The 60,948-nt window shown below is 42.1% G+C and overlaps 1 protein-coding gene across 1 annotated transcript; it reads left to right on the top strand.

Moving 5' to 3' along the window:
- Nucleotides 1-39,323: 39,323 nt before the first annotated feature.
- On the top strand, nucleotides 39,324-51,535 carry pitx1 (paired-like homeodomain 1). Its single transcript, XM_070982897.1, has 5 exons — nucleotides 39,324-39,438; nucleotides 40,335-40,389; nucleotides 45,290-45,439; nucleotides 46,705-46,907; nucleotides 50,650-51,535. Exons 2-5 carry the CDS (start codon nucleotides 40,344-40,346, stop codon nucleotides 51,196-51,198), a joined length of 948 nt encoding a protein of 315 aa, XP_070838998.1. The 5' UTR covers nucleotides 39,324-39,438; nucleotides 40,335-40,343; the 3' UTR covers nucleotides 51,199-51,535.
- Nucleotides 51,536-60,948: the final 9,413 nt, after the last annotated feature.

Raw genomic sequence — 60,948 nt, forward strand, 5'->3', positions numbered from 1 at the left:
TGGGCCTCAAACAAGAATATTTTTGTATTCTTCTATCTCTGACTACAACGATTGCTTGTGCAAGTGTTCCAAGTCAGATTCCCCAAACTCTGAAATGGACAAACCTGTAGTAATTGCTCATTTCAGGTGAATGCCACCAGTTCATCAACACGCTCGACGCCCCATAAGACTACGTGCTCCTCTACAGAAATAAAGAGGGAACATTTCTCACAGGAAGTCTAAAGTAAAGCCATGCATTGCTAACATGAGAGGCATGGAGATAGTAGAGAAGATGATGTTAAAGCCTACAGTAGGTGATTATAGTGTAACTTGATGATACTGGACAGAGACCTGCAGAAAGACCCTGAGGCACCTCACAGAGTGAGACCATTTTCCAACATATATCAAGCTGCAAAAGCTGTTATGCTGAATTGATTATACAGATCTAATTTAAAAAGTCTGAAAAACCTCTCAGGAAATTGGCAAGCCATGATGATGATGATAATATGATGAACAGAATATTCCATTAGCATTAAGTTTGTTTCAGTGTTGGCTTATTTTAACTCCAGATTCATTCAGATTAAGCTGTTAATCAGATTAGTTAATCAGTCTAAAATGTGTCCATTGATGTCACAGTGCCAGGCTGTAATGAGGTCAGAATACGTGTGGTTGAATTCTCATAACTTAACATCATCAGATGACAGACAGGCCAACAATGTAAACCATGCATCATTCCTTTAGAAGTGACTGCTGACGTTGTCCTTTTGAAATGAAGAGGCACAGGTATCTACTGGAAAACAATGCAAGCCATAGCAATTCAAAAGGGATTAAATCTAACCACCAGAGCCCAACACCCACCAACACTAAACAATTTGTCAATTTGGGAAGCTCCATCGCTTTGTTTATCGTTTGTCTTCCAGGTTTGATTTTGACCACAACGGTGATTAGCAGCCAAACTGGAAGCTCCAGTGTCAGAGATGTGAGACAAACTGTTCGAGAGTGAAGTGATGTGTGCTTTCACCCAGCGTGATGCGTGTCATTCGCTTGGCTCCCGTCCTGATTCAGATCAAGAGAGAATAAACAGCAGCTGGGGATACAAAGGAAGGAAAAATGCAGATAGATTCCTCCGATCAAAAACCAAAACAAACTTTCATGTCCCGAGGCAGGCGTGCCCAAGATTCAACTCTACAAAGACCGGAGGTGTTTTGATATCTGAAAATGCACAGGTGTCGATTCTGCTCGGTGTAAGCTGTCACGGGTTCATCTGTTCAACATCGCTTTGGCCTCAGGCTACTTTACTTGAAATACTATTGACTGACAGCCGCCATGTGTGTAGATTAAACAACCATATTTTGACAATGACAGTCATGTTTGACAGCAACAAAATGTTCAATCATAACGTGGCATTCACTTGACCTTCACTCTGTAACGCTTCTGTGGCAAAAACACAAAAGCCACCATGTGCTTTGTACTGTCAGGATTAGTGGTCTGTGTAGTTTGATACCTATATTCAACGATAAACGTCTAATTAAACCATGATCATAAACACAGCAGCACAAACAAAATGTGGAAAAACACACCACAGAGGCATCTCCAGTGGATGTAAAGGAGGCCAGATTGATTAACATTCAAGGCCCCGAAGTAGTAAATTAGGATGTCACTTCACATATGGGATACTGCAATCCTGACCAACGCTGCAGCTGAAACAGGATGTTAGTTTTTCAGCTTTGGCTCGCATGAAAATCCAAACATTGATCGTCCAGCTCACAGAGGCAGAGAAGGATCTGCCCCCATTAGCTGCTAGCAGCTGTAGCAGCAGAGCTGGCATGCAACGGTGTGATGAATGTAAATGTGAGGAGGAGGAGGAGGAGGAGGAGCAGGAGGAGCATTTGTTAACACAAACCGTCATTCAAACTGTAAAGACAACACTCATACTTCAAAGTCCGAAAAAGCAACAAGTCACAGCAAAACACCTGAAAACCAGCGACATGGGAAGTCATGAGCTGACCTTTACAACATACTTGGTGCTAGTTGCAAACGTGCTGCGGTTGTGTGACTCTGACAGTTTGTATGACAGACATGTGACTCATCAAGAAATGTGAGAGGCAGACTTGGACGCATGCACCGGCCGAGCTGAACGTAACTCACGGGAACTGTATGAAGCAACTTTATATAACGACGTGGGAGGGTTGATTTGGTGGCTAATGGTAACGTACCAGTGCTGCACCTTTATTGTATTGTATTTAGCTACTAATCCATCATGTATCTATGTTGTCTATATATCAGCACATTATGTCATCAGATTAATCTCACAGGTTTGGATGGTAGTGTTGCTCTCTGATGATCCACCACTTCTCCTCTAACGCCTGACATTTATAGTTTTCAGTGAAATGTCTCAACAGCTACAGACGGATTCCCGTGACCTTTGGTACAGTTATTCATGCCCCCACCCTCAGGGTGAACTGTTAGGATCCCTCGACTTTTCATACAGTGTCATCTTTAGATCAAAATTTCACCTTCTGCAATACTTTGGTTTGAGCAAAGTATCTGCAAAAGTGTCACTGCGGTAGTTGCTGTTTAGCCCAGTGCTAATTCACAAGTGTTAGCATGCTAACCCACAAAAATAAGACAGGTTAGCATTTACTTCAAAGCAACAGTATTCCTAAAGACCAGTCTCACCAAGCCAAAGCATGTCTGGAGACTCTATTAGTCTTGCTTTTAACTGAAAAAGGGACGGGAACAAAACTTTTGAGGTTCATAAAGACAGCAGTTTGCCAGACAGCTATCTAGCAAGGAAGCTAACTGACTGGCTAATGGATTTAGTAACTCAGTTGAAGGCTGTCTTTTAAGAAAAATATATTTTTGATGGTTTTGTCAAATTGCCTTTATGAAAGTCTACCATTGGTCATAATGCAAAAGATACTCTGACTTTATATGTCTTGATATTGTTCTGTTTTCCTGATATTTGCACTTGTTACAGGAATCACAATGCAGGTTTCAGTACATATATTCTGATGTTTCTCAGTATGTTTAAGTCTGTGCTTATGCATGTAAACAAAATGTGATGTAAGGAATATGTGGGGATAACATTTTTTCTTATCAAAGTTTTATTTTTATTTTTTTTAGATAAAGTGATTTGAATACAAAATACAATTAACAGACTATTACAGATGTACCAAATGGGTGAGGCTTGAAAACAGACTCAGCATACTTTTTGTGTCGTTGACATTTCACCTGATGCAGTGAGCTCCACCCATCCTTATGTAGGTTAAATTTAAAGGCTGAAGGCTGTTTTTAAGATGCACATTCAAGTGGACTAATACTGCGCATAGTCCAGCTGTGTAAGAGTGTAAGTGTGGTGTCATGTAAAAAAAAAAAAAAAAAAAAGAGGATGATATTTGAGAGGGGTTATTACAAGAATCCGTCCGTCTGATGAAGTGCAGATGGCGTCTCTGTGAATAGCTGACAGGCCACTGTCCATGTCACAGCCAGAAAGCAGAAGCAGGTTAAACCTGTAGAAAACCTGCAGGACAGACTAAACAAGGAGGATGTGTATGTATCGATTAAAAGCCAGAGATGCCTTTAAAAGCTTCATCCCTCAACATATCACATAAAATGACTGGAAGTCTTCGCATGTGTGCTGCTAAACACACTTTAAATCATATCTTAGCTGTTTAGAGCAGGGGTGTCAAACTCATTAACTGGTGGGACCTTCCTAAAGAGTAAAAATGAACTTGCGGAGGCATCGCCACAGCTTTCCAACCAGTGATCAGGTTAGACCCAGTGATTCTTTTGAGATGGCAAAAATGTATTTTAATCTGCCTGTTTCATGGTAAGATCTCACACTTCAGTCAGATTTCCAGCAGGAGGCCGGGTTGGTTTAGAAGACAGAATATTTCTTGGGATTATACTGCAGCAACATGGAAACCGGCCAGTAGCCTACAGGCTTTTGATAGAAAGTAAATCATCTCACAGCCCAAAATAAATGTTGCACCTACTGTACCTGATTTGCTCCTGACATGTGCTCTACAGGAGCGGTTTACCTTTCTGGCAGCCATTGGTTTAAAGTTCATGCCAGAACAGTACAAAACAGTCTTGCTAATACTTGAAACTTGAAACCAAAATCCATAAAACATTTATCAATAATTCAATTACAGAGTAGAGTTTTTTTAGTTGTCAATGTTACAGTATAATGTCGTTGTAATTCAGTCTCAAGCTATGAATGAGTGCATTGAAAAACACCATTACATAAACATCGCACTTTGATATTTCTCTCGTTGGAAAATCCACACTAAAATATAAACATTTTTAAGATTAAAAATGCGCACAAATGTCTGATAATGGAGCTGAGGCAAAAGATACTTTCTCAACTGCTGTTTCCAAGTGTTTCATGAAACATTTCTTGAAACATTTAGTCTGTTTTTGTTTATTTGTTTGTTTTTTAGTCAGCAGAATTACAACATCATGTAAATTGTGTGTCATATTGGCAGTTTTTTTGAAACTAGTCCATTATGGTGCATTCAAAAACACCCAGACTGCCAGGATATGAGAGTTCAAAATACTGCGGTTACTAAATGTCTCTGTTATCAAAAATAATTAATAGATTGTTCACGGTTCACTGCGTCACAGTGCAGTGAAACAGCTTGCTTAAAATCCCCTTCAAATAGAAACTTAAAATACCAGGAAAACTCTCACTTCCGACAAAACAAAGCCCCTTCAAAGGTGACCTCATGCTGCAGCTTGAACAGCCCCACCCTCCCGCTCCTCCCATCAAATCAGACGACCTTCCTCTGTCCAGCTGGTATCTTATTGGTTTAAACTTTCAGAGAATTATGTCCCACCCGAACATTACACCACTCTATTCCTTCATTACTTAATCTATTTGGCTGATTTGTCTAATTTACATAGGTGGAGCACGGCAGACCAGCGGAGGCCATTGAACTTCAGTCAAGCCTCACAGGCCTTCCCACTCCTTCTAAGAAACTTTTATTTCTCGTTACGATTGCAGTCCCCTCAGGCAGCAGCCAACTGACAAAAGATTATTTTCAGTTTTCCTTAATGATCATGTCATCATGAGTCATTTGGGCGTGTTGTTATTTCTGTTGCTTGCTAAAGTTCAAAGTCAAGCGCTGCCCTTCCTGTGTGCACATGCATGTTGTTGCACATTTCCATTTCGATGCGTGCAGATTTTATCGCAAAAGAAAGTAAAAATGCAAACCCACATGTTGAATGTAAGTGTGTTTATCTGTGCATGCTTGTTTTGTTTTTTTTGCTATTCTAAATGGAGAATTACAAAAATTCATAGTTAAAAAAGGTTTTTAAAAAAATCAGTTAAATGAGCAATCCTCGGGTGAGGCAAGAAATGCACATGAAGAAGTCACATGACCTGAGATGTAAAGGTCACTCCCAGGTTCGTAACCTGGGAGTGTACGTTGACAGCCAACCCTCATTTGACGCTCACATCAAGCATGTCTCTTTTTCCCATCTGAGGAACACAACCTGCCGCAGAGCGCCTCATCCGCTTTATCCTCCCGGTTGGACTACACTACTTTTCTTGTGGGGGCACCGGACAAGACCATCGATCGGCTGCAGGACGTCCAAAATTGTGCTGCAAGGCGTCTCACTCACACCTTTCCCTGTGAGCATATCTGTGCTCTTCAACCTTCACTGGCTCTCCATCCGCCAATGAATTAACTACAAGGTCCTTGTTCTTGTAGCCATCCACTCCACCACTCCCTCCTACCTATCTGAACTCATCACTGTATCCTGGCCCACACGCAGCCTCCGCTCCTCCAGCTGCACCACCCTTCTACAGCCTCGCTACAGACTGGTCACCATGGGAGGTCGGGCCTTCAGCTGCGCTGCTCCTGCACTCTGGAACAATCTCCTCACCTCTGTTAGAGAGGCCAAGTCCATTTCCTCCTACAAGTCGCTCCTCAAAACCCACATTTTTAAAATCGCTTCCTATATGTCCCCCTTTTCATGAGCTCTTTTACTTTTTTTTCTTTTTTCCCCTTCTTTGCTGTTAAGCGCATTGAGTCCTAGAAATATGCTATACAAGACTGATTTATTATTATTATTATTCTAATTATTATGTCACATGGATACTGAAATGTACTTGACAGAGGAGTCTGCTAATCCCAGCAGGTGGTAGAATTTTTAGCATAGTGTTGCAAGTGGGCTCCACAATCCCCTCTTTCGAGCCACCTCTCTTCTTCTTGCCTTCTTGCTTCCTGCCACCTTACAGCTGAGGAAGGGGTTTGGATGAGCACTGAACAGTTTACAGCTTGGATGAGTCTGCATAGATGTATTAAAAACAGTTTCTAACACCCACACTGCGTGATCTTAACTTCACTGCAACGTTTCTTCTCACGTGCACATAGTTGTACACAAAGCCTCTCTTCCGTGTGTGTGATTGACAGGTCGCCCTGCAGGGCATCCTGTCATGTTGAGAAAGGAAACACAGACAGTGAGAGAGACAGTGAGGAGGGCTGGAGGGAAAACGTGCGTGGTGATAATTGCACCGCCCTCCACCTCCTCCACTTAACCTTGACCAGAGGGAGATCGTAATCATTCCTGTCGCTCTGCAGGAAGCATTTTCTGAGAGGCAGTGACGGTTAAAGCTAAATAATTACACTGATAGTGTCTTAAAGTTGGTTTGCTTTCTGCCCAAAACATCAGATTTTCATCTTTTATTATGAACTTATGGAGCTAAAAACACATTTTATTCACTTGAAGTCAACTTTAAACTTTGACTCATTTAATCGTTAAATTGAGAGAACGATCCATATGGCAGCTCTTCCGATAAAAGTGTTTTCTCCACTGCTGTTTCCAGTGTCAAGAAAGAAATTTAAACCTCATCTTTGGTCGGGAAGTTCTTAACTTGCTCCAAAAACAAGGAAAACTGAACATCAACAATTCCATCAGAGCTGGAAAGCTCCAGAACCGCCACTAAGTGGACCTTGTGGGCAGATTATTTTCCCTCCTGCTGTTTCCACGGCCTTAAAGGTACTTTGGTACTCACCCAAAGGTACATCAAATTTAGTCAAGTTTAGCTCATTTAACTCACAAGGGAGCGGGATGACACTAGAAGAAGCTTAAAATGTTTTACAGTGCACAAAATTATAAATTACATGCAAAACATCTTTGATATGACAGCAGCAAACAGTTTAACAGCAGTCAAATCACTGGTATATTTCAACAGTTACATGCGGTAGTTTTAACTTTGGAGGCCTTTCAGCATCAATTTAATGCTTCAGCGTCTTACACGAGCACGCCCATCCTAATGGTGCCAAACCTTTGCGCAAAGCTTTCCCAACTCAGCCAGCCCTCATTACCCTCTTCTGACTTGTCCAGGCTATCATCATCCCTCATTACACCCTTGCAGCGTGTACTTTACCACGTGCAGCTCACCAAAGGGATATAGATTCATAAAACATTCAGCAGTGCGCTACATTTACACCCACTTTTCTAATGTAAACACAATGAGGGTGTAAAATATCCCTAAATCTTTCAGGGTGGAAATTATACAGGCTGTTTGTGGGGCAGATTTCTTCAAACATTTTTTCTTTAATGGGGAGCTAGTTTTGCTTTGACAGATCAAGGGCGAGTAAAGAAGATGGCTGATTGAGGCAAACCACAAGCAAGAGTCGCTACAGTGATTAGAGGTCGTAAATCTTTGCTGTTTGGGAAGAGATTCAGCTGCAGGCTATCTGCTGCGACGACACAATGGAGAAGAGTTTAACAGATAAACTGGAACTTCCGACATTTATTCTCTGAGAACGTGTTTTCCTACTTGAAGCCAGAAATAGTGGAAGATAATGTGCCCTGATTTTACACCGTGATACTTTATCCAGTGCTCGGTGCACTTGAGAATTTAAAAAGCTTTGGCGATTCCTAATATAGTGGAAGATCAATTTCCGAAGGTTGATGCAGAAAGCCCATTTTAACCTCTCCTCGACTCACCTCTGGGCCTCAACCCTGATTTTTAAAAATGCTGCAATGCTCTACCGTGAATTGACAAACTTTTAAGACCACATTTCCAACAAGGGCTTGCAGCGTCTTCACTTTCTCCATCCAAATCTTCTCAGGGCTCGAAAATCCTTTCGTAAACGTTATTTTTCGTCTTCTTCCCTTCATGCTGGAAGTGGATTTAACAGGTGAAATCAATAGGAAATAGGGGCTTTCACCTGGATTGAGGGGTCTTTTGATTTCATGAGAACAGCATGTTGTTTTTGCGCTCTCCGTGTGGATCCAACAAATAAGCATTGTGTGTCGAGGAGGAGTTCTGGCCGCTGCAGAGTGTGTGAACGGTGCACTTTGTTTTGACTAGCGCCGTGAGAGAATTGTTGCTTTGCCAGTGAGGCAGTTTGTGTGTGTTGATGGAGGCAGGTTAAGAGTGTCAGTCTTGCGTCTCGTGGATGCCCTGCCTTAACTGTTATTACCACAGCTATTCAAATGCTCCTCTGACACTTTGACACTGCAATTGTGGCAGGACGAAAAAGGGGAGAGGGGAGAGTGTGTATATTGTGGCTCTTTGTATGCACATGCCTATGTACCTGCATGATTGTGCTGTCGTGTGTGTGTGTGTGTGTGTGTGTGTGTGTGTCAGTGTGACTTTGTGACACACAGGGGACGCGTTTGACTCGAGGCTGTGATGTCACCGAGCGCGGCCTCCATTGTTTTTGCATAACTCAGATTTACCTGCTATTCGAAGGCACTGAACTCTCACTAAACAGATTAGGAAGTTATTACTGCCCCGCGTTGTGTTGTTGTTGTTAGACTCCAGATGAGCTCTGCTGATACAAAGAAGAGTCCTCAGGATTTGTTTGATGTCACTGTTACTTTAATGAAAATCGTCTCTGTGAGTCTTGTCAGCAAATGTTGGTAAAGCAAAGCCACTTTCTGACCAGCTTGTCAGGTCCAGCTGGAAGAATTGCAATGAGTAACACAACATCAATGTTGATCTTTACTAAATCCACTCTTGAGTTGACTTACTTTCCATAAGCCTGGAAGTGTGTAACTACACAGACGGCCTCTAATAATCATTATACACCAGAACATAGAAAGCATTGTTGTTGGTTGGATGAAAAATGGAGCAACAACAAAGATCATCACTGTAAAATTTTCCCTGTCAGCGCGCAGAATAAAGGTCGTGCTATTAACTAAATCAAATAAAGTTATTCTCTCTCTGTATAGAGGTAATTTTACAGTGCAGCACACACTGGCAGGTGGTGGAGCGTTGTGTAATCTGACGGCTGTAGCACACACCAGACTCAAATATTCAAGGCAGCAAAAGGGATAAAACTGCTGCTTTTCAGCACAGTGGATGCCCATCGATGGTGGGAAACAGACCCCAACTAAAGGGGAAGTCGACCGACCACAACTAGTTCAGCCACCTCTGTAATAGGACATTTAACAGCAGGACAGAGAAAGCTGAATGGTGTAGATGTTTTTGAATGTGGGTGGATATTTGTCGACATTTTGTCTCATTCACGACGCAGAGATGTACTATAGCCAGGGATGAGGTCATGAAAGTAGCATAGCAGCCACTAGCATAAACTAATGGATGTTAATACAGGTTTAAGACACGCTTTGTTGAGGAAAATGAGCAAGAATGTTCAATGAAGAGTGTTCTTGAAGTTTAATTCATTTAATCACCTTTTGATCAAGGGCACTGTGAGGTAGCAGTGCATGCGCTGTGACATCAGCCATAGTAATAATCATCCTGCTGCAACCTATATTTTAAAAAACCCAGGGACATGATGAGCAGGTATTACAGTGTAATACTGGCATCATTACTGTGCTCTTAAAGTATGCAGATTTCGCAGAACATCATTATTTTAATGGCACTGAGTGATAAAAATGAATCAGAACAATTCTGGCTAAACACTAATTATTCTTTAAGATGTTCAAATCTAGACAAAGAACCATAATCACAACACAGTTTCATCTAGCGATTGATCTAAAAATCCATCATCTAATTACAAACTAAAAGCAGCTCAGTGTTGGTACAGTTGCAGTTAGGGAAACAGTGTTAATATATCATCTCAGGCACTTCTAAGGGTGGGCCATATTTAGTATACTGATATGATACCCTATCATCAATTCCCTTTGTACTGGCGGATTGTGCAGGCTCACAAGATTACAGCAGGCGGTTTCAATGAGGCACATTTACAGGTGTAAGCTCTGGCTTTTGTCTGCACTTTGTGAGTGTAGCCTGTCTAAAGGCAGCTAAGACAGTGAAGCTGTGTGTTCGCCGGTGCTGCTGCTGCACAGCCAGGACCTCAAGCTGAGCAGCGAAGACCAAAATCTCCCCAGAGGAGGTTAGAAAGGCTCGACGGGGACACGGACGTAAACTCTCTCTTCCGCAACACAATGTGTCTGCATCCCGCACCAAATTGGCGGCACAGATTCTTGAAACAAATTCAAAGATGCAGCATCTCCAGGTCTGGAAACAAATCTCTGCATGGGTTCGTAAACAGAGGTCGAATCTCATGCAGCGGAGAGACCGGATTACATCTGTGCTGCACCAAATCCGGCCAATCCCCACTTTAACACCCACATCCCCTCCTCTCCCGTATCTGCTTCCACCTCACTCACACGTGCTGACCAGGGTGGCTCCTAACAGACTAATGAGGGCCACTTAGGTGTCGGCATTAGGCTCAGATGGCAGTGTGACAGGGTGAGGACTTACAGTAAGTCCACTATAAGTCCTCTCTCTCTCTCTCGTTGTCGCTCTCTCCTTCTTTCTGTCGCTTTCTACTTTGCTTTTTTCTCATTTTTCCAATAGTGCTTCACTATTTTTCTGTCTTGATTTTTCATATATTTTTCATGGAATTCTTGGCTTCTCTTTCTTTTGTCCTCTCTCCGGTCGGGGGCTTACAAAGGGCTCATATGGGGTCTGTGTGCAATGACTTCAGTGGCCACGTCTGAATAATTCAGGAGGGACTTTACCTTCAAATGCCATCAAAACAATGGCATTGCTGTCACACCTGTATCCCGCATGGATTTGCACCACAATCATTCTGTCAAAACATTTCTGAATTTGTTAATAGATAAGACACCAAAGAAGAAGAAAGTTCATCCTGTGGAATTATTGCATATGGACTAAAACAACAGATGGAGTATAATAGTATAAACACAACTGACAATATGTGCAGTTGTATGTAAAAGTATTTTGAGCAAAAATGTACTAATTCATGTTCATTAATTATATTGTTGACTCATCATAGCATTAACACATTGCATTGATGCACTGACATGTAAGCACTAAATTAATATTATTCATTAATGTTTACTTGTGTTGTGTGTAGCATCTTCATGTGAAAAGCAATTATATCAATAAATCGATAAAAATAAACAATTTTTGCCTCCAACATGTACGTATGTGTAAGAGGTAACAAAACAGAAATGCTCAAGATCAGTTTGTGCTCAAGTAAATATACTTAAACTGTAACTTGTAAGTTACTTTCCACCACTTCTTAAATCCTCTAAAAATGTATTATTTTAACTGTGTTACAACACAAATGCACTTTCAATGCCAGCATGATTCTCTGGCGCTAATAGTGTGAGATGTTGTTTAGCCACTTCAGATGTAATTTCTGTTCTAATTTCTATTGTAAAGCAATCTTTTTAGATCATAATTTCTGTTTTTATTAGAGTTAGAACGCCCAAAATGTGGCACAGGGTTACCAGTTGGCAGCGAATGCTGACATTTCTCTTTAATCACAGGCAATTTTCTCTTAAGGAGAGAAAGAAAACCTAAGCAAGATCAAGCCACTCACTCATGGCTCTCAAAAGCCTGCAGTGCAGCATCAAAGGAAGGCATGAAGTCACAGAAAAAGGCAGAGCTAATGATACAGGTATATAATTGGTTTTAATTATATGTGTGGTGGGGAATAACTGTCTCGCGGCAACCATCTCCTACAGCCGCAAAATTGCCAATGTTGGCGCAGGAAATCAAAGTATAACCTCTTCATAAAGTTCACGTTTGGCGAGGAGGTTTAAGGTTATCGTTCCTTAATGGCACATAAATACAGCATGATTGAAAAGAACCAGATCACACCAATTTTCTGACAAAGGTAATTTGAGGTGTCATGTGGAACACAAGACCTCCATCTAATTTTTGTAAGCCGCGAAGAAAACAAAGCGGTTATTCTCCTCCCTGCACGACGTCAACCCTCCAACTGCTCCAAACTTCCAGTACGATTAAGTTTTCCCCCTCGTTTTATTTTTCTTACCCAGCAAAACCTGTCACAAACTGCACCCTGGCTCTTTAGCTTTGACAAGTGCAGCCTTACACATGCTACGTACATGTCCCCCTCCCGGGCATGTGGTTTATACTTTTGCTCGTTTCTACTGAAATCCTGCAGAATGGATACAAATTTGCTCTCAAGACTGAACTCCTGGCCTGGAGACACAGTTTCCTCCCTCTGGTGACTGGATTTCATGACAAATTAACTTTCAACTTTCCTTTCACTTCAGGCATGCGGACATATTTCATAGGACAATGTCATCTTAAGTTGTTGGTCTTGATATCTATATGTGGCGCTGATGGAGAGCTATTTATCTAATGTCACAAACTGAAGCCTGAATATTAATCATCCACAGGGACACGTGTGCAGCGATGGAAGGACCATTCACATAATTTACCCCATTGCAAGTCCTGGTAAAGAAAAATACTCAAAGCACCTTGAAACAAATTTCTCTACGTCAAACCTGAATCAGTTAATTTTTTGGCCACTGGGGGGCAGCACAACAAGCTGTTAACACAATATTGACATATCACTTCATGAAGATATAAAAATCTCAGCAAATATTTTGGATGTAAAAGTTTCACTGTAACAAGCAATGAAATAAAAAAATAAATAGTATTTCCTCCTAAAATATAGAACTAAAAATACTACAGTAGATGTACCAAGTTACTTTCCAACACTGCTGATACTCAGACACACTCACACACCAGGGAAACACATTCATATACACATTCACATATACATGACTTATTCTGTCTCTCTTACAGTATAACATACAGACACAACATAAAAACGCCAACATACTCTCATTTTTTCCTGTCTCTGTCCATCTGACATAATACCCAGATACAAATACTCATGCCACTAACGCACACATGCACAGAGAGCAGAAACAGATTTCACGTGCCCTCTTCTACCTCTAAGTTGGGTGGATTTTTCTGATTCTGTCGAGGTTTTGTGGGGTGCAAAGAACAGCTTTGATGTCACCATATATCTTCCTGATCTCTCTGGCTCCACTCTGGCCTCTGCTACCTTCAGGTTTTACTTAAAGCACCACCAAACGTCTAATTTAGGGCCAGGCTTATGGAAATTGGACTTAATATACTGCCCTTTCTCCCCGAGTACCTTAACAGCCCCTCTGAGTTGGGGAACGTAATTCACCAGTAAAGGTGTTTGGCCAAAACCAGGACTGAAAAATGTGCGTTGAAACAACATGTGATGCGATGTCTGGCACCAAGAATGAAGATGTGTTTTAAAATGTAAAAATGGAAGATTTCACACTGCTGATGATACCAGAGAGTGCTGCACAGGCCATTCCAGAATACATAATAACATTTATATTAAGAAAATGATTGGACTTGATTAGAAATATGCAACAGTTAGTGACATGTTTTCGGAGGATATGAATTAAGCATGTGACAGTGTGTGTGCAGCTGCTGTTAGGTTATCAAGCTGGCGCTGGTGGCCACTGCACAGGGAAGTCCCACCATCAGTCAGTTAGGAAAAAGCAGTAAAGAAAGAACAATCAAGCTAAACATTAAGGCCAGTACAAACACACAGGCACAGTCATGCCTTCTCTGCATGAGCACCATCTGAAAAAACAGCTGAAACACATGAGAGTTTGATGCTAGAAATGTGTGATGTCAGCGGATGCCTCTATTTGGAGACCTCCATTTCCAGTGAATACAGTGCAGTCTAATACAGTCTGCAGAGAGCCCCGTAGATACCTGTACGACAGTAAACTTGCACTGAACTGAACGGCATTGTTCGCAGTGTGAATGCTCAGAAACAGTTCAGACAGCTCATGAAGTTTACTGGTGGGTTAGTGTTTCATGAATTTGTCAAAAAAATATACCTCCTCTTTTATAAATGTTGGCTTTGGTCAACTAAATCCTCCAACATACTGTATGTTCTGTAAGCAGATTATTGAGTGCAGGTCCTTTACAGTGAGACAAAACATCTGCTTCTCACATCTCTGTAGAGTTCATTTCTGCATTAAACTACAATTTGTGGTTGACCGTGGAGATACAAACACCCTATTTTAATTCACAGTGTTTCCTTTGTGCATATCTATTGTGCCCCGCACCACAGCCCAGTTATGCAGACGGCGATCTTTGTATACACAGGGAACTGATACACGCAAATGCTTTGCTTTGCATTAAATCACCTTAACAAAACATGTGCACCAGGCCAACGGTCTCTCTCATCTTCTCTCTGCATTTGAATAAAAATGCACCTTGATGTTGAAAGAACAGGAGCAAAAAGGAAAATAAAAGAAGCCCTGAAATGTAAGCTCGTCTGTCCTTGATATCCCCTCCAATTTATTCCGCCTGTCTGTCAGCGCTGCCATCCATCTGTAACATGAAGACAATGATGAAGCTGTCGCTCATTTGGCAGCTGTGGCCACTTGTCAGGACCCAACCAACTCTTTTGCATGCAATGTGAACTTCCCAGCCTGCCTTAAAGCAGGCCAGTCTTCATATTAAGCAGGCTGGAGACAATCAGTAATGGAGGAGTGAAGCTAGTTGTAGCAGTAGGAAGGGGAGGGGTGAGCATGAATTATTCTAACTCTGCTTCTGAACAGTGTTGACATCTGCATACAACAATGCAATCAGACCAGCCTCGAGCAGCTGCCAAGGCAGGTAGGCGGTAATGCAAGAATGCGGATCTGAAAAAAGCCCTGAAAGTGCTGGCAGTGCCAAAGATGAGGCACGACAACAACAACAACAACAAAAACAACAACAACAAAAACAGCCATCAAGGCGACACATCCTGCTTGCTTCCAACGCAACAGCAAGGGTTTGGAAAGCTGACAAAAGAGCAGCAATTCATTACACCTAATGAATACACCCAGAGGAAGACGACGTGCACACCTACTGCAGCAATGTTTCTGAAAACAATCGCCACATCCTCACGTCAATTAGACCGCAACAGTAACGGCACATTTCTTTACGTCACATCTACCTGCAGAAAGTGAACTATTGTTGAACTGTATTTATTCAGAGACGGTTTGTTGTCTCTGCACCACCCTGCTTCAACATTTATACAGTTCAACACACGGCCTCTACATAAACCCCTTGTTTTCCATTGTTCTGCGTCGATATTTGAGTTATACACATCTATTTTGTTTCTCACATCAATAAAACCACAGTTGTGTGCTGCTGACCGCTGAGCAGCTGGGTGCACAGGCTTTGTTCAAGGGCAGCTTCGTGCTGTTTACAAAGGGAGGAGAGATTTACACTTTCCCCTTCTCCTGCCATGACATTATCGGTTGAAATAGGGATTAATATCCCAGTTTTCAATCACAACCCCACTTCTCACAACTCTCTGGTCCTCCATCAGCCCACCTAAGGATTGTTCCAGATATTTGTGGATGTACAACTTATCCTCTGACACTTCAAGGAGGAAGCAGTGATGGATAGAGTCTGAGCAGCTTACAAAACTGAAGAGGACACTTTGTCATGTTATTGTGGAGACACTTTCATCAACCGGAGGAGGTGTCTGACTGGACGATGGAGGAAGACACCAGAAGGGATAACTGGACTCTCCTCAAACTACGCCAGAGCTGAAATGCTCTCCTCCTAGTTCAGATGACGCAGACATTCACACACACGCACACAAATAAATATAAGAGCAAATATTTCGTATGCACACTGAAACACTTAGACACACATAAATCTTGTGGACTGACATCATAATCTCCTTGATGGACGGAGGAAACCTTCAAAGAACACTATGACTGACTGTACGAGGTGTCTGTTTCTACTACTGTTCATTACTGAACCAGTCTGAGGTCTGAACTTAAGAACAGAGAGATTTGTGGCAAAGACAGTAAGATCTTTTTTGGGGTATGAGTTTGTGTTTGGTTGAAAGTGCGATCAGAGTCAGTCACCTTGGGTTTAGGGCTGAAGAGAAGCCAACACTGAGAAAGGTTAAACATCCACTATGAATCTGTGCACGAGCTGGTGCCTCATTTTAGTCAAAGTCGTTGACAAAACTCACAATCCCGGAAAGGAAGGCTGTGACTTCACTGAGGACCAAAACATCACGATCCCACCAGCTGACAAAGAAAGGTGGGTCTGAACTCAGCAGACTACCATGCCAGGTTCACCACACTTCTCAGTGACACTATAGTACATGTGAAACACTGAAATGAGATCCAACCAGTGGACACAAGACAAAGGTCACACAGGAGCCCTTCCTCAACAGAGGAGGTCTCCAGAGAATCCAAGAACTGATGATACCAATGACCTTAATAACGACCCTACAGAGGTAAAATACCTGTATCTCCCCACCAGTCAGTTAGAAGCGGATAAGCCCCTTGAATGAAAGGCCAAATGTTTACATTTCTACAACCAAGTCCAGTTGCCGTCGATTCAACCCTCCTTGGGTAACCATGACTTGGATGACTGAGGATCTTCAGACAATAGCATCCAACTGTGTAGCAACACTCGACATCCCCAGCATGCATGTACTGTATTAAGAGAACTGGTTACTGTGTTCCTGGATGATGCTTCAATCATTTCAGTGTGAGTAGAGGGCACGTACACTGAAAACGTTTCGGGCCCATAGAGCATCTGCACTAGAGTCCTTTTCTGGCCGAGTCAGCTGACTTCCTGTTGGCTCCCCGCATTGAATGCCTGGAAATAATTAACAGATACGGCCTGTTGAGACAAATTTTATTTAACATAGTGGCTCAAATTCTGATATTGGATCATTTCAGGATGTTTGAGATGCTCAGAAAATATCTATGACTCATTTATCAAAACGATGTGGAAAGCCTTCCCAGAAGAGGGGAGGCTGCTCTCGCAGTTTACTAACACACAAGGATTTTGAACGTGATGTTCAACAATCACATATGTGTGTAAAGTCGAAGTGTCCACACACTTTTGACCATATAGTATAGATAGACAGGCCTCTGACAAGGTCATAGATGAAAAGGCAGGGCAGGAACAGAAAAGAGACATAAAGAGACAGAAGAGGCTGATTTATTGACAACAATGTGGAGACGTGATGGATCTGGGAATCGAGGCAGCATTCCTGCCTGACCAGACGTGATGGGGAGGCAGAGAGAGGGAAACAGAGATATGGCAACGAGCAGAACCATGAAGGAAAGCGAGCAGACAGACAGGAAAATCAGAGCAAATGTTTCGAAGTGAGAAAAACTGTATGGATGACGAATGAGACCAGCAAATACATTGATGATAGATGAGACAAAGGGTAGACAAAAGTGTGGAAAAGTTACAAAAAGGAGAAGAAGAAGAAGAAGAGTTAAAAAGCTGGGAAGAGAGAGATGACTGAGAAAAGAGAGAAGGGATTAGGGAAGGAAAGAGGGAGAGGACAGAAAAAAGCTGCAAACATGAAAGAAAGAAGAGACAGAGAGAGAAAGAAAGATCACAAGAGAGACAGAAGTGAGACAAAATAGGACTGACACAGATAGACGAGAGGGGGGGAGATAAGGAGAGAGGGAGTGGGGAGGAGGAAAAAAGGAGAAAACAGCTTTTCTAACCCAGCCAGGAGGAGAGTGCCAGCTGTGTTTATCTGACCTTTGACCTCAAGGCCACTCCAATCTCTACAAGACCTCAGTCTGACTAGCAGGCGCACACACTCACACACGCACATGCACACACCCATGCACGCACACACACCACGGTATGGCTGCAAACAGTGGATTACTGGGGCACTACTTTACCTGATTAAAACAGAGCAAAGGTTAGACCCACTGAGCAGGCAGGAAACTGTCTGAGAGGAGAACACACCTGGAGGAAAACTCAACTATCCTCCAATCAAAGAACAGTACAGACAGCAGACGGGCAGCTTTTTAAATCCAGTCATTTACACGTAGACATCAGTATAGTTTAGTTTTATAGTTTTGTTACTGTTGGAAAATCATGTAAAAATCTAAGGAGAAAGAGTCTGTGCAGTCACTCAGTCAACAAAATGTGTATTAATCCACAGCTAAAAATAGTCCCCAACAAATTAACCATCAACTCTTGTTTGAGTCACGTTTGCTAAAAGCTACAGTGGCCAGCTTTTTAAGGAAATGCCTGCGCCTTTTAAAAAATGAACACATATATATTCATGAAACATTTGCTTCAGTGTGAACCAATGGGTTTGAGTGCCAAAGGCTGTGCAGGGAAGTCCAGAAGTAGTCAAGAAGACTGAAAGACAGGCTAATTCATTATTGGTTTTGGTATTTTCATGGATTTGTTGACGATAAGAAAGAATAATGTCAGGTTTATCCTTCAGATTTCACCTGTTTCATGGGTCAGTGAGTCACATCATCATCTCGACACGCTGAGGCTTTTTAAATAAAGACGTGTGCCAATGGTTTCACTCGCAACTCGGACTCTTCTCTGCACTCCCATTTTCCTCCTGCAGTGTTTGTGTATTTGTGTGTTTTTTTCTTTCCACTATGTACAGAGCAGGCTGCCATGTGCCAAGACGTGCATGACTAAGTTAAGCTCGGGTCTTTTCGTCTAAAGTTCAGGATTCACAAGAGACAGGTTAAAAAGAAATAGTCAACTTTGTTGCTGCAGAGGTTGAGATATCCTGACTTTTGCCATCTGGTTCTGGTCAGTCTCCAAAAACATTGCATACTACATTTCCCATAATGCAACCAATAGCATCTTTTTTGCTAAACCTGCTAAACCTTCCTGCCTGGTCATTTTCTTTTAAACGCCACGCCCCAATTTGTAATGCAGTCTTTCATGACATCAGGATTATTTTCTCAGACTTGACAGAGACATCATACGGCAGTTTTCACAGGCTTAGTGGGATGAATCAGGTTGAGTAAACTCACATATTAAAGGTGCACTCAACTGATTTTTTTTTCTTTACATAAGAGCTCTAAAATTTCAGGTATGACCAGAAGTTCATCTGTAAGTCAAATGCTATAATTACACATGAATAAATCTTTAGTCTGTGTCCTTACGTAGATTAGTGGGCCTTTAATTAGATAACAGAATAAATTAAAGATGTTCAAAAGCATGATCAAATAGATTCAGTTTCACTATCTTCACATTATGTTCAATTTCCTCATTTAAGAGTCAAGAAATGAACATGTGTGAAGTGGAAGAAAACCAAAGTCGGGAAGTTATTCTGCTTTTTGTGCCAGAGGAGGAGAGCAGCTCCCTAATCCTGCAGCCCTGGCCTCTGGCAATCAGCTCCTCTCACAGGCCAGACACACACAAACACACACTTACACACAATGTGTAGGCCAGATCAAAGCCTGACAGCCTCCGCAGACCCCCACTACAGCCTGAAATATGTCTGCGGGCCTCCATGCCTCGCCTCGTTTTCTTGTTGTTCGCCATTTCTCCTCATCGTTCGATTTCTCCCTCATTTCTTGCCCTCTCACCCTTTACATCCTCTGTCCCCAAACCTCTGTTTCGTTCTCTCTCCCCCTTTTCTCTTCTCTCTCTCTATCCCCATGAAATATGTCCAGCTGGATTTAGCGTCTTCCTCTTCAGCACGCAGCTCACCAACCCAAGAGAGAGAAAGAGAAGCAGCTGGTTTTACACAACAAGAGGAAGGGATGGATGGATGGGGGGGGTGGGGAGGAAAGGAGGTAGATGGGGAAAAAAGAGGGATAGAGAGTGGGTGATAGAGAAATATGGGAGAAGGTGACAGGGGAAGAGTAGGAGATAGAGATAGACAATGGACATGGAAGGAGAAGGCAGAGTGAGACATTTGCTGATGGGAGATAATTTAAATGTAAATTTCAGCCCTACTGTGCTGTTCAGTGACCTTCTGTAAGGATTGTGAAGAGCATTTCATTTTGTCAATGCTGCAATTTCAATTAGCTTTTTTAATCATAACCATAATCATTCATTAACCTGAACCACGCAGCAGCTGCCACGTCAGACATGGCAGAAAGTGACGAAGGCAATCGACCGACTCAGTCGTTCAGGTATGAGGACGTGTTGATTAAAGCTTCAGTTAATGGTTCTGCTATCGTGCATGCCGGTTTGCTGTCACGCTGTCATGGCTTACTGGGACAGTTGAACAGACCTGAGCCATTGTTTGTACCATACAGAGATCACCAGGAGGTGGTCAGGCTGGATGATGGCTGCACAAACTGTAGGACACCAGAGTCCAGGAGTCTCATCATGACTGGATGCATGTGGTTTGGTTTAGGCAACAAACACACTTTGGTTAAGGTTCAGGAAAGACTGGTTCCAGTTAGATGTAATAAAGAAACATGTTGAGTCTCATCCTTCAGTCGACTCTGTATTGTGCATAAAAATAAGACCACGACCTGCACCAAACCTTAACCAAGTGCTGCGTGTGCCTGAACATAACCATAAAGTTTAATGATGCTGTGGTTGCTACAAGTGGGTATTGCAATGCTTTTGAAAAATTAGCGCTATATTATGGTAATTTCAAGGAGATTTGTTTGTAATAGCATCTGTTAGCTACTCTATTTCTGGTGAACCCGTGGCTCTTTCCCAGCCACACAGGAAGTTACGTGTTTCACAGCTTGTCTCTGGGATTTCAGTTTCAAAAAAACCCAAATTAAGCAGAAAATATTCGCTGGAGCTCCCGATGTGCAGAAATCAAGAAGAGGACAAGAGGCTGAAATATGCAGATAGCAGCAAACAAAGGGGGGTTAAAGCTCAGCGCTCTCCTCAGGCAGCAGAACAAAGCACTTTGTTTAGATTAAACAGAAGACAAACTACATTGCTAGCATTGCCAACAACAATCATGAAGGCTGAAAAGAAAAGAGCGCCACCTCACATCATAAATTCCAACGAGAGAGACAGCCGAGCGTCGCCCACGCAGCCCCGAATGAAAGAAAAAGCAGAAATCTTTGGGATTACCACATTAAACTCACCCTCACTCACCACAGATGAGAACACTGACTAAACATTTGGAGTCTACAGGCATCTTTCACATCATTTAATCACACCTATACTTAACATATTAATTTGGCATTTTGGGATTAGTTTCGTAAATTACAGTGGCGACTGTTGATTTCTATGATAGATAGAGTGCTTTGGGTTTTAGCACACCCGTTCTAGGAATGAGTCACAGCATTATACTTCTCAGACTGAGACAAACAGAGATTACTGGGCTTACCTACTGCCACACAGGTAGACACTCTGTCAAACACACATGCATGACACACAAGGACACACACACACATCAGCAGACAGCAGCCAAAGCTTACGATGCAACACAAGCAACAAAGGCATGAAAATGGATCCAGTGCTGTTGCAATCAGTTTAAAAAAAAAAGATGACTGCAACGCTGCTGGTTTACTGATCAGAATTTAAGGTGTTCAGGCCGTTAAAAGAGCCTTTGTAGCACTTCCAAAGATGCACCAGTGAAATATGAAGCTTCACGAAAAGCATTTTGCAACAGTGTGGTTTTCATAAGCGTTTGCAGCTTGAGCAAGAGGTGTAGATTTCAAAACGTGCGTTACTAAACCATCGGATTTTGCCGAATTCTCTCCAGGAAGTTCTCACATACGATGCAGACAGAAGAACGTGCCAAAAGCCAACATACATGTGACACATTTGCCGATTTATTTTCCTCCCACATGAAATGCCCAGCACTCCAAACGTGCACCGTTTGAGCAGAGGCGGCCCTGCAACGAGAGAGCAACGTGTGCTGTTCAAGATTAACGTGGATTATTTGAATTTGTGTGCAATAAAACGCAGGAAAAAAATACAACAAAGATAATGTTGAGTTGTTTTTTTGGCAGAGCAGCATGTGTTCGACATTGTTTGAGATTCCTACTAACAGCTTCATAAAACAGTCTGTAAAACTTGATGACAGATTACGATGCACATGTAATTTATTGTTTCCATTGTCGAGTAACGTCTTGTAAGTTAGTTCTTCATTTGAAGGCACTACTTCATCCCAGAGTTTCTCCTGTAATTGGACATGTGGGGTCACCCTGCCTTACTGACAGGACTTTTATTAGTCTCATTTTAAAAGGGGAGTTTTTAGTGTCCTGATGTGATCCCAGTGTTGTTTCAGAGCCTCTGCAGCCCCAGTGACAGTAAACACCTGGAGAGACAATGACGCCCTGCAAGACAATTAGCAGGAGCTTTAACTGTATTACTTGTCAAATGGCCTTGCATTAAAAAAAATCAGTTCAAAGGAAATATAATTAGACTGAGTTAATCAATGTTATTAGTTTTGTTTTAATTGAATTTTATGTGGCTAAACTGTATTTAATTTAGAGTAATTCAATTCAACTTCATTGTCATAATACTTGAAATCAATACATGTAGTTTCATCTCTCCAGGGTAGTTCGACCTGCTAAAAATAATTAAAGTGCCTAATATATAACGAAAAGTTACATGCAAAATCTTCCAAGATAATTCACAGTGAACAGTTTTAAGCTCTGTAAACCTTCGAGAGAAGTATGATTTGTATGAGTATGAGAAGGATGATTTTGATATTTTAAAAAGTAAAATAAATTGAACGTTGAATGTGTACAATCCTGAAGCTCTGCTTTTTTGCAGTGTGTGTGTGTGTGTGTGTGTGTGTGTGTGTGTGTGTGTGTGTGTGTGTGTGTGTGTGTGTGTGTGTGTGTGTGTGTGTGTGTGTGTGTGTGTTGGACTTTTTAATTTCTATTTATTCTATCTTGTGTTAACTGTGGTCAGGTCAAAAACATTATTTGATTAAATCAATAATATCACTGAACAGCAAATTCAAATTCAATACCTGCTTGTTTCCAGAGCTTTCACCCACATCTCATGGCCTTCATTGTCACGAATTTGAATTTGTTTGTCATCACATCATCAAATTATGGGACTTCGGTTGTTGACGTGTTGGCAGGTGGTCGTGTATGAGGGTCTCTGTTCAAATATGGTGTTTGAATGTGGATTTTTTTCATCCGTGGAAGACACCTGTTATCTGTCACATGATCAAAATGACATATTTCAGTCTCAAAATGTGGTTAAAAGCTTTGGAAACGGGGTGTGTGTGTGTGTGTGTGTGTGTGTGTGTGTGTGTGTGTGTGTGTTGACATGTTTCTGGGTTATTTTGTTTGTTTTTTTATTGTCAAACGGACCATTATGTCCTTTATGTTTGGATGACACTGTATACTGTCACTGAGACAATGAGAAGACTCCATAATAAATGTGCCAGTTAGAATGACAGTGCTCAAATTACAACACACACATACCCTAACATATATAGACAGACACAAAGAAACAAACACACCCACATACATACACACACGCGCGCACGCGCACACACACACACCTCTCACCCTAAACCCAATTCCACAGCCGTCTGCAGCGTACATTGTCTGCTGCTCCCGAAAACGAATTAGTCACACATGTTTGCATTTGTACACAAACCCTCCCAGAAACAAACACAACGGCCACTCAGGGTCACACATGCACGTGCAAGCACACGCGCACGCACCTATTAACACACATAACACATGCGCACAACAACACACAAACACGTGAGGATGTTTCACGCACACATGTGAAGACAAACACGCCAACATGAGCGCACACACTCTCTCTCTCTCACTCACACACACACACACACACACACACACACACACACACACACACACACACACACACACACACACACACACACACACACACACACACACACACACACACACACACACACACACACACACACTACACTACACTGGTGGTCCTGCTTGCAGAAGAGCTAAAGCTCCGTCTCTTTTGTCTCTCGTGGGAGGCCCAGACAAAAGCAACAACCTGACAGGTAAACAAGCCGTCATGTTTGGGCAGACCTACCTGAGAAAGGCTCTCACCCTTCTCAGCCTCACCCGACACACCCTCCTCCCACCTCTCTCCCACCGTCACCGGCTCCAGTCTGCGGCTTTTCTTCCCGGACGTTCCTGCCTTCGCCTTCGTCTGTCCAGCGTTTACCTTTGCTTCGTTATGATGAATGAAACTGGGGTAAAATCAGAGGCCTGACAGGTGTTATGGCCTGACATACTGCATGGCAGCCATATTGGAGGTCTTGTTGTATTAATAAACATATGGCTTTTAACATAGTTGAACAGATGTGACTAAACTTTTGCTATTTCAGAGTTAAAATTTGGTCATCTGCTCACTGTTACTACAACTGGCTTAAGATATTAGATAGTTACAATGAAAGCTTAAACTGACTGTGTCTTGTCGCACTAGTAATTCTGCAGCTATGTTAGAACATTAGAGTTATGTAGCGTTAGTAGCAAGTGGTAGAAAATAATATATGTAATGCACTTAAGTGCAAATTTGAGGTATTTGTACTTTAATTTTCTGCAGCTTTATTCTTCAGCTCCACTACTTTTCAGAGGGAAATATTGTACTTTCTGCTGCACTACGTTTTTCCAGACTTGAGTTCCTTTACAGATCAAGATTTGACATAAGAACACATTAGGCTATGATAAGCTTATAAATTGCGTTGCTTCAGATTAAACTAGCGGTTCCAAACCGTTTTGGCTTACAGAAAAGCAGTTGGAGCCTCGTTTTTCACATTTCAAATGGCAATGAGTCCATTAAAGAAATATTTCCCCTAAAATTTTATTTAGATAATGAAAAGAGAACAAATTGTCCAAAATATTCTCATATCTTAATTTAAAAAACAAAACAAAACAAAACAAAAAAAAAACTACAACATAAATTTTTGTGCCAACACATTATTTTCTTCATCCCTGCCCCTTTAATCATGTTGTGACCGCACAGATTTAACTCAGGACCCTTTGGAGGGGCCTGACCCTGAGGTTGGGACTAAACTACCAAATTGCATAACAAGAAAGTTACTTCCACATCAACCAGCAACAACATTAATATACTGCTTACAAGTTGATGCTTTAATAATAACAATGATCTGTTATGCAAAATATAATGAAATGTCACAAGAATGAGTACTTTACTTTTTATACTTTAAGTACATTTTGCTGATCCTATGTTTGTACTTTTACTGAAGTAGGAATTTGAATGCAGGACTTTTATATTATTGTATCAGTGTTTTTATATCTTAAGTGGTACATCCTCCATCATTATTCGTGACTCTAAAGCACTTTTCCGTTGCATTTGAGACAATCTGATAACATTAAACTCAGCATTAATTGGAGAGTTAAGTGGAGGTCCCCATTAGCGACTTACAAATGACCACATTTGCAAATGAAAAGCGATGTGAATCTGCCTGAATATCCCAAAATATGCACCTGGAATGTAAAATTAGAGAATGAAACTTCAGCTAGAGCACAACGTGTTTTTAAGATCATGTTTTGGCTTAAAATACCCGGCTTTGTCACCACAAACATGGCTTGAGGAGTAGTCCGCTGCTTAGCAGTCATCTCGCCTCTCCTCCTGATGAGAAATTCAGCTCATATACCTGTGCAGGTAATCTGAACTACCTCACTTTGATATCTGTTGTAGAAATGTGGATATGATATACATGAACGTACAAATGTAATGCATCCTCAGTTTGCAGAAACGCACAATGCCAACATTTTATTCAGGCGACCGGGCCGAATGAGGAGATTAATCATGTTGTGGCTCTAGTACGATGCTCAGTGTGCCACCACACACCACGGCAGGGCAAAGAGATTCACCCCAACAGGCTGCACTATGTCAAAGAGGAAATAAAGACAAGTTTCACTCGACAGAAAAATAACAAAGATGTGATGATCCGGTCAGGCTACTATTTGTTCCTGACGTCATACGAAGTGACTTGAAGTTCAGTCGTGGTTAACAGAGGTTAATAAATGTTAATAAATTTAAAGTCAGGGCCATTATCTCAGGCTCTAATGAACCATAATGCACCTCCATACACAGGCCGTAGTATCTGCATGCTGTTTCCAATGTTTCCACTGCACTCCTGAATATGTGGGATGTTTTTTCCAGCAGCTTCACTCCAAAAATAGCAGCATGACAGTTTCACATTGACCAAATCTGCATTATTTTTTATTAAGTTTTTAATAATTCTTGGTAAACATTGACTGACAGTTTTGGCTTAGAAAATAAAATGTATCATGATAACAAATTTTGGTGGGATGTGTGTGTAATTCTCCCTCACACACAGCTATCTTAAGTACACAGAGGTACACACACACGCGCACACACACACACTGAAGCAGCAAATCCCAGCCAACTTCAGCCTTTCCAAACAATTCAAAACATTTGGGAATAAAGTCTTGCAGCGTAAGACAAGAGTCTAACAAAAGCAACCCACACCTGCTTTATCACTGGAGTGTGTTTCGAGTGTTTCCCTCCAACTAAACATAGTGAACATTCTGAACAGCAGATGTCAGATGTGACAGAGGAGGAGGAGGAGGAGGAGGAGGAGGAGGAGGAGGAGGAGGAGGAGGAACGGAGAGGAAGGAACAAAAAACACACAACAAAAAACAAATGAGAGTGCAAAGAAAGGAGAAGCTCGATGATCAGGGATGTAGTGGAGGGTAAACATAGGTTACCTTCGGTTTATGCACCTTTTTCTTTACAGCAGGACTGCTTACTTTACCTTTAGGTGTAATGATAGACCTTATAAAAACACCATTTATTTGGGCAGAGCAATTTCACTTAAAGGTATACTATTACAAATAAATAAGTTCTTCTTCCAATAAATTCAAATGTTTATTCATGAGCAATAAACATTACAAACTACTTCACTGAGACAACACTGCTTGGTCTCCTCATGGTGGCTAATGTTAGCAAACTTTAAGACAGATATTACTGTATAACTGCCATTATTGAGTCTGTTTGCTGACTTTAGGACGCTTCTATTTTTACCATCATGCAGTCACAAGATGTCCTGCAAACGAATCCACAAGATGTGTTGTTTGTCCATGCTCCCCCAGTTTTAGAGGGCAAAGACAAACAATGGCGTCCTGTCAGTAGGGGTGTTAGGGTCTGGACACACTAATTTAAACTTAATTTGAAGGACCACCAAATTACCTGAGAAGTCTGGTTGAACCGTAGTTAGCGGGCAGTTCAGAAAAAAATAATTACATCTTTAAGCTGATTCTGTCTTGCACTGGGAGCCTTTTCATGACTTTTCTGAGACAAAGTCACAATAGAGAAAACAACATAACTGAACGCATTGAAGTATAGTAGACTTTCAGCTATGCAATATTTGGACAGTGACTGTCAGTGTTACACTGTTATAGTTTATGGAAAACAGTAATTACTTCCAGTTACTTCCTTGATTAAAAAGTAACTGAATTAATTTACTGATTACTTCCAACAAAAAGTAACACATTACTCTGATAAGCTGCATTTTAGCTGAAGGTTTCCTTTCACCCATTCTCCATTGTTGCATATTTGCTGTGCAGGTAGTTGGACAGTTTTACTCGCCATTTGCCCTTTTAGCTCTTTAGCAGCTAGCTTCGTGCAGGTTAAGAATGACTGATTTTCACAATGAGTGGAAGCTCTGAGTCAGGTAAGCCAGTATCTCCACGTGAAGAAACTTGACATGTCTGCCACCATCAAGCATGTCCAAACATAATCAGCCAGTGTAGCAAGTGGAGACCTCTTTAGATCTCTGCAGGTGGCCGAAATTAATTATTTACCTTGCTGCAGAGAAAATAATAAAGTAACAAGCCTTTCAGTGATTTAGTTATTCAAGGATAATGTATTAAAGTACCAGTCACTGTAACGATTTGCTTAGTAATGCATTCGTTCCAACATCGGTGATCACCAGCAAGACGTCACTTTTAACTGCAAAACTACATCATGAGATCAGACTGACGGAGGAGGAGCAGTAAAGACAGAAGAGCTGAGAGCTGAACGCTGATACACGAGAAGCCATGTGAAGCTGTCTGCGTGAGCTGCTGTGGGAAAACACGCTTTCCTGACTGAGGATAACCAGAGTCCCCCTGGTTCATCCTCCTCCTCCTCCTCAACTCCTCTTTAACCAGGCCTGCTCGGTCAGGCTACTGTGTGTGTGTGTGTGTGTGTGTGTGTGTGTGTGTGTGTGTGTGTGTGTGTGTGTGTGTGTGTACCTGTGTTAATCCATACCTGTGTCTGCGTGTCTGGCTCAGCATGGGAAAGAATGAAGAAGAGAAAATAGAAGCAGGAAACACGTAGCTCCCTCTAACATTAAGAGCTAAAATTTATAGAAGCTCCTCACAAACGACATTTGGGCTTACGAGCAGGTCTTTTCTGATCTGATCTTATGGTGCATCAAAACTTAAATTTTAAAATCTAAAACCACGTCCAGTGTGCGAAAAGATGTTGGTCGTCCATTTTTGGTGTTGGTTTCAGTGGAGTGTAACAAAAAACCTTGTTTTCTGACTTCTTTTTGCTCTGGACTAAAATAAACATCTGGCAGAAATGCAGCCGTAGATCAAACATTTTTGCTGCCTGTTTTGTAAATCATAGCTGTTATCAGGTTCGTGCTAAATCTTTATGCATAGTTTCATCCTTGAAGGTGCAGTGCTCATATTCAAAACACTTTACAAGGAGAAAGGCCTCGCTGCGATCCCTTTCACAGAGCAGAGGCTCAGTATTTAAGAGATTTTGATTGATGAACTTGAAAGAAAAGGTTTTATTTCTCCACAAATATGTTGCTGCTTTAAAAAGTCTTCAGAAGAAGCTCCAGGCCTCTGAGCTCTTTTATTGGCCTCGCTAATGACACAGTGTTTGTGCGACTTTTTTTTTTATCAGAAGCCAGAACGTGAGAAGGAGCTAAAGTGCTTCTTGCTAAAGACTCTTGCGTACAGCTTTAGAGCAGCAGATACCGTTTTATCTGACAATCAAGATAAAACTGCCAGGCCGAGTTCACCGCTCCGGCTTTTCCCACTCTCCATTCCCATACCTGGATCATGTGGAATTCCCAGAGAAGGGCAGTAAATTGTCCGGCCGGGCGACGCTGTCCTCTCCCTCCTGAATACCTTTCACTCTGAGAAAAAGAGACAAGAGAGGAGGCATGTTGAGTTTCACCTACGTGTCCTTTCTGAAAAACACATACATCACTTTTTTTTTAAGGGAGGATGTGAGCCTGAGTGTGTGTGCATGTAAATACTGTATGTGCTTGACAACACTCAGTCCATGGCTTTCTCAGGTCCAACAACTTCCCAGATGAAGTGAATAGGGAGCACGGCACTTTGTGAGAAACGAAATACGCAGTTGACCTTTTGTTGATGGACAAACACGGCTGAGGTTCCTGAACAAATATGTAGAGGAGGCTCGTTCAACCTCGGTGGTTTCTCTTGATCAATACGTGAAGCTTGCTTGACGCAGAGAAGTTCAAATCTCGCCAAGAACACGTCACCTCAATAGACGCTGCTTTGATGTATTAACCTCTCAGAAAGAAATGAGGTCCACACGTGGTTTTATAAAGTGATGCCGTGGTCAGTTCAGGGTGTGTTGTCAACTCTCGGAAAGCTGAGGTATAAGTCAATGCGTCGTATGTGTTCATTGCTGGATGTGAGACCCACATTTGAGCCCATAAAAGTCTGGAAGTTTAATCTGAGAGTGTCTCGGGTTTTTCCATCTTCATAAGTCAAGTAACAATCCAGCAAACCTGTAAAAAGTGAGACATCTAACAAGACACAGATTGCACATTTAAGTACAAATATTTTGTCTATCAGTCAAAACCACAGAAGTGCTAAGGCCTCCATCAGTGTCCTTCCACTTAAAGGAATAGTTGAGTATTTTGGAAAATACGTTCATTCGCGATAACGACAAGACTCCAAGAAGTCACTGCATCCGGACAAGAAATGTCTTTTTATTGTACGGATTAAACACACATGCTATAATGTGTTATTTAGAGGTGCTGGTAGGTGGACTTTTTCACCTTTGGGCAGAGCCAGGCGAGCTGTTCATGCTAAGCTAACTGTCTCCTGACTGTAGTTTCATATTTAAGAGAGTCTAATGTCACTCTCTACTTCCCTGCCACTAAATAAATGTGGCTAAATCTGGTGGGATGTGCTAATGTGTCTATGCTATTGGGAATGAGGCATCACTGGAAAAAGAGTTGTCAGTTAATTTCATTTGAACAAATTTGCTGTGACCAGAGGATTTGCTACTTTGAGGTTTCGCATCAAGTTTAGGATACTTTGACTGACAAATCTGCACCGTCAAAGAATAGCGAACTGTCTTGACATTTGGAGAAGACCCCCGGGCGGACAGAGAACACGCTGGAGAGATTATATATCCCATCTGGCCTGGTAACACCTCAGGATCCCCCTAGGAGCTGGCGGACATGGTTGGGAGAAGAACACCTGGGTTATATGGCTTACCCTCTTTTGACTGCAAGTAGACTTGAATAAACAGCAGAAAATGGATGGATGGATGGATGGATGGATGGATGGATGGATGGATGGATGGATGGATGGATGGATGGATGGACCTCTGAGGGGGTCTCACTCTAGAACCAGAAATGGTGGAAGCTATTCTCCTGGCTTACTACATTTTACACAGTTCTTCTCTTGCAAAGTCAAAATCATGATACCTTTATGATGGTTTGTCATCAGGTGTGACATAATGTTGAGCAGCCAGTGTGAACCGTGTGTTTCTTACATGTGCTTTGTTTTCCATTGTTGACTTGCTTCATCAACTGCAATTAATTCTTCCAGACAGCCAGCTAGCTTCAGGTACTTCCTATTTTGCAACAACATGTGACAGAAACTCACTCCGTCGCTTTCTGGTGTGGCCATTAGAGGAAGTATAGGGTAATATGAAGCCGTAGAAACAAGCCAATTGTGATTTTCTCCAGGGTTTGCGTAGCTTGAATAACGTATTTTAACTCATCGTTCCTGCATAGCCAACACAGGCACCTGCAGAACAGGTACCACAATAACTCAGTTCAGAAAATCAACATAAAGCCCGTAGCTGGCATATTGCCAAGTGAGTGAATGAGCTGAAAACTGCAGTGATAGATACCGTGTGTGAGTGCATGTGCTTTGAGGACGTACAGCTGTACGAGTGAGTCCGTGCACTTGTACACGGGAGTGTGTTTATAACTGTTTACACTCTCCGGGTTCAAGCCTTTGCTCGGCCTGGTTCCACAGAGCAGGCAGGTACACTGACAGGCAGGGAGGCCGTGGCAGCTTCTTAATCATTTCTCCCTCCTTTTTGTTTCTCTTTTGACAGCCCTTCGCTCTTGTGTGACGGCCCACACCGCCGCCCCGGCCTGCTCACCTTTTCAGGGCTCCTGAAGCGAGACTACTAATGCGCTTGCTGCTCTCCTCGCTGGCTCGCCGCCTCGCCCCGAGCTCCAAACTCCCGTGACAGCGCAGGACGCTCACTTTGTCTGCCGTGTTTGTCCAAAAATTGTTTCAATATGTATTTTTGGGAATGGTAATGTTTGCTTAATAAATCTTTGTGTCAGGGGAGCACAAAGAGAGCTATAGGTCGAAACCTGGGCGGGTCGGATTGGACACTCTCTCTCTCTTTTCCTCGTTTACTCTCCACTCTACTTTCCATTCTCTGTCTCTGCCAGGTTGTTTTTCCAGCCTGCTGTCAGTAGGTTTATATACACATGTATCAGGCCCAGTGCAGAGCCTTCCCCCGAGTAACCTTTGGCAGTTCTCATGCCCTAAGTTCTGCTGCCTTCGCGTGCCCAGTCAGAGCAAGGTGCTGAGAATCTGCACAGATAAGCATCAGCTACAGAGAGCATCCACACACACTAACATCTTACTGTCAGACACATTTTGAACATGACCTGTGGATCCCATGTTAGTGGTGGCCGTGCACCAAAAAATCCAATCATCAAGCTATGTGCTGAGTAAGCTGCTCTCCTCAACAGTGGTGAAATGTAGCTAAGAACACTACCTCAAGTACTGTACTGAAGAACAAATTTGACGGATTTTACTTCAATATTTCCATTTTATGCAACTGTATACTTCTACTTCACTGCATCTAAGAGGGAAATACTGCACTTCTTATTCCATTGCTACGTTTGTCTAACTGCTTTAGCTACTTCTCAGATTACAATTTTTCATACACTTCCTGTCCAGTCGAAACCCATGCATCTCCAAGTTTGGTGATTTTGAAAATTTCTGATAAACTGAAGATTGAAGTTTTCCTTTATGGTTTGAGCTAAATAAACTATTGAAAAGCCTCTTGGATTAGCTGGAAAATTCATCCTCACGTTCATGAAAGTTGACTTTTTGGAGATACGTGGTTCTCACAGGACAGCAGATCAACAAACAGATGATGATGTTATAGAATATGATGCATTGCTGTAGATTAAACTAGCCAACAGTATATAAAGTAGTTCAAATGACCTGAAACATCTACAGCAGTATAATGCAACATGCTCATAAGTGCTGCAGTAAAATAATGCAGAAATATCAGATATAATAAAAAAGACTGACAGGGACCTCAGATACTAAAGGTTTTGAATGCAGGACTTAGTGGAGTGTTTCCACAATGTGGTATTTGTACTATTACTTAAAAGTAAAGGATCTGAATTCTTAATCCACCACTGCTCCTCCGGTACAATGTCATTATATTTAAAATGATCTCTTATGGGAACACTTCATACAAAGGCCAAAAGGATTTTTACAGACACTCCGGGCAGCCCTGGTGAAGCTGACAGACAAAGGGAGGGGGGGTAATGCACCTTAAATGATGGAAAATTGGATGTACTCGCCTCTCTCAGCTCAAAAACGAGGAAGTGGAGGAGCAACAACTGACACAGGCCAGAACACAGAACAAGTACAAGATCCTCACTGGCAGTGATGTGCAGAAAGTCACCATGACCTCCAGCACCAATGAACAGAATCCAGTTTTGCTGAAATAAGCTTTAACACATGTCACTGCGAGCAGTTTGTTCTTGAAAAAAATTCTCGTCTCATCAAACATCAAGCTGATGCTACCTGTTAGAAACTCAATTTGAAGACACAACAGGAAGTTTGTAAGAATGATCTGCTGCCCCCTCTGGCAGGATGATGCAGTTTGTCGTTAAATATGACGCCAGCAGCCAGTTAGCTTAGCTCAGACTGCAAACTGTGGCAAATAGGCAGCCTGCCTCTGTCCAAAGGTATCAAATGCACCTATTTCACATTTGAACTAATCATTAATTAACACATTTGGTCTTTAACCGCCTGTTAAACAGCCAACTGTCCATCAACCAAATATAATATGTTAATTGGTGAGCTTTAGAGGGGGTGGTCAGCAGCATTTGCTACCTTTGGACAGAGCCAGGCTAGCTGTTCCCCTTCATTTCCAGTCTATGTGCTAAGCTAAGCTAACCGGCTGCTGGCTGTAGCCTCATATTTAACACAGAGACGTGTCAGTGGTGTTGATCTTCTCATTTAACTTCCTGCTAGAAAGTAAATAAGCATATTTCCAACAAAGTCAAACTATTTCTTCAAGGCTCAAGAAAAGAGGGTTGAGGTTTCTCTAAAGTTGTTTTTGTTGTGTACAAAATGGATTGAATCTGTCAAAAGATAATCAATAGTTGTGTCTGGTGAAGAAATCCATCTAGTTTACTGTTTGCGTTGCTTAAATCACCCAAATGTGAAGAACCGCACGGCCAGTCGATTCCCTTTGTTGTAAGCCGACGTTCTGCTGTGATCAGAGCAGCCACATGACCTCGTGGTTTTTATTGTCCCTCGCTGGTGACAGAAGCAGACAGAGGGGAAGAGGGGGGCGGACAGTTTGCCTCGATGAGCCAGAGGCTGGATTGAAAGCGGGGAAGCAGGGGAGGAGAGAGTATAGTGATCTTAGCGGGACGGCGAAGGCAACGCTATCCCAAACACAGCAGAGTGCTTTAAGCCTCCGCCATAAATCTCCGAGCTCGCCGAGCCACGGCCAAGCTTGTTCAGTGCTGTGTGCCGCTCCAGAGGCCAGAATCCAGATGTTGGAGAGGGACAGTAAATAAAACAATCTATCAAAACCGAAGAAAAGAAAAAGGAAAAAAAAATCGAAGCTTTTTCAGAGGACTTATTTTCATGCAACCGATATTGGAAATCTGTTTTAAGCGATTATCAATGAGGTTGAGTGGGATATACAGAACCAACCACACACACACACACACACACACACACACACACACACACACACACACACACACACACACACACACACACACACCATGTCCAATACAAACTCCCTCAGTAAGTGAAATCAGTACTTTAATCCCATTTGGGACAACAGATATTACAGCAGCATCATGCGCTCCATGTAGCTCAAGGTGTTTCTGAATACAAAACAGGCCTGTTCCTCTGGATTAGTTTTTATCATTTATAGATGCAGGTGGATTGAAGGGATAAACAGATATGGAAACCTCATTGTGGAATAAATATCCGCGGCTTAAAATCTTAGTGCACCGAGCATGGTGATGGTTTATTGTTTAAGACCTCTGCCTCTGGACATGAACTCCTGCTGGCCTGAATCCTGACGGACCTATTTGTCTCCTGTGTCCCTGCTGCTGTTGTGTCTTTCGCAGCTTTCTGTTGGCTTGATAAACAAAACAAGACAAAGGAAGCGGGCGACTCAGATTCACACAAAACTGTTTGATATCGACGAGCTTGAGTTTCCATGTTGTCCCACAGAGGAAGCGGAGTATTGGGGGATTTACAGATCAACTGAAGGACACTCAGAAGCGCTCGTCCGTACCATGTGAGACGTTTTCCTCTCCACATTGGTTTAAGCTGATCTCACGTTGAGAGCGGTGTTTACAGTTTAAGGATTTTTGGGTATTGAGGTTCACAGTTTTCAAAGTTACCTGTTGCTGCCATTTGGAGCCGCCACCATGCACAAGAGCCTGCTGCAGCTTTGGTGATCAATCCAAGAATCGGTACATTATTATCCTCCCTTTAAGCTCAGGCATGCAGTTTTCTGAGTGTCTTTGTTGGAATATTTCCTCTACCTGATGTCCCTCAAACAGGGGAGAGAAAACTGTGTCTTAAATTACGTTTGGTCTTGGATTCCATGTTTATTAGCCAAAGAACGTGGCTAAAATTACAAAGTATGTGACTGATCCCGTTAAATTCCCACATTGTTTTTGTGAAGAAAACCACATCAGATGGAAATAGTCTCCATGTCTTGGGCATCATTTTATACACATTTGTCCCCCAAATTGATCCTGAGGTATTTGGCATCTTCTGGAACTTTTTGTGTCTCTGCTAGAATTTTAAATAAAGTGCAAAACTCGATTTTGAGATAATGAGATGTGAAGTTTTTTAAGTGACGCTTGACTGTGAAGGATCATTTTAAAATGATTAAATCTAGCCTTAAGTTCAAAAGAGCTCAGCCTCCAAATATCAGCATCCCTGATGAACAGGAGACATTTTTTTGCAGAGATGTTAAAATCTGGAATAACAGATGATGACTTTATATTTATCACTCGCCCGGTTTTTATTTATTAAGCCAAAAGGAGGTGATGGAGAGATGTTTTTTTTGTTTTGACAAGCTCAGTCCGGACTGTGGTGTAAGCACTGCCAGTTTTGGTGGTCGGCCATTTAAACGTTCTACCACAAGGAAATATCACTTTAGCCAGCATTAGCTTGATGCTCAGATGAAAAACTGGAAGCTGGACGTCCTCCTCTCATCAGCACTAAGCCAAAGAGGCCCGCCGAGTTTGGATAAAGTGGAAAAAAGGGCTGATGCCTCCTCTTGAAATGATGATCTATGCACCAGACCTGTTTATGCTGGTAATCTCCGAGCCCTGCGCAATCAAAACATCACTAATTTCACTGCCGATTGGAAACTGTGACATCTGCGTTTTCAACACGCTTCGAGTGGGAACGCTTCAAAGAAAAAAAGCAACTGGGAAGCATCCATTCCTCATAATAGCCCCAGTGATGAGAGGGTGACTTCATCCTCACATGTTTTGAAGTATAGATATCCATAGTGGAAACTGTACGCAGTAAATATCATGGTTGCTCGCAGTCTAACGGTCTTGTGTATCTGCCTTTGGGTGTTTGGCTTGTTGACATGCAGGCGGACTCTCCGGCTCTGCTCCTAGTTATAGACCAATGGCTGCAACGTTACCAAAAGGCTTTCCATCCTGCCGGGCTGCCCGGCATCAAGCTCCCAAAACCCTCCTGATTGATTCTGCAGTCTGGACGACTCCTCTGCTCCTCACTCACTCAGCGGAAACGGGCCTTACACACTAATGCCACCAGCTGGGAGTCGCTGGTTGAGGGGCTACAGTGCGGAGAAAGACCAGCAAGTCCTCTTTTCTTCAGACCAGATTAAAACAGCTGATTCTGCTGTGAGCCCGATTCAGAAAGAAACCACATGACCCTGCAAGTGTGTGCGGAAAATGTAACACATACACACTTTACACATCCAACCTCCTCCGAGTGTCAAACCCTTCTCCTGACAGGGTGTGAGCTTGTTTTCCACCTTTCCACCGTGTGCATCAGCCCTTCTCTTATTCAGGAATAACTATTTACGCTGCAGGGGTGACCATCAGACAGGCCCTGGCCACAGACACACACCTCCCCCCCCTTCACACACACTCCAAACGGGCTAAATAATCCCTCCACCTATTTGCACAGGAGAGATGAGGCCACGGCCTCACCTTCAGGGCACTACTTAACTCCTCGAGTCACTCGTTGAGTAATCACAGCATTCTCCTACCTGCCTGCCTACTGCCTAATTATAGAGAGTGTGTGTGAGTGTGTGTGAAAGACTCATCATTTAGCAATGCAGGCCTCACATAGACATGCTGATATTGCCTGTCATTACAGTTTCATGGATACAGTTGCATGCTCAGGCGCTGGGGTCAGTGTTGCGGCCTAATGGGAGTCACAAGAACAAACTGGTATTGTGGCGCCAATCATGCAAGATGACACGTTTTAAGGCATGAGGTGACTTTGTAACTAATTTTATATGTTTTGGTCAAATTCAAGTGTTAATGTCAACTTTTAGGTGCTACAAGCAGGTTTTAGCTCATTATTATTGTCATCTGGCAGCATTTAGGCAAATTGATCTCGTTTTTGACATAAAAATCAAACAACAGCTGCTCCTGGATGAAGAAATCTAAACTTAGTCCAAACTGCTTGTCTGGATTTTCTGCAGGATTCAAGCCTGATTATTATCACCTCACTGCACCTAACCTGTGTGTGCAGCACAAATACTAACCCGTCCATTCTGATACAGGAGTCGCCTGGTGTGCTCCTGGGAAAAAAGAAAAAAAATGAAAAAAAGCTGACGTGAGGAGAGAGCCTCTGGTGTCTCCCAGAGGCACCATGGGAAGGAGGCCTGTCCGTGTCCTGGAGGGAGGCCCGCAGCTCCCCTTTAATCCCTCCAGGATCCCTCTCTCAGAGCCGGGCTTTGCTTCGTGCGCAGCTCTTGGCCGAGTTAAAAAGGAAAGTGTAAGGGTGGGACAAATTTCACACTTTCTCCCATGTTTCGGGCCAAAAGAAGGAGCTTGTAAAGCAAGTATGTGGAGCTGGAAATATTCTTTGCCACACAGACGCTGCGGTGGTTCAGCGGTGGGACCGGCTGTGCGTGGGCTGCACACTTTGGCCGTGGACGTTTGAAATCCAGCCCGAGTGTGTGTTTTTGTGTCAGTTCAAAGATCAACTCTGCAACACGGATGCTAAGAAGAAAATGCATGAAAAAAAAACAAAAAAACAAAAAAAAAACACGTGTGATGACTTTTCAGATAATGCATATGTAAGATAAATTATTTTAAAGATTTTATTGCAGCCATTTGATTTTCACTTTCATGTTTTTATCTATGAAAAGTCTTAATCAGTGATCCGGTGCGCCCACGGTTTACGGTCTAAATCTAGTCTAATCTCAGTCTCGGCTACTTGTATCCCACTGTTACTTTGCCTTTTCAGACCTTTTGTGCGTTAATGCAGCTGTGCTGTAACGCCGAAGACTTGGCCTGAATCATCAGTTTATTTGCTCTGGTTAAAAGGGAAATAAAAGGGTTTTGTCTCGATCCTTTTCGTCGTGTTTTGCGTCTTTTTTCTCCCGCTGCGCTGCAGCAGCTCGAGGACCCGCAAAGGCCTGAATGTTCCCATCTGAGCATCTTTAGATGTTCGGAAAATATCCATTATCTCCAAAGCCATTTTGTTTAAAAAGGGAAAAAATGCAAAGACTCGAATTAAGCCTTTTTGTCTCAGCATTTAAGCCGCAGAACAAATAAAATATTGGCACAATTAAAATATTCTGATTCGTGTAAAACCAACAGCAGAACAAAAGACGCTTAAACCTGCGAGTAAATATTGGATGTGAACAATAGATCGTTAAAATAATAATCTGTTAACAACGGCTGCAATGTCCTGTTCAATCAATTAATTATGGACAAGACAAACACTCTTAGTGCCCGAACCCAAACACACTGAAGACGGCCTGCTGTAAATTAGGCCATTTATAGAAACGAGCCGCCGCAGATGAATCAGGGAAATATTGAGATGAAAGTAAAACATCCAAGAATAATTGAATTTGAAAAAAAAAACGCGACAGAACCTGGATGCTCATGTGGTCAATTGAGTTAAACCCGTTGCCTGTTTTTGATCTTTGTTAAATAAATATCTCAAATTAAAATATCAGACGTGTGTGTTTCATTCCTCTACGCGGCTGAGACGGCAGACCAAAGCTCAGAGCAAATTATTATTTTTCTATCCGCCGAGTGCGTGAGTTTACAGAAAAGCGGATCTTTCACAAATGATGAGCTCATAAAAAATATTAAACCTCAACTTTTCACACCGAAACTCTTTTTCTTCTCTGCGGTTGGGAAGGGGAAATATGAACAGGGACTCAAACCGAGGGGAAAAACAAATAAAAACGGTTTTATTATTATTATTTATCTGTGATATTACTATGAATTATTTTAAAGTATTATTGTATTTTAATTCCACTCTCACTGCTTGTTGCGCACACTTCGGGGTTGAGAAGGATGATGATGAAAATACATTTCAAGGTGAAGGTCAGAAACAGAGTGAGGGTACACTGTGGGATGAAGGTAATGAGGATGAAGATGAGGGTGACGTCAGGTGAGGGTAGCAAAGTTGTGGAATTCGATCAGGATTAAAAACTGATGGAGACGAGGCTGAAGGTGCAGGAGGATAGAGAGGATGACAGCGGGGGAGGTGGGAGACGGTGGCGGAGGAAGATGGGGGGGTGTTGCGGTGCAGTGACGTCACCGCGAGGCGTGCTGCAGATCGCTGGTGAAGAAAACCAAGGCAGCGCCGCGGAGACGCAACCAAAGCGCTGATTACCGCGGACGCAGCGTTTACGCGCAGCCGACGCACAAAGTGGATTTACTGAACACCTGCATGGGGAAACTCTGAGGGCTTTATTCCTTTTTTCTGTCTTCTGCCTCTGCTGGGAACCAACTGGTAAGTAAAAAAACAAACATCTTGTCTGTCAGGTCGCTGCATTTCAGCTCAGGGAATCGATCAGAAGGTTGGCTGGCACGCCGCTCTTAGCCGTGGTCACACATGAGTCCGTGTTTAAAATGACTGAGATTAAATGGTGACTAGCGCTGGCTCCAGAGCGAGCTGTCGGCTTGTTGGAGAATAGGAGAATATCATTAGCAAGAATAAAGTCAGCGCTATTCAGAGTGTGTTTAAGCATCAGTGTCAGGTACTGCCTTCAGCCTGCTGTAAAATTTGTGAAATTCTGTCTTCATCTCTGACTGACGCCTTAAAATGAACCGAAAATAACGTGAAGGCACCGCCGAAGGACAGAGAGCTGAGGGAAGATTTACTGAGGACAGAGAAGCAGCAAAGTGATTCCTGTAGATAAGAGGAGCTGTGTGTGTGTGTGTGTGTGTGTGTGTGTGTGTGTGTGTGTGTGTGTGTGTGTGTGTGTGTGTGTGTCAGGTCAAAGGTAAACTTAATGTTGGGTTAGGGATGTTACTGGGGGCCCAAAACCTGAACATTTGCGTGGAAAAGTTTGATCTTAAAATTAAGCCACGGTTTAAATGTGTGAAGGTGTTGGTGAAAAGTTTTTGCTGCTGGGTAAATGTATTGTTTTGTTTGGGCTGCAGATAAGAATTATTTATTTTTTGATTTTCTAAAAATAAAAGTGTTGGAGAATTCACGCAAGAATTAGTTAACATGAAGGTCCCTGCGGTGCAGCAACGTTGTGTTATTATTTATCAGTAAAAAGAAAAAAAAAAAAAACAGACTGTCATCCTAAGACTGCTTGAAGAGGAAAAGAAATTTATTTTTAAGTTTTTAATACGGAGGGAAAAAATCTTCTGATGCAGCTTTCTTCTTCTGTTTTTCAGGCAACTGGAATGGAACTGAATCTGTCGAAGAATGGGATTTCTTGTGGGGATCCAGGTACGACTCGTTCTCTGCTCGCTTAAATAATCGTGTTGCCTTCGTGAAAATCTGACTTTTGCATCGTTTGGTTCAAGCTAGAAACTATCATGTAAAGCACAATGATGCTGCGGTCTTAAGTGCTGGTTGCAGCCCTCTGTTTCAGAGCTGCAGCAGACAGGCTGTGCGTGCTCACAGCCATCTGCTTTTTCGTTTTAAGACACAATATGTTTCCTATGTGGTGAATTAATGCGCATGGCATTTTAAATGTCGATATGCGGATCTATCAGATAATGAAATGCAAATGGCAGCGTGCGGGGGAAATGAAAGCAGACAAACATTTTCAACAATGTAGCTGAGTTTTACTTCCACATAGTAATCCGTTTTATTTTGTGCGTCTGGTTTCTGATCATAATCATTTCCTGGTGAGCTGTTCTGCATTTGAAAAACAGAAAATATGTGGGAAAACATCAAGGGGGATTGACAGCAAGAAACTAAAAGTTTTATTCACAGGAGAAAAATGTTTCCAAAAGCAGAAGTTTAGATTATAACACTGAATCAAAATGGAAGTTTTCTGTAAATTAGGATTTAACCACAGACCAAAGAAAGAGCGCTAAATGGAGACGTGGAATTTGGGGAAATCTTAGAGATTTCTTGAGATATTGAGACATTTAAATGACGGACGTGCACGTGAGGCGGGGATCGGTTGTGTACTTAAATCTAATTTTCTCTCAGGAAATAATCTTTTATAATAATAACAAAGCAGCTTCGACTTAAAGGTCAGACGCTGAACATCACGACACAAATTGGAAACAGAATTATTCGAGAGGCAAACGGGCTGAAAGAGGTTCGGATGTTTGCATTTGTCCTGTGGGAGGAAACTCAGGCCAAATGAGACTTCATTAGAGCTGTGGTGGAATCTGTGAGGCTTATACACACATTTGTGTTCTTGTTGCTTTTTTTTTTATAAGAAGCTCGTGTGATTCGTGATTCGTATTTTTAAGGACCAATTCCACCTCAACTCAAGTTATCAGCCTTTTCATTTTTCCTTGAAGTAAACGGCTGCTGGGCTGAGCAAACACACAGGATGATGTATGTGTGCGCGTCAGGAAAAATACATACTGTAACGCATTAATAGATTTTTCTTGTGTTTCCGTCTGATGGTCATTAGAGGTTGTTTTGTTTACACCTGTATCCCCTCTGTCAGGTTATTTGTTAGTTGTCAGGCTCCAGGCCAAACAGGCCTTGGACCAAGCAGGGGAACCATCACCAAGGAAATAATCAGCTCTGTCCTTCTCCAGTTACCCACCGTGTCCAGTTACACCTCCACTGCTGTCCTGTCTTTGAATCTGCTCGCCAGCTTTAATTTTCTATATGCTTTGTTTTTGGCCCCGCTCGGCTTTGTTTGGTTATCTTACAGTTGAGAGAGAGAAAAAAAAAATCACCAAGACTGTACTTTTATGTGTGTTTGGCGTGTGATTAACGGAGTTCGCGGAGTTTATTTTCACTTCTTGGAGGAAAAATATGAGTGTTTGCATTGCCACTGGCCTTTAACCTGTCCTGCCGGATGGAAAGGCTTTTTAACTCATCCATCACACGCAAGTGCCCTCCAGAGCAGAGGAGGAGCAGGGCGCGGGCAGGGATGCAGGCTGAGGAGGCTGGGTATTTAGATTACCCCCATCTATCAGCCTGTAATATCTGCTGGAGGACAGAATCACAGGAACTCCTCTGTGGAAAATCTCCATGTGCTGTAAATCCTTTAATATTCCGCTGGGGATTTCAAGGGTCAGTGGGTTTATCGTGGTTTTTTATTTACAGTAGAGCTGCTGTAATAATCATACAAAGCACTTTTTTAGGCCACGCTGCCTTATTGCTCGCGCTGACCCACCGAGAGCCGTATACACTTCACGGATACACAATGTACCCACTAACCCTAAACATACACCAGTTTCACGACCTGCATAGTGAAGACCACCTGCTGACACAATCGGGTGACCAGGTCCTCGAGATCACTTCCACACAGCGCTCCTCCGCTTTGGTCACGCGCTGCAGCTGAATTTGTCCTGTTTTTATGCGCCAAATCTCTTCGAAACCACTTTGCTGTTGCTCAGGGCGCGAGTAATCAGATGGGGGTGGTAGTTCTCCTGCCCAAGGGCACTCCAGCAGGCTAGGGTGAGGGTCGAAATTGTTTCAGGCCTGTGAGTTCACACAACAGGCCACCATGACGCATGTTGGAGAATGTCTAATAGTGACATAATTTTTGCTATAAAAATCAAAATCGCTGAATGGGTTTAGTTATCCTGATTTCTTGCCCTCTACGAGCCCCTCTCTTGGAGGCACAGAGGAGCTAAACAAACATAGATGAGGAAAAGCCAAGCGATGGGCGAGAACTTGCACAATTCTTTTGAAAAGGCCTTCGGGGGAGTTTTCCGGTCGGACGGGGATCTCATGTCAGAAGTTACTGTCATACAATGGCCGAAAAGGCTCGAGACTGGCGCCGGTGACAGTCCGAGTCTCAGACGGGGAGGCCTGAGTCCGGTGCGCATTTACCTGAGACATGTGGGCTCCAGGCCGAGCCGCAGCAAGCCGGCGGGTCACTCGGTCTCATGTTGCAGGAGAGACGTAAAGCTAGCAGTCTGCAATCAAAGAAATGTTTAAGTTGACGTTTTTTACGTTTGGCACTTGGTTTTTTTAGTCTATGCGTAATTGGGCAGAAAAGAAAATATCTGTCCTTCCTGTCTCTTTAGTCACTCAGAGCTGATTTTCCACAGTTTTGTCGTGGTGTTCTGGACAGTTTGATTGGAAAAAAAAAAAAAAAAGTACAAGAAAAATGTTCACACAAGTTTCTGACTCCATTGGCAAAAGTTTGCTTTAATTGAACTAAAATCCAAACCTGAAAATTTGCAGTGAATCCACATATGCGCAGTCACACTAAAAGAGTTTAGGGCAAACAGCCCTGAATTATGCGCATATGCTGGAGGCGCAACATATTGATATGTCCGAGTGAAGCCTATACTTTGGGTAAAACTTAACACAAATTAAATGACCGCTGTTATTGCTCTAAAATGAAAACAAAACCCAACCCCTGACTTCCCAAGATGCACCACGTCTACCTAAACCCAAAAAGGCCTCACCTGGCGCCGTCCAGACTTCAGACGAATTCAAATTAACAAGTTTGGCCTCCGTGTTTTGTGACCAGCAGGCGCCGCTGCGTTTTCTAACAGAAAGGTTTGGAAAATATCTCCCTGCAGCTGCACATCACTGCACGTTTTACTGCATGTTTTACTCCAGTGCAGCACACAAGCAAATTAACATCTGGACGGAGCTCCACACAGACATATGTTCAGATGGTTAGTTTACAGTTAACTTGAAGTGCGCCGTGAGTCAGCGCAAACCCCGTGCACGCGTGCCAGGGATGACAGATTATAATCCGACCAGAAAACACCCTGAGATTATAAAATCTGATTCCAAATTCGCTTCGAGCTCCTTCACACCTTTATCTAAACTACACCTCAGGACATGATTGGGTTTGGATTCCAAACTGTCTGAATGCTTCCAGTCTCCACTGTTAAAATGCCATAACCGCGCGCCTGCAAATGGTCACCAATGGCAGCCGTTGTGCGTCAGTGCCAACAGAACTAACTACAAGGCAGATGTGTCACCATCAGCAGCCGAGTTCATGTTATCTGTAATCAGATCATTTAACAGTCAGACATGAGGGGATTTGTGCTGAAAGGTTGGGATCCGTCACACCACTGACTGCATGTTGATGAGGCTTAGAAAAACTTTTTCTTAACTAAAATTTGATTATAAACCGATGGTTGATTGGGAAACTTTGACATTACTAGTCGAACTCAGCCAGGTGTTGGCCCTGCACTCCAGGTAGAGTGTGTGAAGTTATGAGCGCGCTGACCTGCCAGGCTTTATGAGTCCTGATTGTTTATTTGTGGTGAAACTGTGAGCTGATAGAGCGACCTGTCACTCATGCGCACAATAATCTTCATATCATCATGCACTTTTCCTACTGAGGAAACAGTAACTGGGCAGGCCCGTGTTAGAAGGCAAATGTTTATCCAGCTCAGTACATATCCCAGATATACATTGTGTGGAGGGAGTGTGTGTATAAGCGCACCCAGGTGCGTTGCACTGGACACATTTCAAACATGCCTGCACGAATGAAAGACCCATTTTACTCCTAACGAGCAAAGTGTCGCGTTGCGCGCTCCCGACAAGTGAAAAAAGAGAATGAAGGCTGTAAAAAATGTCCAGGTAAAGCATGCAGCCTGATAGCGAGCCTCTAAGTCTATCAACAAGTGAGCATATATATTCACTTGGGACTTTTGAAAGGTCTATTTTATTCAGACTGGGACGCCTTTAATGTCTCCACATTCCAACTTGATTGAAGACATTTGCTGATTTGCATGCGAGCAAAGGTTTAATGAATTATTGGCACCTTTTTTCCACTTGTTTTAACTCGGCTTCAGACTAAAGGCGCTCTTAGGGTGGATGTTTTCTTGCAGCGGGCAGGCTTAGTGGGTGGGACTCGTTCATTTTGGGGAGGTCAAACGCAGCAAATGGGTGGGTCTCTTGTGTGGGTTGGAGAGTCGGAGCCTTGTCTCTGTCACAGCGGGCAGAAGCTTTTCCCTGCAGCGGAGAGAAGGAGAGCGCGCTGGGCTGTCATTGGTGTAGCGGTGGGAAAGGGTGCTGTGTGTGATTTTCCTTTTTTTCCCCTCCAAGTAGTTTTTTTCCCCTTTTTTTTCGTGGAAGAACAAAACTGTGGTGGGAATTCTCCCTGCATGGTCCATCCTCTCATGTCCTGGTGTGTGTCTGACAGCGGGTGGATTTTTTAGCTGTTGAGGAAAGCTCTGTGCACCCCCAGGATTCACCCCGTTTCCTCTTTGTGCGCATCCTTCTCTTCAAGGTGGGATGAATTTGGACAGAATCGCAGAGGCAGTGAGAGCACCGCCGCCCCGCGATGTGGCCCCCGCGTTTCATTTACCGAGAACTTCCAACAGCAGTCGAGACACTTTAGAGAACTCAAGCAGCGAGTCTTCAGACACAGAGTTGGCAGGTACACCGTCAGAGTGCTTTTAGCAACTCGATTCCTTCTTCTGAGTGCAATAACAGTTTATTTTACGTCTCCACAAGCACGTTTACGGTGGGCTGTCACAGAGGCGTCCCGGCGGTGTAACGTTACGGGAAAAGGGGAACATATTTTACTTAAACTGCATGTCCGAGTGTTTGCTTACTCTCACTGCAATGATCGTTTATTTCCGTGTGTTACGGTGCAACACGCACATGGATAAAATGCATAAAAAACTATTTGCAGTAAAAGTTAGTTTCGCCTATTTCTGCTCTGTAGTCGAACTTGCAGAAATACAATCGTGCAGGGAAAATAGTCAAGTTTTGGTGCAGTTACACCCCTTTTTTGTTTATTGCGCTGCCTTAACCAAAAGCTTGGCAGGATCCCGAGGTCTGTCAGGGAAAAATGTGCAGAACAGCCTGGCCTGCTGTCAGTGAATGCATTAAAACAAACTATAAATATTGGGCCCGTCCTCCAATATAAACTGAAAGCCAGAAGGTCTGTATTAACAATTCGCGGAGAAGCTTTTTGTTCTTCATCTTCGCCACATATTTTATGGGGGGGTTTTTTCTTATTATTATTAGCATTTTTAAGAAAATCCAAGGCTCCCTCTTCTGTCTCAGACGGGAGAAATAGCAAATATCGATGAATGTCATTTATGTCATTTCCTTTGTTGAACTTGTTTACGGGATTTGAATTAAAAATGATGCTGTGGCGTTAAGTTTTAAGTTGATTTTTCTTTCTGGTAAACATCAAGAGACTATTGCCGTTTTTGTCATTAACCTTTGCACGTGTTGATCCTTCAGTTTAATGAGGCAATCTTGTTAGGACACGAACACAAGATAGCAGCTGGGAGATAAGAGTGAGCAGACCTCGTCGTAAAGAAAGTAACATTGGTCTGTCAACGTAAAGCGAGGCACGTCTAAGTGTGTTTGAAAGAATCGATACTAAACTCAGACATATTTGTAAATATTTGTCTTTAATCTGTCACTTCTCTGAGGCTTATTTTTCATGGTCAGCTTACAATTTAGAGTATTTATAGTTTTGGCTTTGCTTATTTCATGATGACAGTCCTTTTCTGTTATATTTCACCTAAAGCTTTTTTTGTTTTTGCACACTGGTGCACTTAATTTCAGTCTGAAACGTTTGACCGTTTTGGTGCAAATACTAACTAATGTTTCTAATTTGCATGTTATTCAACGTACCCTACAATTGTAGCATACAGTAATTTCACCCCGATTTATGATCCACAGAAAAGGAGAGGAGCACTGAACACAGGAGCGATGACGGGAACGCGGATGATCCTAAGAAGAAGAAGCAGCGGCGGCAGCGGACTCACTTCACCAGCCAGCAGCTGCAGGAGCTGGAAGCCACTTTCCAGAGGAACCGGTATCCGGACATGAGCACAAGGGAGGAAATCGCCGTGTGGACCAATCTGACTGAGGCCAGAGTCCGGGTAAGAAGCAGAGTGCAGGCCGCCGACTGTGCGTAAAGTGTGCGTAATGCGTGCGTAAAGACGATTTGATAAAGTACAGAATTCTTGGGTGGCTCTGTTGGGTGGGACACTTCTTAACCAATTATTATTCAGTAAATTAAATAAATCCAGTACACGACAACCAAATGATGACAATTTAAGTGAAATACCCTGAAATATATCATTAAGAAAATTAACAAGAAAAAGTTTAATATTAAAAAATGATAATTAAAAAAAACTAAAACTTGCTATCAGAGTCACACTGCGATGCTGTGATATGTGCGCTGGATCCACATGACAACTTCATGTTCTCACTAACGTTTTGATGTAAATCTGACCACTGATTTGCTTAAACTGAGACATTTTAATAAGACACTGTCGGTAAATGTCCTCCTCTGTGGATGTCAACAGAGCTGACTGACCCAGCATTTAAATTTCATATCAGCTCATTACAACCTCAACTGTAGTATTATATGTGGCGCTGAGGTCCACACACTGTCGCTTTTCCCTGAACTACTATGTCCTGTGCTTGTACTGAATGGAAGTGAAAATCCAGCCTTTTAACAGAGTTCATGTAAATTACTGCAGTGACTTTAAACAGTTAGAAACTAAATGTGAGATATAATTCAGAGACACCCGCTGACAAAAAACTGGGACATTTTCAAACTGTAGCGTTAACAGATATTCAGTTGCAGTCATCCCTGACTGTCGGCTAAGGTGTATCCAAAAGTCTTTCATTATGTAAACACGTGCGTAATTCTCAACACCGCGCGCATTTCTGACCCGCGCAGGACTCAAACTGCGCGTTTTAAAACACGTCCATGTTCACATATTTCACGTTGGAAGTTGAGCAGAAATGAAAGCTGTCTTTAACTATTCGGATCTGTTGGAAATGACATCCAATATTAAGGGTGTATCCGCGCTGCTAATGGAGCCAATGGGGGATTTGTCTTTTGATGACATCATTACCAGTCTGGACCCTCATTTGTCCCCGTGGAGGAGACCGTTCATGCAGCCAAATCTACCTGGATCCCAACAATGAATATGAACAGCATGCGGTTATTTTTATTCAGGGATGATGCTTCAGCATCAGGACGATACACTTAACAGCACGGGGAAAATATTTATTTTAACAATATTTAAAGATGTTTGAATTCTTATAACAGGGCCATTTAAAGTAGAAAATAATTGACGCAATAAGTTGCGTTTTATTCTGGTTGGCTAAAAAATGGATTCATCACTCTATGCTGTATTCACACAGGTATTCATGCTTGCCGCTTTTTGCTCTGCAAGAAAACTGTGGATGCAAGAAACGCGTTAAACACAAAACAATTGCAGTTGGTTTTCATTTTCAGCAACTGGCGCCTGGCGGCCCGTCCTTGCAAAATCCACCGTCTCAAATTGCATAAAAAATGCATGCAGCTATTTAAAGTGCGCGGGGGGAACGAAGCAAAAAAAGAGTCTCAGAACAAGTTTGGAGTGCTGGGTTTTCATCTCTGGAGCCAAGGAGGGTGAATTTCAAACAGAGCAGCCTTTTATTTTGGCCAAATAAAAAGAAAACATTGTAAAGAGCGTGGCTCGACACAGCTCGGCCTGAGCGTTTCTGATCCGTATCGGAGCATTTAATTAAATGTTTTGACATTTTAAAGTGTTTGGACTTGACCTTTGAAGGCCATCCGTGTTTAATCAAGCTTGACAGATAATATAATGACACTGAATGATACTTCACCACACCGCATATGCCGCCATCGTTTAATTAGCTCTAATGAGTTTTTTTCTGTTTTTGCTTGTTAACATGACATCAAAACCCAAAGCATATATATATATATATATCGGCTTTTTATTTATTTATTTTCGCCCGGCACAGGAAGCCGAAGCCTCTCGAGCCGAGGCGACGCTTCGAAATGCAGCGTTTCCTCCGCGGCTCTCTGTCACATCGCTCATGTCTTTGTGGACAATTTGTCCGCAGCACCCTGTTCCCTGCTCGGCTTTAAATAGCCTCCGCGGGGCCCGTCTCTTGAGACCACTTGTAAACTGTTTCTACTAGGAATTAAAAATGACTCGCAGAGTGCCGACGAACGGATATTTTGTCAGGTTTCGATAAGGCTTGAGGATTTCCAGAGGCCCGTTTTCTGATTCATTTACAGTCATGCGCTGTCTGTTTGATTCATGTCGTAAACTACATGGTTTTATTTTGGAGAGTCTTGACTAAACACACACACACACACACACACACACACACACACACACACACACACACACACACACACACACACACACACACACACACACACACACACACACTAAGTTTAATTTCATCGTCAGACATGAAGTAATAATTAAAATAAATACTACAATAGACTTCAACACATCCTTGGGCTCCAGCTTAAGTCCATATACATTTATGTTGGGCCGTTATTGTTTTATTTGAATTGTGTTTGTGTCATTCATGTTTTGAAACTTCAAAATTCATATGATTCGTTCACATGTTCTTTAAATTATAATATAGGAATTAAAGTTCAGAATATTTCAGTATTCAAATATTTTAGGAGGAAATTTCTCACACGGAATATTTAATATTAAGAAAAAAGTTGTGTCTATGCCCTCGCACAGCTCATTTAACACTTGGCGCAAATAACTAAACACAGGTCGAAATAAATGTGGCTTAAAGAGTAAAGAGTCTTTAATAAAAAGCCAACGCGCGCAAACACAAAGCAGCAGTTTGGATTGAAGAGGCTGTCGGCGGTTCACCCTCCAGATTTTAAATTTGAAGATTTTGAGTAAATTAAAGGGACTATCATTGGATGAATATGAAGTTTAACTCTGTGCAGTGCTGGACTCTAATGCCGCTGCTCCTCTAATTTAAATTCGGGATCCGGAGCAGCACACAGGTCTGATAGTGAGGATTTGAGTCGGGAAAGACAATTAGGAGCAAGTCCGCTTTGATGTGTTCACTGAGGGGAAAAGAAAAGCGCCATGACAGCTTTAATACAAATCCCCAGTCAAGAGGAGCTTGGGAACTGAAAAACTGAGGCTAAATTTCACTTGGAAAAAGTGTTATTTTCTATATTCACAAAGGTACAAAGTGATGTTTGTGACCATACATAAATACATTTATAGAGCTCAGCTGAAAGGTTTGACCACGAGGCAAACAAGCCTTTGTGTGCCTTTTCCTCAAATGATCATAACTGAAAATGGTGTGTAGTCCTTTTTGCTGTGTTTACAGACTGTTGTAAACAAATCTTTTGACATCTGAGAACATTAAACACATGCTGTATTAAAGATCTGTCGATGTGAGACTGCAGCTTCAAATCTTGAATTTTGTTGTAGCGTCTTTATAAAGAGAAATTACACTATGCACTATGCACATCATTCATTTGGATTTTTGTTTTTAGATTTTTTTCAGTGTGCTCTGTGCCAAAATACCAACACACCCTGAAGGCAGCCGCGCAAAGGTGCCCTAAAAGTGCACAGGAATGTTATTGCACCAGTACTCACTAAAACTAGTTCATGGAAAGGTGGATTTTACTGTAGTTTATCCTGCCGGAGTTTGTGATAGTGACATGAGACATTTGGAGATTTTGGAGTATTACACACGCATGTGTTTTTTAATAAAAAATAAAATAAAATCAGGAACCTAGAGAAAAACATTTTTAGTCATTGAGGGCCCCCCTGGTGACGCTTGCTGTTACTGTCCGCAGCACTAACCGTGTGTCTCCTGCAGGTGTGGTTCAAAAACCGCCGGGCTAAGTGGAGGAAGCGGGAGCGGAACCAGCAGATGGACCTGTGCAAGAACAGCTACCTGCCGCAGTTCAGCGGCCTCATGCAGCCTTACGACGACATGTACCCGGCTTACACCTACAACAACTGGACCAACAAGGGCCTCACCCCGGCGCCGCTGTCTACCAAGAACTTCACCTTCTTTAACTCCATGAGCCCCCTCACCTCGCAGTCCATGTTCTCTGCGCCCAACTCCATCTCCTCCATGACCATGGCCTCCGGGATGGGCCACTCGGCCGTGCCGGGCATGCCCACCCCGGGCCTCAACAACATCAGCAACCTGAACGGGATCGGCACGTCCGGCATCAACTCGGCCATGTCGTCGTCCGCGTGTCCGTACGGGCCCCCCGGCTCTCCGTACAGCGTTTACCGGGACACATGCAACTCCAGCCTGGCCACCCTCAGACTGAAATCCAAACAGCATCCGACCTTTGGATACAGCGGCCTGCAGAGCCCCGGCTCCAGTCTGAACGCCTGTCAGTACAACAGCTGACGGGCCAAAAGCGAGAAATAAAAGTCTATGTGAGAAACGGACACGGTGTCAGAGCTTAGAGGCTACCTGCGGATGGGAAAAAATCAAAGACAACTAAACTGGATTAGTTGCAGTCATTTTTTAAAAAAAGAAAAAATGGATTATGCGGGTTTTATGTGTTTACCAATGAACTTGCACAGCAATTGAAATGTCCAGGTTTTTTTTTTTTAATCATGAAGACGTGTTACATTGCTGCATTGTACATATATAAATGTAAATATATACAGGCCTAACATATAAAAACAGACGGTGGGATTTTTTTTTTCCTTTTTGTGCTTGCTTGGCTTGCTTTTGAAGACTTTCTGGGGGGGTTTCTCGACCAAAACCAGGATTTGCAAGAAAATTAATTAAAGTGTCGAGCATATCACGAGACCAGACTCTTAAAAAAAAAAAAAAAAAAAAAAAAAAAAAAAATCTAGCCTTCATTGTACATATTTTATACTGCTTCTGTGTGCTTTCTATTTACCGTCTATGCAGGATACCACCGGCCCGTTTGACGCCTCCCGTGCAGTGACTCTCCTTCGAAATGTTTTCCATCTTGTTTGAAATAGAAAAAGCCCGCATGTTTAACCCGAGTGCAACGTGTTTTGTACGATAATGTAAGACTTTGCAGAAGTTCATTAGCCTAAACTGTATACAACAGGTGATTCAAAGTCACTCATGTGTTTATGGTAACATGTTTGTTTGAATAAACTCCAGGAAAAAGAGGTTTATTTCAAGCATGTTTCAGAGGAGTCTTTGTTTAACGAGACGAGCCGATTTTCTCCCCCAAAGAGGAGCGGAATAAATACGCTGGCAACATATCGACAGCCTATTGATCCACTCACTTTAAAAGGATTATCTCAGGAGCATGAAGATTTTTAAGGATTAATGGGACTAGCCAGTAGTTATCTGGGCTTTAACCATGATATTTGTTATTTTTTTCTTTTAATTTTGAAGCTTATTCCCGCATTATTGCCTTTTTTTTATTTCTTTATTGCTCATCGAATTACACTCTGTCTGTGGAGGGAAATAAATTCAGAGTTTATACGCATCTTGCAAACTTCCAGAGCTTAATATCTAAATTTCTAGGATCATTGTCTAAAGCCTTGCTTAATATTATGGGCCGTTAGTATTTGGTGAGTTTCATAATAACCGCATTTCACCGCTCACTGCAGATAATAGTCCTACATGTGCTTCTGGGGTGTTTTATTTTCTAATTCACATGTCCAAATAGTTTTTTGATTATTATCACTTCGCTCTCATGACACTATAATAAGACAGAAGATTAATGTGGAGTCAGTCAGGGTGAGGTTTGGCAGCCGCACCTCTCCGGGCCTACCTGACTGCTTTAATGAACACACTGAGCGTCAGTTTCAGATTATTTTACCTGCAGCTTTCGCAATAATCACACGATTTTAAAAGTCTTACATGCAAGTTTAAGTGATTTCTTATGAGCTGCAGAAATGTGCAACTCTGAAACTGGCTCCAGTGCCTCCAAATGCGCCTCCAGCACCGTTTTTGTGCCCACGAATTCAGTCAATACCATATCTTGTTTTTTGACACCTGCAGAAATCTCCATATCTATATTACTCACCGACGAGCTGATATTAGCGCGAGGCACAAATGGAGCAGCCATGATTGTGTGCTTTAACTGATAGTGCTGTGTGAAGGGATGATGTTGGGATTAGGAGGCAGCACTCAAAGCAGCAAATGAAAAGCTGGTAATGACTAATAAAAGAGCTTATGACGGCTGAAGAATTATTACAGGAGTTATTTAGAGCTACAGTGTCAAAAGTCAACAAATTCTAATGTAAACCATACAGACCTGATGGTGTGTTGATTTTAATATGAATACAGTGTCTGTGCAGTTGGGTCCTTAATCCTTTCTGCCATTTTTATTTCTACATTAATATTCCTCTATCCCGTTGCTCTATAGGTTTGTTAAAAGTGAGTTTCTTGACGTTACGGTGCCCTTTTGCATTAGACCTCCTTTAATAATTGTCCTATAAAAAATATTCCATAAGAAACTCTGAAACTCAAACGTCTCTTTGCCTTAAGCGTCATATTGGTAATTATAGAAGCTTTATAATATTTTATCTTAACAATCAGAAGTGAGTATACATTGAGTTTAAGGCGTCTTTTTGGAAAAAGCATCTTCTATAGAGGCTCTTAATTACTGTGACCTGAAGCATGTCTGACAAAAAGTGAGCTTATCTGGAACTTATGTGGCTTTTTGGGAATTATTCGCCGCCTTAACAATGTTCCAATAATATATTGTGTTTCTGTCTTTTTTGGGAAATTTCTCCTTGTACTATTTCACTCTAATATTTTTGGTGTGCCTGACAGTTAAAAGTGAATTTATCTTGGCCATCAGGTGCTCTTTTTTTGGTGAATTTATTTCCCATAATGGCTGTAATGTTTTGTTTTAATATGTAGTGAGGCTGACGCGTAAAAGCGAGTTTGTTGACTTTGTCGTCCCTTTTTGAAAAGTTAATAGCGGCTGGCTCTGTAATATTCCTGTGTGTCTGACACTGAAACCAGAGTTTTGTTGACCTTATGGTGGCTTTGTGGTAATTATCTGCCTACAGTATCTTAATAATATCCCTATAATATTTCATTTTGACATGTATGCGATGCTAAGGAGACTTTATGCTCAACTTAGGGTTCCTTTTTGGAAAATTAATAGCTTTATAATATTCTTTTAATATTTTAACCTCTAATGTTTAGACACAAAAGTGAAGTTTCTTAACATCCGAGCGTGTTGTGTATTTATCAAAGTGGATCTGTAGTATTCCTGTGATATTTTACCTGGACATGTAGTGAATATACTGTGAGTCTATGCGGCCTTTAAGGCTCTGATGATTTTATTATCAGATATTTTCATGTAACCTCTGCAGACGCACCGCTGTTTCCCCTTCTGTCTCTGTCACAGGCTCACTGAAGCTCTCGTGTCGTGGAGCTTCGCCATTCATAACAAGTCACAACAGCAGCGCGCGCGCCTTCAAATTCTTTCCTTGGGCGCGCCCGCGTGCGCGGAGGGGCAGAGCGTTTACTCAGGGCGGGCATGCGCACTGGCTGTAATTGCGACTATCCGCTCTGAATTGGCAATGTTTGACGAGAGGACAAAGCGCACTCGAGGCTCCTAGTGATTGGTAACAAAAACAAAGCGCGTTTGCCGTCGTAAATGTCACCTATAATCCCGCTTTCCAGTTATAAACGAGACCGCGCGGCGCCGTGAACGCGCCTGAACCTGGAGGGCAAAGTTCAACATGCTGCTTTACAGCCGGTAAATATTTGAACGAGTGTTTGTCCCAACCTCTCCTGAATTATTAGACACACGACGACGGAAGAGAATAAGATGCCTAAACAGGAAGTGTTACATGTAACCACGTGTTTGTGGGTTCAAGAGTGCGTGTCAGGACTGCTACTCTCACACAGAAATGACTTAATCTAACACACAATGATAACTGATGGTAGAGTGAGTGAGTGAGTGAGTGAGTGAGAGAAAGAGAGAGACTGTGTGCGCGCGAGAAAAAGATAAAGAGTTTACCTTTACAGGATACAGATTAAAAAAGAGAAAGGATGAGAATGAGAAATTAGATAAATTAATGAAGAGCTGTTTTGATAAAGAAAAAGAAGCCAAACACCCCTTTGCTCTTTTCAAATATCAAGATTTGCTGCTGTTTTCTGACATTTGATTGGGGGGGGGGGGGGGGGGGGGGGTGAATGAAATAATGAGCAGATTAATTATGAATGAAAATAACTGCTGGCAGCTTCAGATGAGAGCATCAAGAGGAGGGCTGAAGCCAAACTGGGCTCATTCACCTCTGACCATCACAGCATGAAGAGGAAATTCAGACATTTTCTAACTGTTGCATAAGAAGAACTCAATCAGCAAACTTTTAAGGTTTTAAATTATAATAATTATTAGTTAATGATAATTAATTTGGGACTTTTATTTTGAATTTATAAATACTGGCTTTCCATTTTAGTATTTGTCTGTGCTCCTCTTGGCCACATCGGTGTACTGAAGTGAATCAAGCAGAGTAAATGTTGGCACTGTACATTTCTGAAAAGCAGATACGCTGAAACTTCTTCACATTCAAACTTTGTTTCTTTATGTTTCAGTTTTCTTCACCGCTGTCGTTAACGTCTGCTTAGGTTTAGGCACAAAACCACTTGGTTAGGAAAAGATCATACTTCAAACACCCGGTTTTGTCACCACAAACACATCTTTAACATACACTCCCTCTCCCACGGAAAAGCTCATCTCATAGTACTGTAATCTGAACAACATCCCTTTGCTAAAAACACTGATATGAAATGCACAATTTTTAACACATTTTACTTTGCAGAAATGTACAATGCTAACATTTTATTCAGGTGACTGGGCTGCTGAATTACCAGCTGGGCAAAGCAGGAAACAGCGCCCTGCATGTCAGTTCACTCCTGAGGGAAGCTGTTGTTGTGGGAGAGTGCAATGATAAAATATTTATAATAAATATATACAAAATCCAAAATATACACAATGCCAAAAATATAAACAAGGTTAATAGTAAGGACCGTAACTTATGCCTTTATCAAAAAAATCTGGTCTCAAGAACTTTATTGTGCCAATTTTCCTCAATAAAGTTGTTTTCAATTAATTAAATTACAGCAGACAGACTCAGAAAAACATGCTCCACATGTAACCAATGAGGTGGTCTCTGGTCAAATAATGAAGCTGCCATGAGGGTTTTAGGTGTTGGGGGTCAACGGGGGCCAACGCAGCCATGCCTGAGGTTATGCTGTAGTGTTGTGCTGTAAAGAAACCAAGAGGCCAGAGGAAAATAGCATTTGCAGATATTTTTAATGTTTGCATAGAGGGAGCAGCACCTGCCCTCCTTTTTTAAAAAATTAAAGATGTCTTCACAATGGTGATACAGCAATTAGCCACAATTATATATTTCATGCGGTCAGAAATTAGCAAATCCCACCATGACGTAACAAAAGGCAAACAGATCGTATACACCTCTGTGACTGAATCGTCTCCACAACCCCGCCCATCTGGTGTACCCTCATTAACAAAACAAGCACCGCTAAACCGAGACCTTCCCTCAGCTATGAACACAATGCAGCTCAGCTTCTGGTACTTTTCTGCTGCTGCCACCAGGTCCCTGCAGCAGCTCATCCGATCCCTGAAACCTGCACTGCAGCTGCTGCATCCTATAAACACACCAAGTCCCTGTTTGGATCCAAACCTGTAGTTTATGCAGAAGCACTACCTTGACTCTATAATATAACAATGCTGACCCTGTAATCAAACAATTGCTGCAGGGGTCTATTAGGACACGGCAGCACCAGCCTTCATGTCTCTTAATGGGAGTGATCTTATCTCTCTGGGCGTATGAGGCAGCTGCTGCACCCCAAAAACAAGACAGCAGCCCACACAAATCAGGTACGCAGTGTGCTTCCTATACGGACGACCGTGTTTTCTGCAGCATATAATAAGTTATGAGCATTATGAATGAGTTTCCAGTCTTCCAGGAAGTCATTAGTTTGCATTAGTCTTCATGTGGTATGAAAATACAATTACAAGCACCTGAAACATGCGCAAGATCCATCACAATGAACATCTTGTCTGCTTTTATTAGCAGCAAAGCTATTGTGCTGTAACGCAGCGGCCATTCAATGCATCGATAAAGGCAGACGTTGTTGTGGATGACTCATTTATAGAGTTATTTCAAGTGAGTTTCACGTCTCTGCAGGCTGATTCTGGTCCCGCACTAAAAATCGATCAAAAGCAATGGCTGCTTGAAGTGGAGGAAAAGTGCATTCAGTCCAAAAAACTTTGGCACGCTTTGAAAAATATGGCCGACAGTGATTTAAAATGTAAATTAAGTGCAGTAAATGTTCGGCATACGGTGTGGTCCGATACAGCTGCACAGTATTTTCCTCGAGGACAAAACCACTTTTTCACAATTACTACATGGAGGATTTTCAACTGTTACAGAGAACAAAACGCCTTCGCAACAAAGTGAACCAACAGGCTGAATCCTGAATTGCCGCTCACATTTGATTGCTTTCGGATTACTGTTGCCATGAAACTCACAACATCACAAACAGTAACTCAAGATGCTGCATGTTTTGCTTTTGTTTGTTTCGCACACTTTGGGTTATCGTATGTCCTCTTTTTTTCCCAGGTTTGAGTGAACAGAGGCGTCTTCAAAGCACACGCCGGCAAGTCGCTGGTTGGCCTTCTGGCTCGTGCTGTAAGTTAGCCGCGGTTCAGCCAGGTAGTCATGGGTTATAAACAGGTGAGTGCCACAAGACTGACCAATTCTGAATTAAATGTTGAAATGTAAGCTCCATCTACCACAAGTCACATACACATCTGAGGGAGAGGTGCATGTACTAAAGAAACTATAGCCAGAATATCCTTTTTCAACATGACAATACCCCTCTGCACAAAGCCGCATGTCTAAAAAGAAACCATTTTCCCAGTTTGGTGTGGAGGAACTTCCAGCCAGGTTCCAGATTCTTGTGGAAAGACTTCCCAGAGGAGGAGAAATGATCCCAACGGAACATTAATGACTGTGGTTTTGGAACGGGACGTTCATTAATCACATATGGCTGCACGCACTTTGTTCAGTTTTGGCCATTTAGCATGTGTAATATTGATGATATATTAGAGAAGCCCCCACCTGGAGGGCTTATTTCTTACTAACCTGCATGCACATAAAGGACGCATTGCAAGAAAGTGGTACCATTTTGTTTGCTGCACCATTTTGGCTGAGTGAAACGAACAATAAAAACCTTTGAGCATCATACTGACGTCATAAACAACCATTTCTTAAATGCTTTACACTCAGTAGCCAATTTATTAGGTACACCTGGCTAAAAGAAATGCAGTCTAATTCAACAGTTCTGTTATAAATCCTCATTATGAAGGTTCTGCTTTTGTTCAGACTGCATTACACAAGGAAGTGCTACTCTTATTGATATAAATGAGGTGGACAAAATAATAGAAACACCCCTCAGACACATTGTTTTTGATAGTATAGATGATAATTTCATATGAATATGTCTATTGATGGTCTATCAACTTGAATATATTTCTTTTATATTTTTTTATTTCATATTTTCTGTAACATTTTATATTTTATTGTTCATGTTTATTGCTGTTTGCACCAGGGATTTGAGGGAAACGTTATTTCAATTCTGTTAATGTCCTTTACATATAGCAGCATTGACAATAAAGTTGACTTAACTTGATCATTTTTGATAACCCTTTAAACAAAGTCACTGTGTGCAAGCTTTTACATAAGCTCTTGTAAAACAGCTGGTGTTGCTGCCACTGACATCTTTCCCAGGCAACATCCTACCAATGCTGCAAAAGAGATTATTAATTTTACCTGTTCATCCACAGCAACATGTCCGCTTTCATGAATTTCACCTGGCTGGGTCTCATGTCTCCGATCACTCCGGCATGTGCGTGATCCATGTCTGCTGGACACTGTCAGACAATCTCAAACCTTAGGGTCTCACCGTGGTTGTGTCCCAATCCTGTGAACACACATCAGTAGTTTTACTCTGAGAGGTGAAGTCTTTGATTTCTGGACTTGTAAACAGTAGGTGAATGTGATCAAACACTGAACTGATTGTGGCCCTAAAACATCATTCTGTCTCGTAGGGAATTTATGGTCACCACTCTTACTGGAAGAGACACTTCACCAGCAGTTCAGTTATAAAATTAGTTGTGTAACATTCTCATTTACAGGATATTTCAGCGTTTCTATAATTTGATAACACATGATAAGCACAGGCCGAGCAGGTTTTAACTTTACTGAGGTTAGCGTTTTGCTACAATAGCACACTACTGAAAATGGACCAGGCCATTATTGGGCCTTATGCTAACGGATAATCAGTGTTATTGCAGCATTTAGCCAGCGTCTACGTTAGCAACTGTTACTATAAAACATTTCTATCTAGTGGGATGAGAAGACTTGTGACATGCTTAATAAACATAATATGTTTGTTTGTGTGACATAAAAAGTTGGTGCCACACAGAGTATGACAGAGTATGGCTAGTTTGCTAACTACTGTTTGATAGTAAGCTAAGCGCTGCTAACATACTTACAATATCAAACCACTGTCTTACCTTAGTTACTAATCTTCTTTTTGGTCCACAGGCAAAAGGATCCGCCCACCATCTCATTGCTATTTACACTTCCTGGTTCTACCATGTTTGAATAAAGGAAGGGGGGGTCTTATATTTGTTTTTGATTAAAGGTATTTTTCTGAAGCTGGTGGTTCCATAAACGTCTGGCAATGTAGTTTCTTTTAGTATGGTGTACAAAAACTGCATATATTGTAAATATCTGTGTTGCCAAATTGTCTGCTTATATGTGTGTTTATGGTGAGCTCCCCTACCAGTGGTGCAGTCCACTCCAATTAGGTTTTTGGAGGGAAAACAAGTGGTGGTTGTGTGAGGTGCTGGAGGATTGTGCCATACTCCAGTCCAGCAGGTGGTGGTACCTATAAAATGGTTTGCCAACTGCCAATGTCAAGGAGAAGATGATGTTGTCACAGTTTGTGTCATCATTTACAATCATTTTCATGCTTTTTGAAGTCTTTGAAAACGTTTTTAATTGAATAAAGGCAGTTTCTATGTCTTATTACTCTGTGCCATAGACCATTGCACTGGGTGACATTTTCTTTCAAAATTGGTGTAGAACTCTAAATGCGTATTAATCCACAGCTTAAAATAGTTCCCAACAAATGCATTATTTATTCCACGTTGGGTGATGTTAGCATTAAAATCTAGTGTCCAGCTGCTTCAAGAAATTACCTTTTTTGAAAGTATGTATGTGTGATATTGTTTTTTATTAAGGAATTTGTTGACAATAAGTAAAATACAGAATATAAAAGTACAAAATATAAAAGCATTAAACAGGCGTGATGCTTTACATTACATTATTTCATTATTTCATACATTTCTTTTGAACTCGACCACAGTGAGTCAAGTATTCCTTCACTGACGCACAGTCAAAGAAGGCATATTTCTACATTAAAAAACAAAGTTTGTACATGGACTCAATTCCTACAGCATGACCGGAAAGTATTTAAAAGACAAACAGCAAGTTGGATGAGGAAGCTCATGGTAACCCTCACTATTTCCAACAAAAAGTCCTTGAACAAGATACCAACACTCAAAATGTTCCTGGATAGCAGCATCAGCCAAATCCCTCAAACAGCCCAATGGTTGCCTATTTCACTTCCATCCTCCTCCTGGATTTCACTGCATTTTCTACTTCAACAATATAACCTAAATCTGACGAGCTGTGTTTATCTCCATCCAAAGAAATGTGTTATCTTTATTAATATATTTGAATTTAATCAGCCTAAAGTCAAACTAATGATTCTGACATTAACTGCTGTAACAAGTCAGCATCTACGCTGCAAAAAGAAACACTTTGATTTATGGAGCTGAAGATTTATTACAAAATATTGGATCACACAGTCAAAAGAGCATTTGACCAACAACTGCATGCTGTTGCAAGCCAAAGTACAACAGCATGAATTACCATAATTATATGTGTCCTGAGAAAATGATGTAATTACTGCCAAGGCTCTGTCTCAGTACCGCAGTAATTCTGACAAAGCTGACACATGACAGTCATTTAGGGATTAGTGACCGTGCTGAGTCGAACTGTAGTGACTTCACAGCCAAGTTTGTGTGTGTGTGTG

The sequence above is a fragment of the Chaetodon trifascialis genome, chromosome 16, assembly GCF_039877785.1.
Source record: "Chaetodon trifascialis isolate fChaTrf1 chromosome 16, fChaTrf1.hap1, whole genome shotgun sequence".
NCBI lineage: Eukaryota > Metazoa > Chordata > Actinopteri > Chaetodontiformes > Chaetodontidae > Chaetodon > Chaetodon trifascialis.

What these genes read in the sequence shown, in the direction of transcription:
- pitx1 (XM_070982897.1), top strand. Translation starts at nt 40,344, where the DNA reads ATGGAACTGAATCTGTCGAAGAATGGGATTTCTTGTGGGGATCCAG. An exon ending in TTCAGACACAGAGTTGGCAG is followed by an intron (nt 45,440 to 46,704) that starts GTACACCGTCAG and finishes TATGATCCACAG; the next exon opens with AAAAGGAGAGGAGCACTGAA. An exon ending in TGACTGAGGCCAGAGTCCGG is followed by an intron (nt 46,908 to 50,649) that starts GTAAGAAGCAGA and finishes TGTCTCCTGCAG; the next exon opens with GTGTGGTTCAAAAACCGCCG.